The sequence below is a fragment of the Triticum aestivum genome, chromosome 5D, assembly GCF_018294505.1.
Source record: "Triticum aestivum cultivar Chinese Spring chromosome 5D, IWGSC CS RefSeq v2.1, whole genome shotgun sequence".
NCBI classification, from domain to species: Eukaryota; Viridiplantae; Streptophyta; class Magnoliopsida; order Poales; family Poaceae; genus Triticum; species Triticum aestivum.
Genome location: NC_057808.1, coordinates 565,228,854 through 565,300,942, shown reverse-complemented (window position 1 = coordinate 565,300,942; position 72,089 = coordinate 565,228,854). Strand labels below are relative to the sequence as shown.

General features: G+C 45.3%; 2 protein-coding genes across 2 annotated transcripts; both read left to right on the top strand.

Annotated features, from left to right (window-relative positions):
• The first annotated feature begins 30,534 nt into the window (after positions 1–30,534).
• On the top strand, positions 30,535–35,398 carry LOC123123955 (cysteine-rich receptor-like protein kinase 10). Its single transcript, XM_044544618.1, has 9 exons — positions 30,535–31,403; positions 31,519–31,608; positions 31,782–31,921; positions 32,211–32,421; positions 32,622–32,862; positions 32,960–33,110; positions 33,196–33,411; positions 34,666–34,781; positions 34,864–35,398. The coding sequence occupies exons 1-9, from the start codon at positions 30,590–30,592 to the stop codon at positions 35,396–35,398; spliced, it is 2,514 nt and encodes an 837-aa protein (XP_044400553.1). The 5' UTR covers positions 30,535–30,589.
• A 1,628-nt stretch (positions 35,399–37,026) lies between these two features.
• On the top strand, positions 37,027–40,068 carry LOC123123954 (cysteine-rich receptor-like protein kinase 10). The gene is made up of 7 exons (XM_044544617.1): positions 37,027–37,946; positions 38,130–38,249; positions 38,346–38,524; positions 38,741–38,951; positions 39,036–39,276; positions 39,366–39,510; positions 39,600–40,068. The coding sequence occupies exons 1-7, from the start codon at positions 37,130–37,132 to the stop codon at positions 39,903–39,905; spliced, it is 2,019 nt and encodes a 672-aa protein (XP_044400552.1). The 5' UTR covers positions 37,027–37,129; the 3' UTR covers positions 39,906–40,068.
• Positions 40,069–72,089: the final 32,021 nt, after the last annotated feature.

The following is a 72,089-nucleotide window of genomic DNA, read 5'->3' as shown; positions in this document are numbered from 1 at the left end:
TCGCAGTAAGCGATACATAACAGTTGCGCAGAACATGTCCAATCCTGACCCACCTCAAATCGCCCTATGCGTCACGGTGGCTAGTCGCTACAACGCCTTAAGGAGGGATCAGGAGTTTCTCAGCCCGAGCTCAAATGAGCTCTAAGAGCTTGCAAAGATTTGTCATGAAATCACATTTGTGGAAGTCGTGGCAAAAAAAAACCGATACTCTAAAAATGCTACTTTCCAAAGCCTTTTCACCTCTTGGCCTTTTAAGACCCGTTGATATTTAAATTATATAAAAGTGCACCAAAGGAGGGATGAGGAGTTTCTGGCCATTCCTCGAAGCTTCGGTGGTCTCTTTTTGTCCATAAAAAATCACCGTAAATTTTCAGCCCATTCCGAGAACTTTTATTTTTGAATAAAAAACAACACCACGATAGTTCTGCTGAAAACAACGTCAGTCCGGGTTAGTTCCATTTAAATCATATAAAAGTGCACCAAAATCATATAAAATTGTCATAATCTTGACATGAATACTTCGTAAATTATAGATACGTTGGAGACGTATCACCCGCCCTTTCCCACACAGATGTGGCCCCAACAATGGTGGCGCCCCATCCGTCATTGACCCATGTGGCAATCCATGTAGGTGCGCGCCGCTCGGGCGCATCGGACGGCCAAGAGATCCCCAAGAGGCACCTGCACCACGAAAATGCCAAACAGACAACGCCACTCTAAACGGGCAGGCCCCGTGCATGAGCTGCCGCAAGCAGGCGGCACACATGCCCAACTGGTACGACACACAGATCTAGACAGTCCATCGCGCGTGCGGCAGTGCACAGGGCCTCGCTCGCGGGCACACGCGACATTGTCGGATGACACTGGCCCGGGCGCACCCAGATGCCCACCCGTCATGGACCCTCCAACCAGGTCGCCCAACATGCATGCCCGGCCAGCGCGACGGGATCGGCCCGACATAGGGTCAGGACACCGACAGGCGGGTCGTCTAGCCATCCCATCGCACGTATAGCAGTGCGCTTGGCCTCGCTCGCGGGCATGCTTGACGCTATCCAATGACTATGGCTGGGGCCCACCCATCTGTCAACCCGTGATGGACCCTCCAACCGGGTTGCCTAGGCACGAGTCGTCCGGGTGGATCGGACGGTTATGAGCCAGCCCAAGAGGCTCTCCCAGGATTGCCACCCGGCAACAGATGACCGATAGATCTTTTCCACCCGTGAGGGGCCTAGGAAGGTGGGTACTCCAACACCCTTTATAGGAGTAATTACAAGCAAAGAAGTAAGGAGACTTGGGCTGAAGATGGGGATAGAAACACTAGATTCTTTCAGCAGGCTGTTCTCAAAACAAGAAGGAAAAATTCTGTTTTTTCAATAAAGGATAAACATGATGTGATTCATTTCAAACCAAATCAAATTGCCAACAGTTTTTTTAGATTTTTTTTGCCTCTTCTAACAACAACCTGATCAGGCCTACATTGCTTCTCACCCGTTAAGTCAATCGGATGACCCCTCCATTCCAGATAAGAATGAAATCTTGAAGTTCCTCAAGGATATGAAGCGGAATGCTTTGCCTGACCCGGATGGCTTCAATGTTTGAGTTTTGTCTTGCTACTTGTGACTGGATTGCTGATGACGTCACGACCTTGGTGGTGAACTTCTAAAAAAAGGTATTCTCCCACGCACATTAATATTGCTAACACCAACATTCCTCTCATCCCTAAAAATCTAGTTCTTTTTCCCTCGAAAAAGAATCTAGTTCTTCAAGTTAGCACTCATTATAGACCTATTACACTTTTTAGTATTATTTATAGGATCATTTCTTCTAGTTCTTGTTCCCTCGAAAAAGAATCTAGTTCTTCAAGTTAGCACTCATTATAGACCTATTAGACTTTTTAGTATTATTTAAAAGATCATTTCTAAGACTTTAGCTAATAGGCTCAAACCCCATCTACCTGATTGTGTTGATCCAACTCAACAAGCATTTATTGAAGGGTGTATACTTAGTAACACTATTATTGCTCAAGTGCTTTCATGCTTAAGATTGATCAACCCCAAATCCCATCGTACGGTAAGAAGTGACCGCGATACTCTCATGGTCTAAGAAACAAAATCACATGTTAACACTCCATGTTATTACAATTGAATAAATACGATATTAATTCAATTCACAACAAACAAGTTTGGGTCGATTCAATATGATCGTTCTTCCAACGTCATAATCTCAAAGTTGTTTTAGGATTATCGTTTAACACTTTAAACGATATCTAAGATCCGAAAAACATGATCACCAACAACACTTGAGCTAGTCTTGGAGGCAAGACTAGGAACCTTTTATTTAACTGTTTATTATTCCACACATGCATATGAGTTTTCTACTGAAACACATATTCCAGGATCATACAGTTGTAGCATAGAATATAAACTCTGTAATTATCAATATGGAAATATAATAATACAAATATTATTGCCTCTAGGACATATTTCCCACTGATCCTAAGTCATGAATGAATATGGTGGATGAACTACAGATGAACACAAGGAACTACCAGGTCCGGGCTACCTTCTTGGTGTAATACCCTACTCCTGCTTTGTTTTGTATTGCAATGGTATGCAGCTACAATGTGTTTGTTACAAGATGGAAAGATCGGCCTGTGTGTCTTCTGAGGCCCAAAAAGATCGACCTCCAGTGAGGCTCGGGTTTCCCCTATTTATAGTGTCCAGGGAGGCGTTACTGGAGGTTCTGATTGGTTGAATATACATTGGAGTAGGCCCTCATAGCCTGTACAATGATGGCCTGGTCGCTCATAACCACTATAAAAAAAAGACACATCCGTGACATTTTGGGCCGAACGAATTTTTTTTCTGTCATACATATGACACTTCTATGGCGATAATTGTGACAAAACCCGGTATCATCATAGATGTGGTGGGCTCCTACTTCTATGACAAAAAATCATGACAGAAAATGGGCTTTTCGTCCTGGGCGGGCCGGAGACGCAGCTGCAGGACATTCTTTGGGCCGTCCATGACGGTAAAAACCATGGTAGAAGCAAGGGGGAGGAAAATTTCGGGGAGTTCCCGGTTACGATGGGAGGTCGGGGGCCGAGCGATGCGCGTTTCTCTCGTACACGTACGCGCGTGTGTGCGAGGCGTTGGCTCTAACTGAACCCGAGCGAGGCGTTGGGCTCTAACTGAACCCGAGCGATTGCACTGCAGGCTACGCGTTACTGAACCCAAGCGATCGATTGATGGCTGTTAACTGAACCCGATCGAGCGATTCCTTCGCTACTGCTGCTAACTGAAACCGATCGATTGGATGAACAGTGAGCGTTGCGGTGGGGGGGTGGATGAACAGTGAGCGGTGGCGTTGCCTCTGGATGAACAGGACTCCGTGGTGTGGAGGGCTGGATGAACATTAGATGGTGGAGGGGTGCCCGTGGAGGGGTGGTTGAACAGGACCCCGTGGTGTGGAGGGCTGGATGAACAGTAGACGGTGGAGGGGTGCCCGTGGAGGGGTGGTTGAACAGTAGCCGGTGGAGTAGCGCGCGGTGGAGGCTGGATGAACAGGAGCCCGTGGAGGCTGGAGGAGGTCGACGGTAGCCCGTGGAGGCTGGAGGAGGTCGACGGTGGAGATGAACAGTATCCCATGGAGTCCCGTTTTGCGGTACGCCACACCCCTCCCGATGAACAGGACCCCCGTTTCGACCGTAGGAGGTCCGTTTCGTCCGTTTTGCGTACGCCACACCCCTCCCGATCAACAGGACCCCCATTTCGACCGTTGGAGGTCCGTTTCGTCCGTTTTGCGGTACGCCACACCCCTCCCGATGAACAGTACGCCACACCCCTCCCGATGAAACTATGAGCTCATTGGATGAAAAAGATGAGGAGGAGAGCGAAGAACAAAAGGAGGAAGAGCGGATTAGCTACCTGTGCCCACCTTCTAATGAGAGTAACTCTTCAACTCATACATTGTTTAATTTCCCTTCGTGCTTACCGAAGGATGATTGCTATGATGATTATTATGATCCCATTGATTCTCTTGAAATATCCCTTTTTGATGATGCTTGTTATGCTTGTGGCCAAGATGCCAATATGAATTATGCTTATGGAGATGAACTTTCTATAGTTACTTATGTTAAACATGAAATTGTTGCTATTGCACCCACGCATGATAGTCCTATTATCTTTTTGAATTCTCCAAACTACACTATATCAGAGAAGTTTGTGCTTATTAAGGATTATATTGATGGGTTGCGTTTTACTACTACACATGATGATTTTGATGAATATAATATGCATGTGCTTGCTGCTCCTACTTGCAATTATTATGAGAGAGGAACTATATCTCCACCTCTCTATGTTTCCCACATGATAAAATTGCAAGAAACTGTTTATACTATACATTGGCCTTTACTTTGTGTGCACGAATTGTTCTTTTATGACATGCCTATGCATAGGAAGAGAGTTAGACTTCGTCATTTGCTTGATATATGTTGCTTTGTGCCCACTACTAAATTCTAAATCATTGCTAATTAAAATTGGCTTTAATATACCTTGGGATCCGGGTGGATTCACTACTTGAGCACTATATGCCTAGCTTAATGGTTTTAAAGAAAGCGCTGCCAGGGAGACAACCCGGAAGTTTTAGAGAGTCATTTATTTCTGTTGAGTGCTTTTATATAGTTTTAAAACAAAAAAATAAAGAGGGGAGCCTAAAACTTTTTCAAAAAGAAAAGCGAAAGTGAGAAAGACGAGCATTGTTAAAGTGGGAGCTAGCCTTGAACTTTGTTCATGCTCCCGGAAACTTTGTGAATCTTGATTGCAGAAACTTTTCGACAAAAATAATTATCCCCTTGTACAATTCCATTGTATTATAAAAATAATGTGCCAAGTTTTGCCTTTAGGATGTTTACAATGCTTGTTGGTTTGTACGGTGCAAGACAGAAACTTTGTCTGTAGTGCGCGATTTTTAATTTTTTACTGGAACGTCAAACGGTTCTGAAACTTTTTGCAATGTCTTTATATACAAATTTTTTATTTTTCATAATTTGCGCAGAATTTTGGAAGTAACATAAGTATGGTTAATGTTCAGATTGTTACAGACTGTTCTGTTTTAGACAGATTCTGTTTTTGATGCATAGTTTGCTTGTTTTGATGAAACTATCAATTCCTATCAGTGGATTAAGCCATGGAAAAGTTATATTAAATTAGCTATAATGCAAAAACAAAATATGAATTTGTTTGCAACAGTACTTAGAGTAGTGATTTGCTTTATTATACTAACGGATCTTACCGAGTTTTCTGTTGAAGTTTTGTGTGGATGAAGTGTTCGATGATTGAGGAGGTCTCGATGTGAGGAGAAGGAGGAGAGGCAAGAGCTCAAGCTTGGGGATTCCCAAGGCACCCCAAGTAAATATTCAAGGAGACTCAAGCGTCTAAGCTTGGGGATGCCCCGGAAGGCATCCCCTCTTTCTTCAACAAGTATCGGTATGTTTTCGGATTCGTTTCGTTCATGCGATATGTGCAAATCTTGGAGTGTCTTTTGCATTTAGTTTTCACTTTTCTTTTATGAAACATGCTGGTATGAGATAGTCCTTGGTTGATTTATAGAATGCTCATTGCACTTCACTTATATTCTTTGAGTATGACTTTATAGAATGCTTCATGTGCTTCACTTATATCATTTGAAGTTTGGATTGCCTGTTTCTCTTCGCATAGAAAACCGCCATTTGTAGAATGCTCTTTTGCTTCACTTATATTTGTTAGAGCGTGGGCACGTCTTTTGTAGAAAGAATTAAACTCTCTTGCTTCACTTATATCTATTTAGAGAGATGACAGGAACTGGTCATTCACATGGTTAGTCATAAAACCCTACATAAAACTTGTGGATCACTGAATATGATATGTTTGATTCCTTGCAATAGTTTTGCGATATAAAGGTAGTGATATTAGAGTCGTGCTAGTTGAGTAATTGTGAAATTGAGAAATACTTGTGTTGAGGTTTGCAAGTCCCGTAGCAAGCACGTATGGTGAACCATTATGTAACGAAGTTGGAGCATGAGGTATTTATTGATTGTCTTCCTTATGAGTGGCGGTCGGGGCGAGCGATGGTCTTTTAATACCAATCTATCCCTCTAGGGGCATGCGTAGTAGTACTTTGCTTCGATGTGACACCCAAAAATTTTATTTGGCTTTTTCAAACTTTTATTTGATTTGAGGGGTGTTATTTAAAATTTTCTTCTAAAGAACTCCTCCTCTCAAAAACTTTCTTTTATGAAAAAAATGTTTTGTTTGGATTCACCCAAGACTTGATTTTGGTCTTGGAGGTTTTTCCTTCTTATGTGGACTCAAAACCAAATGCTTTTCACTTGGGAGATTTCTTTTGAAAAATCTTTTAAAATAGCCCAATGGCTTTTGGAGTGATCTTCTCTCCCTTTTCAAAATCTCTTCTTGCCATGACATGAGTGGAAATCCCCCCCATAAGCCTTTCCCCATCTTTGGATCATGATATACTTCAAATCCAGCAGTTTGAACCTCCCCATAAATTTTCTTTCATTTATTTCTCATCAAAAATAATTTCTGCCCTCTACTCTAACTCTTGTAGATTTACAAAGGAGCTACCCTTTCTACTTTGAGTTGAGCCTCCAAACAAGTTTCCCTAGCTAGTCCTTAGAGCCCTCAACCAAGATCCATGAAGATCCACAAGTCTCCAGTTCAAATATTTCAAATTGTGCTTGCTGCAAGTTTGGACCATGTTTGCCAAATTTGATGAAATTCAATTGTTTTCTCCTCCTAAAAATCTGAGAAAATTCAGGCAGCCTCTGGATGCATTGAGAGGTCACCTCACCAAATCCCAGCTCCAGAAAAAAAATTCTTCGTGCCAAATCATTTTGTCGAACACCTGATGGACACTGTTGCTGTCAATGTTCAGAGTTCAGTTAAACAGTTTCAGTAACCACTGTCGTTTTCTTCAGAGCTCGTTCTCGATCTCGCCAGTACCACGGTGGCGCCTTGCTCCCTGTTCCCTCCTTCTTATCCCTGCGCCGCACGATCGTCTGGAGGCTAGCGGGCGTCGGCGACGAGCAGGAGGAGGTGCGCCACCCCGTGAGCGACGGCAGCAGCGGCTTTGCGGCTGCCAGAGAGAGGCGCAGCGTGGACGGCGCCGCCCAAGCCACCGGAGGCCGCTGCGTGGCCATCCACTCACCCGTGCACGCTGCCATCCTTCGTCGTGAACTGGTAGGCGCGGAGCGCGCTCTCTGCCGCCGCCGTGCCCGTACGGCCGACCCGTCGAGGATCGGCGCATTACGCCTTGCCCGACCGAGGTTTAGCGGTGGAACGGCACCAGTGATCTTCCCTGATGGTGCCTAGCCCCCTAAACCCCCTACCCAACCTCTGCCTTGCCGTAATCGCTCGCCGGAGATATCCCGTTCACGGCCACCCCCTCGGATCGCCTATAAAAGGAGGCCCCGAGCTCGAACTCAAACCCACACCACCTCTGCACTCCACCAATACCACGCCAAGCCACTGGAAGAGCCCCGAGGGAGCCTTCTTCCCCAACTCCGGCCGCCTCGACCCGCCACGGGACCCAGCTCGATTCACTCCCGTGCGTGCACTCTACCCCTCAGCTCTTGCCAGTAGCTTCCTAGTACATCCACTCTCCTGACCCGCGCTTCAATTTGGAGTTTGCAGCGCCCACCGGAGTTCTCCACCATCGCCCGAACCACCGTCCGCCGGAGAAAGTGTCGCCGTCGACGTAGTGCTCTCCGACGACCAAGTCCACCACCCACCGACGCGGAAGAACACCCTGAAACTCTTGGTACCCTCCGATCTCTCTGCCTCGCCGTGGTTCGACGCCGGCGACCACCGCAACCTTCGGGCGCCGGCGAGCTCCATTGGAGTTTTAAACCTGACGGGTGGACCCACCCCGTCAGCCTCTCTTCTTCCCCCCCCCCTCGAACCGTTTTCTGTTGGCGCCTTCGGGCAAATGCGCTTTCTCTTTGGGCTGGCGCCTTTTATTCCGAACCGTTTTCTGCTTTCTCAAACAAGTCCCTGGTTCTTTTCTGTTTCATCACAGATCAGTCCCTGGACTAAAACCCTTATAACTTTTTAATAAAAGGTGATCTTTGATTGATTCTTTTTCTGTCAGTCTTGTATTTTGAGTTTTTTATAGTATTTATTTGGAAAAAATTTGGAACAATTTTTATGCACGCGACGATTTTCACGTTAGTGTACGGTTTCGTTATACCGTAGGTTCCGGAGGAGGTGACGGAGCCGCGAACTTCGCCGAGCTAGACTCCGACTTCTCCGAACCAGGCAAGCATGTTTGAACCTTTGATATGATAGGTGTTTTGCATGTTTTCTTGAATGGTTTGTGCATGGCATATGAGCATCGGTGAGTATCTCGTTGCATGCAAGGCAACTATCCGTGTGTTCTGAAGTTACCGTGATCTTTGATGAGAGATGACCTGATCATGTGGTGACATGAAAGGTAGTGAGGTGGTATTGTTGTAGCATTCCAGCCTTACGTCATCTGTTAAACTCCAACGTTAACGTGGACTGAGCCACGTTACCGTTCTTCCCCTTTCGTGCTGCCACATGTTTTCTGCAAAGAATACGGTTTAGTAAGTTGGTAACCTCTTTCCGTGTACACACCAAATAGAGGGGCCGGGATGAGGGTTCCATGGCCCTGGATTAAAGCCAGTCATCTGGTCAGGGGGCATGGGTGTTTCCGGTTGGGACCGAGAGGGGGGCACCCCTTAGAGCGCGCGTATATAAATTTGATCCCATGCTACGCGAGGTTGTAGCCTCCCCGTCTCAAAGTTTTTCTTGAACGTTGCCGAGGGTGATTCCTGGCATCGGAATGCTGAATGGGTGTGTACTGGTTAGATGTGTTTCTCCTAAAACACCGTAAACGGAACTAGTCCCTTGTGACTACTGAAATCCGTTGGCTGTGGTTAAATAGTACAAACTCTGCAGAGTCAAATCCTTCCGAGTCATCGTGTCCATGGTCAAGGACCATGGCCAGTATATCCATGTCTATGTCAATCCTCGTGGTAAATCCCCGGTGAACAAGCTTGAGTGGTAAACCCGGTTGCACTGTTATTCCTGTGGATGAACTAACCTTTATTTTATCTCGTACCTGAATATTCCCTTGCAATGATTTCCATTCATGAGCTACTGAAATATTAAGTTGTGAAATATAAGCCCTTTATGTGATGTCGCTCAGACGTCCGACTGTGGCACTCTTGTCATTTGCTTTCAATATAAGCCCTTTATGTGATGTCGCTCAGACGTCCGACTGTGGCACTCTTGTCATTTACTTTCAATATAAGCCCTTTATGTGATGTCGCTCAGACGTCCGACTGTGGCACTCTTGTCATTTACTTTCAATATAAGCCCTTTATGTGATGTCGCTCAGATGTCCGACTGTGGCACGCCCGTTATTTACTTTTGATATAAGCCCTTTATGTGATGTCGCTTCAGACGTCCGACTATGGCACGCACTGTTATTTATTTTTTCCATTATAAGCCCTTTATGTGGTGTCGCCTTGACGCCCGACTACGACATTGTTATTTCATTTGTATCCTTTCGAGGAGTCATTCAGACACTCGATTGGCCTTCAGTATTACTTTGGGATTTCGGGAGGACTACCGCCCGACTCCCCTTTTTTTCCCATGCATTGCCATCTCGTTGTTTGAGTGCGCTCTATTAATCTGTTCATATGCATCATGTTTACATTTGTTATATCTTATGTCCGAACTGTCTTGCGAGTACTTTCATAGTACTCACCTGGCTTGTTGATTTGGCCAGATGTTGACGAAGGCGATCTCATGGATGAAGAGTTTGATAGTGAGTCCGACGCCTAGAGGAGTCCCAGTCAGTCCCGTACGATCCTGGATATTGGTCACTTGTATTATATACGCTTCCGCCACCCACAATAAGTATCCTCGAGCCTCACTCCGACGCTCGAAGAGCTGTTAGTTTCAGGAGTCATCTCACCCACTTCACTGTGATATATCCACCACCGCTTTTATCGTGAGTTAGTAGTCATGCCACCCTATCCGCCTTTATGTATTATTGGCGTGCTTGTAATAAATTGTTGAGCAGTCTCCGCTCAACCTTGTATTATATCTAGTACTCCTGGTTTTTCTTCTGTGATCAAGATATTGTCTACCAGTGAGAAGGAATTCTTCTTTACTGGTCCGTAAAAGGGATCGGTCTCTCAATAAATATTTTTATTAAAAAGCCGGTCGTGACAAGCTTGGTATCAGAGCCAGGCTGACTGTAGGAAGCCACTAGGTGCGATCGCTAATCGGTTATTAGCGTCTTTGGTGCTTTTTCAGAAATTTGCAAATGTAGCTATTTTCTCTTGGTCGTCATAAATTTATGATTTGACTACTCATAATTTTTGCCTACTTTTGTAGATGGCTGGCAGCAACTGCGAGACTTGGGTGTTCACTAATGTGCCCGAGGGGTTTGTCAAACTCCTCGTCTCCATCACCAAGCTCGCGATCGGGCCAGCGACTCGTCCGGAGTTCACGCTTTATCAGCACAAGCTCAGCGACGACGTGTCTATGCACCAGGCCGTGGTGCAATTCAAGGGAGGACGTTCTGCGTCTCGCCACTTCCGTTTTGTGGGAAGGGCCATGCCTACGGAGAGGCATGCCATGCAGATGGCTGCCCGTGAGGCGATAGCTCGCCTTCGGGACATTCTTCCTTCGATAAAGACTCGTCGCTACCGCTACCTCCCATGCCATGTGCCATATACTTGTCACTACGCATTCGCCTGCCATAGGGGAGAGCGAGATGAAGCTATCGAGATGCTTGTCGAGTACCTCAAAGCTCTGGAGGAATCTTTCGACAACCTCGTGGACGATCTTGTGGCTGCCCGCATGGACTTAGTTCGGGGCGGTTCTGCCAGCAGGAAGGAGCTCCTCCACATGGCACCGCCACTGACATTCGTCTCGTCCTCGGCATCTTATTCACCGGCCATTTTGGCCACCGCTCGCCGTCTGCCTACCACTGAGGAGTTCGACCGAGTCATCGCTCCTACTCCAGTCAGAGCTGCACCGCCTGCCACACCCGCACTACCGCCTGTCGCACCCGCGCCATCACCTCAGCGCAGTGCTACGCGCCTGGAGCATATTAGGGAGGAGGTGGAGGTTGAGTCTCCTGCACCGTTGGGTCTTACCCTCGGCAAGGGGAAGGACATCTTCACCATCTCCGACTGAGTGCGCTTAGTAGCCGCGCGTTGTGCCTGCATGTATGTTATGTTTTATGTGCTTAAGTTTGTAGTAGTTGTGTGCGCTGCATTCCGGAGGAGTGTGCTAGTCTAAATAACATGTCAGGAATGTGTACGCACATCCTGAGTGATGTATCGTGTGTTTGCGTATCGCGTGTAAGATATGTGCTAAGCAGCCCTTTTCCGTGCGCAGTCAAATGTTTTCTTGAAAAATCTTGAGGTCTTTTAAATTTTTGCCTTTGCAAGATTTTCCTTGTGCCACACATTTCTTCTCATGATTTTTGCAACATAATACCCCAGAGTGGAAAATGTCTCGTCCGTGGACTCGTTCCATGCCAAATCCAACCGAAGAAGTTTATGGAACACAGACCAGCAACAATTTCACTCAGGGACAGTCTAGTCAACAGGACAGTGAGGCAGCCTTATCTCAAGTATGCCGCCTTTTCGAAAAAAGCCAACAGCAGCACCAAGAGATGATGAATCACGTCATCAATATGGGAAATCACCGTGAGCCATACCAACCACACTCCAAGTTGTCTGAATTACAGAAGACTCGCCCTCCAACGTTTGCTCACACTGATAGGCCGCTTGAAGCCGATGATTGGCTTCGAGACATCGAAAGAAAGCTGATTATTGTGCAGTTTTCAAATCATGAGAAGGTGCTTTATGCACCCCACTACCTCACTGGAGCAGCTGCAGCATGGTGGGAGAACTTCCTACACATGCATCCCAGTGAACACAACATCACCTGGGAAGAGTTTAAGGAAGGCTTTCGTGGGGCACACATCCCCAGGAGCATCATAAAAATCAAGAAAAGAGAATTTGATGACCTCAAGCAAAGAGGCATGACAGTGACGGAATACAACAGTCAGTTTACCCAGCTATCTCGTTATGCCTACGATGAACATATGACTGAGAACAAAAGGATGGAAAAATTTCTGGACGGCCTGGCGCCAGCATTAAGATGCCAACTGGTCGTACACACTTTCCCAGATTTCAAAACTCTGGTTGACAAGGCCATTACCTTGGAGGATGAGCGCCGCAGTCTGGAGGATATTGGTAAGCGAAAGAGGGACAAGACGACTCTTGCTCGCAACAACCGGAGCAAGACTGATGTTCAGAGGGATGAAGCAAGAAAATCCACGACGACTGCTATAAGGCCAACCAGACAGTTTCATTCAAGGGACAAGGACTTTACGTACCGTCCAGGGGTCACTTGCTATGCTTGTGGTGAAGAAGGGCACTATGCCAAACAGTGCCCAAAACCAAGGAACTCGGCCCCCAAGCCGAACAATGGTGGGAACAATCCAGCCCCCAAGCGCAACAATTTCAATCCCAGCAACAACCATAGGAAGGGTCACCTGAACCATGTGACCAGGGAAGAAGCCCAGAATGCCCCAAACATCGTGCTCGGTACGTTCCCTGTCAACACAGTACCTGCCACGGTTTTGTTTGATTCTGGAGCTTCTCACTCGTTCATTTCGAAGAGGTTTGTTTTGCAACATGGTTTTCCGATACTTCCTTTGGAAAAATCTATGATCATCAAGTCCCCCGGAAATAAGCAGATCGCTCAGAGTTACTGCCAAGGAGTGATCATTGAGTTCGAAGGACCAAAGTTTCAGGCTAATCTCATCGTGTTGGAAAATAAAGGACTGGATGTCATCCTAGGGATGGACTGGTTGACCACCAACAAGGGATTTATTGATTGTTTCAATCGGACTGTGATTCTCACTCATCATCACGGCAAGACAATAAAGGTTACAGGTCAAGAGAGACCACGGTCACGGCAGCCAAAGTTGAACAAAGTGGATATTTCAGAACTGAGAAAAGTTCCAGTGGTGTGCGAATTTCCCGACGTATTTCCTGAAGAACTACCAGGCATGCCACCAGACCGAGAAATAGAGTTCAGCATTGAACTAGCACCTGGCACCACTCCCATCTATAAGAAACCTTATAGAATGGCACCATCAGAGTTGGTAGAATTGAAAAAGCAAATAAAGGAATTACTGGACAAAGGATTTATTCGAGCCAGCTCCTCACCATGGGGTTCGCCAGTATTATTTGCCAAGAAAAAGGATGGGACACTGAGACTGTGTATAGACTATCGAGCTCTCAATATGGTCACCATCAAAAACAAATATCCGATGCCACGGATAAATGATTTGTTTGACCAGCTCGCACAAGCCAAGGTGTTCTCAAAAATTGATTTAAGATCGGGATATCATCAATTGAAAGTACGGACAGAAGATATCCCTAAGACAGCATTCACCTCCAGATACGAATTATATGAGTTCACAGTGATGCCTTTTGGACTGACGAACGCCCCTGCATATTTTGTCCACCTCATGAACAAAGTGTTTATGAAATTCATGGACAAATTTGTTGTGGTGTTCATTGACGATATTCTGGTATATTCAAGGACACCAGAAGAGCATGTTGAACATCTCAGAATTTTTTTGGGAGAATTAAGGAAACATCAATTGTACGCCAAATTTAGCAAGTGTGAATTTTGGCTAAGACAAGTTGGTTTTCTAGGCCATATATTAACCCAAGAAGGCGTGGCCGTAGACCCAGAAAAGGTCAAGGCCATACTCGACTGGAAACCACCAGCCAACGTGACCGATGTACGGAGTTTCCTTGGAATGGCTGGATATTACCGGAGGTTTATTGAAGGATTCTCCACTGTGGCAAAACCAATGACCCAGTTGCTCAAGAAAGACAAGAAATTTGTATGGACGGAAGCATGCGAGAAGAGCTTCCAAGAACTCAAGAAGAAACTAACAACAGCACCAGTTTTGACCGTGCCAGACATACACAAGAGTTTTGAAGTGTATTGTGACGCATCCCGGAAGGGCCTCGGATGCGTACTAATGCAAGATGGCAAAGTTGTCGCGTATGCTTCCAGGCAACTACGGAAGCATGAGGAAAATTATCCAACTCATGACTTGGAGCTAGCAGCGGTCATCCATGCACTCAAGGAGTGGAGGCACTTTCTATTGGGAAATCGTTGTGAAATATATACGGACCATAAGAGCCTTAAATATATTTTCACACAACCAGAGCTAAATTTGCGCCAACGACGCTGGTTGGAATTGGTCAAGGACTATGATGTCGGCATTCACTACCATCCAGGGAAAGCAAATGTAGTGGCAGATGCTCTTAGTCGGAACCCCAGCCCGGGCAACGACAGTCCACAGAACTTGAGGCCTGAGTTTCAGCAGGAGTTCGCTAGACTCAACATGGTGTTAGTCTCTGAGGGCAATGTATCAAATCTGGAGATACAACCCACCCTAATGGAACAAATTAAGAAGGCTCAGCATGGGCATCCCAGCATCAAAGGTAAAAAGAGGAAGATGAGCCTTGGCAAGGCTTCAGAGTTCGTCACAGAAAATGAAGGAATATTATGGTACGGGGACAGACTTTGCGTACCAAACATTGAGGAACTCAAGCAACAAATCCTAACCGAAAGCCACACCGCTCCATACTCGATCCACCCCGGAGGAACCAAAATGTACAAAGACATTCAGGAAAGATTTTGGTGGCACGGTATGAAAAGGGATATAGCCGCATTTATTGCTTGTTGCGATTCATGTCAGCGCATTAAAGCTGAGCATCAAAAGCCAGCAGGGCTACTCCAGCCAAACAGGATACCTGAGTGGAAATGGGATGAAATTGGAATGGACTTCATCGTCGGACTACCTCGATCGCAACGCGGAAATGATGCCATATGGGTCATCACAGATAGGCTAACCAAGGTAGCACATTTCATTCCCGTGAAGACGACCTACTCCACTCAAAGGCTAGCCAAGCTTTATCTCTCCCGTATAGTTTGTTTGCATGGAGTCCCAAAAACCATAATATCCGACCGAGGCACTCAATTTGTCTCTAAATTTTGGGATCACCTACAACAAGCTCTAGGCACGCAACTAGCTTTCAGTACAGCGTACCACCCTCAGACTGATGGACAAACGGAACGCGTGAACCAAATCCTAGAGGACATGCTGAGAGCCTATGTGCTCACCTATGGATCCAGTTGGGAAGAAAGTCTGTCGTATGCCGAGTTTGCTTACAACAACAGTTACCAAGCCAGTCTGCAAATGGCACCTTTTGAAGCACTGTACGGACGGAGATGTCGTACCCCACTAAATTGGTCAGAAACAGGTGACAGTCGTATCTTCGGCCCAGACATGCTCAAGGAAGCCGAGGAGAAGGTTAAACAGATCAGGGACAGACTCAAGACAGCTCAAAGCCGACAGAAGAGCTATTACGATCGAAAACATCGTGAGGTCAGCTTTGAACCCGGTGATTACGTATACCTCCGAGTGTCTCCTATGAGGGGCCTGCAACGGTTCAAAATTAAGGGGAAGCTAGCCCCGAGATTTATTGGACCCTTCTGTATAGTTGCACGAAGAGGCACTGTAGCCTACCAGCTAGACCTACCCAAAGAGCTGTCAGACGTCCACGACGTGTTTCACGTCTCACAGTTGAGGAAATGTGTGAACAACCCGGAGAAGCATGTATCTCATGAGAGCATTGATGTGCAACCAGACCTCACCTACAGAGAGCGGCCAGTAAAGATATTGGAAGAGTCTGAAAGGAGGACCCGTCAGAAAATGATAAATTTTTTCAAGGTTCAGTGGAGAAATCACACCGAGGATGAAGCTACATGGGAAAGAGAAGATTTTCTTCAGGCAGAGTACCCACATCTATTTGAGGATCAGCTGAAATCTCGAGGACGAGATTTTTCCTAAGGGGGTAGGTGTTGTGACACCCAAAAAATTTATTTGGCTTTTTCAAACTTTTATTTGATTTGAGGGGTGTTATTTAAAATTTTCTTCTAAAGAACTCCTCCTCTCAAAAACTTTCTTTTATGCAAAAAATGTTTTGTTTGGATTCACCCAAGACTTGATTTTGGTCTTGGAGGTTTTTCCTTCTTATGTGGACTCAAAACCAAATGCTTTTCACTTGGGAGATTTCTTTTGAAAAATCTTTTAAAATAGCCCAATGGCTTTTGGAGTGATCTTCTCTCCCTTTTCAAAATCTCTTCTTGCCATGACATGAGTGGAAATCCCCCCCCATAAGCCTTTCCCCATCTTTAGATCATGATATACTTCAAATCCAGCAGTTTGAACCTCCCCATAAATTTTCTTTCATTTATTTCTCATCAAAAATAATTTCTGCCCTCTACTCTAACTCTTGGAGATTTACAAAGGAGCTACCCTATCTACTTTGAGTTTGGCCTCCAAACAAGTTTCCCTAGCTAGTCCTTAGAGCCCTCAACCAAGATCCATGAAGATCCACTGGTCTCCAGTTCAAATATTTCAAATTGTGCTTGCTGCAAGTTTGGACCATGTTTGCCAAATTTGATGAAATTCAATTGTTTTCTCCTCCTAAAAATCTGAGAAAATTCAGGCAGCCAATGGATGCATTGAGAGGTCACCTCACCAAGTCCCAGCTCCAGAAAAAAATTTCTTCGTGCCAAATCATTTCGTCGAACACCTGATGGACACTGTTGCTGTCAATGTTCAGAGTTCAGTTAAACAGTTTCAGTAACCACTGTCGTTTTCTTCAGAGCTCGTTCTCGATCTCGCCAGTACCACGGTGGCGCCTTGCTCCCTGTTCCCTCCTTCTTATCCCTGCGCCGCACGATCGTCTGGAGGCTAGCGGGCGTCGGCGACGAGCAGGAGGAGGTGCGCCACCCCGTGAGCGACGGCAGCAGCGGCTTTGCGGCTGCCAGAGAGAGGCGCAGCGTGGACGGCGCCGTCCAGCGCCGCCCAAGCCACCGGAGGCCGCCGCGTGGCCATCCACTCACCCGTGCACGCTGCCATCCTTCGTCGTGAACTGGTAGGCGCGGAGCGCGCTCTCTGCCGCCGCCGTGCCCGTACGGCCGCCCCGTCGAGGATCGGTGCATTACGCCTTGCCCGACCGAGGTTTAGCGGTGGAACGGCACCAGTGATCTTCCCTGATGGTGCCTAGCCCCCTAAACCCCCTACCCAACCTCTGCCTCGCCGTAATCGCTCGCCGGAGATATCCCGTTCACGGCCACCCCCTCGGATCGCCTATAAAAGGAGGCCCCGAGGGAGCCTTCTTCCCCAACTCCGGCCGCCTCGACCCGCCACGGGACCCAGCTCGATTCACTCCCGTGCGCGCACCTCTACCCCTCAGCTCTTGCCAGTAGCTTCCTAGTACATCCACTCTCTTGACCCGCGCTTCAATTTGGAGTTTGCAGCGCCCACCGGAGTTCTCCACCATCGCCCGAACCACCGTCCGCCGGAGAAAGTGTCGCCGTCGACGTAGTGCTCTCCGACGACCAAGTCCACCACTCACCGACGCGGAAGAACACCCTGAAACTCTTGGTACCCTCCGATCTCTCTGCCTCGCCGTGGTTCGACGCCGGCGACCACCGCAGCCTTCGGGCGCCGGCGAGCTCCATTGGAGTTTTAAACCTGACGGGTGGACCCCCCCCCCCGTCAGCCTGTCTTCTTTCCCCCCTCGAACCGTTTTCTGTTGGCGCCTTCGGGAAAATGCGCTTTCTCTTTGGGCTGGCGCCTTTTATTCCGAACCGTTTTCTGCTTTCTCAAACAAGTCCCTGGTTCTTTTCTGTTTCATCACAGATCAGTCCCTGGACTAAAACCCTTATAACTTTTTAATAAAAGGTGATCTTTGATTGATTATTTTTCTGTCAGTCTTGTATTTTGGTCTAGTTTTTTATAGTATTTATTTGGAAAAAATTTGGAACAATTTTTATGCACGCGACGATTTTCACGTTAGTGTACGGTTTCGTTATACCGTAGGTTCCGAAGGAGGTGACGGAGCCGCGAACTTCGCCGAGCTAGACTCCGACTTCTCCGAACCAGGCAAGCATGTTTGAACCTTTGATATGATAAGTGTTTTGCATGTTTGCTTGAATGGTTTGTGCATGGCATATGAGCATCGGTGAGTATCTCGTTGCATGCAAGGCAACTATCCGTGTGTTCTAAAGTTACCGTGATCTTTGATGAGAGATGACCTGATCATGTGGTGACATGAAAGGTAGTGAGGTGGTATTGTTGTAGCATGCCAGCCTTACGTCATCCGTTAAACTCCAACGTTAACGTGGACTGAGCCACGTTACCGTTCTTCCCCTTTCGTGCTGCCACATGTTTTCTGCAAAGAATACGGTTTAGTAAGTTGGTAACCTCTTTCCGTGTACACACCAAATAGAGGGGCCGGGATGAGGGTTCCATGGCCCTGGATTAAAGCCAGTCATCCGGTCAGGGGGCATGGGTGTTTCCGGTTGGGACCGAGAGGGGGGCACCCCTTAGAGCGCGCGTATATAAATTTGATCCCATGCTACGCGAGGTTGTAGCCTCCCCGTCTCAAAGTTTTTCTTGAACGTTGCCGAGGGTGATTCCTGGCATCGGAATGCTGAATGGGTGTGTACTGGTTAGATGTGTTTCTCCTAAAACACCGTAAACGGAACTAGTCCCTTGTGACTACTGAAATCCGTTGGCTGTGGTTAAATAGTACAAACTCTGCAGAGTCAAATCCTTCCGAGTCATCGTGTCCATGGTCAAGGACCATGGCCAGTATATCCATGTCTATGTCAATCCTCGTGGTAAATCCCCGGTGAACAAGCTTGAGTGGTAAACCCGGTTGCATTGTTATTCCTGTGGATGGACTAACCTTTATTTTATCTCGTACCTAAATATTCCCTTGCAATGATTTCTATTCATGAGCTACTGAAATATTAAGTTGTGAAATATAAGCCCTTTATGTGATGTCGCTCAGACGTCCGACGGTGGCACTCTTGTCATTTACTTTCAATATAAGCCCTTTATGTGATGTCGCTCAGACGTCCGACTGTGGCACTCTTGTCATTTACTTTCAATATAAGCCCTTTATGTGATGTCGCTCAGACGTCCGACTATGGCACTCTTGTCATTTACTTTCAATATAAGCCCTTTATGTGATGTCGCTCAGACGTCCGACTGTGGCACTCTTGTCATTTACTTTCAATATAAGCCCTTTATGTGATGTCGCTCAGACGTCCGACTGTGGCACGCCCGTTATTTACTTTTGATATAAGCCCTTTATGTGATGTCGCTTCAGACGTCCGACTGTGGCACGCACTGTTATTTATTTTTTCCATTATAAGCCCTTTATGTGGTGTCGCCTTGACGCCCGACTGCGGCATTGTTATTTCATTTGTATCCTTTCGAGGAGTCATTCAGACACTCGATTGGCCTTCAGTATTACTTTGGGATTTCGGGAGGACTACCGCCCGACTCCCCTTTTTTTCCCATGCATTGCCATCTCGTTGTTTGAGTGCGCTCTATTAATCTGTTCATATGCATCATGTTTACATTTGTTATATCTTATGTCCGAACTGTCTTGCGAGTACTTTCATAGTACTCACCTGGCTTGTTGATTTGGCCAGATGTTGACGAAGGCGATCTCATGGATGAAGAGTTTGATAGTGAGTCCGACGCCTAGAGGAGTCCCAGTCAGTCCCGTGCGATCCTGGATATTGGTCACTTGTATTATATACGCTTCCGCCACCCACAATAAGTATCCTCGAGCCTCACTCCGACGCTCGAAGAGCTGTTAGTTTCAGGAGTCATCTCACCCACTTCACTGTGATATATCCACCACCGCTTTTATCGTGAGTTAGTAGTCATGCCACCCTATCCGCCTTTATGTATTATTGGCGTGCTTGTAATAAATTGTTGAGCAGTCTCCGCTCAACCTTATATTATATCTAGTACTCCTGGTTTTTCTTCTGTGATCAAGATATTGTCTACAAGTGAGAAGGAATTCTTCTTTACTGGTCCGTAAAAGGGATCGGTCTCTCAATAAATATTTTTATTGAAAAGCCGGTCGTGACATTCGAGGGCTAATAAAATTTTGCCATAACTATATGAGTTCTTTATGACTAATGTTGAGTCCATGGATTATACGCACTCTCACCCTTCCATCATTGCTAGCCTCTTCGGTATCGTGCATTGCCCTTTCTCACCTCGAGAGTTGGTGCAAACTTCGCCGTTACATCCAAACCCCGTGATACGATACGCTCTATCACACATAAGCCTCCTTATATCTTCCTCAAAACCGCCACCATACCTACCTATCATGGCATTTCCATAGCCATTCCGAGATATATTGCCATGCAACTTCCATCATCATCATATACATGACTTGAGCATTCATTATCATATTGCTTTGCATGATAGTAAGATAGCTAGCATGATGTTTTCATGGCTTGTCCGTTTTTTTATGTCATTTCTACGCTAGATCATTGCACATCCCGGTACACCGCCGGAGGCATTCATATAGAGTCATATCTTTGTTCTAGTATTGAGTTGTAATATCAAGTTGTAAGTAAATAAAAGTGTGATGATCATCATTATTAGAGCATTGCCCCAGTGAGGAAAGGATGATGGAGACTATGATTCCCCCACAAGTCGGGATGAGACTCCGGACTTTAAAAATAAATAAAAGAGGCCAAAGAAGCCCAAATAAAAAAAAATAGGCCAAAGAAGCCCACCAAAAAAGAAAAGAAAAAAACAAAAAAAATGAGAGAAAAAAAGAGAAGGGGCAATGTTACTATCCTTTTTACCACACTTGTGCTTCAGAGTAGCACCATGTTCTTCATATAGAGAGTCTCTTGAGTTATCACTTTCATATACTAGTGGGAATTCTCATTATAGAACTTGGCTTGTATATTCCGATGATGGGCTTCCTCAAATGCCCTAGGTCTTCATGAGCAAGCAAGTTGGATGCACACCCACTTACTTATAGCTCTAGTGCATCTCTTGCATGGCAATCCCTACTCCTCATATTGACATCAATTGATGGGCATCTCCATAGCCCATTGATTAGCCGCGTCGATGTGAGAGTTTCTCCTTTTTTGTCTTCTCCACACAACCTCCATCATCATATGCTATTCCACCTATAGTGCTATGTCCATGGCTTGCGCTCATGTATTGCGTGAGGGTTGAAAAGGCTGAAGCGCGTTAAAAAGTATGAACCAATTGCTCGGCTTGTCATCGGGGTTGTGCATGATTTGAATGCTTTGTGTGGTGAAGATGGAGTATAGCCAGACTATATGATTTTGTAGGTATGAGCTTTCTTTGGCTATGTTGTTTTTATAAGACATAATTGCTTAGTTAGTATGCTTGAAGTATTATTGTCTTAATGTCAAATGATAGACTATTTCCTTGAATCACTCGTGTCTTAATATTCATGCCATGATTAGATTATGTGATCAAGATTATGCTAGGTAGCATTCCACATCAAAAATTATCTTTTTTATCATTTACCTACTCGATGACGAGCAGGAATTAAGCTTGGGGATGCTGATACGTCTCCGTCGTATCTATAATTTTTTATTGTTCCATGCCAATAATATACAACTTCCATATACTTTTGGCAACTTTTTATACTATTTTTGGGACTAACATATTGATCCAGTGCCCAGTGCCAGTTCCTGTTTGCTGCATGTATTATGTTTCGCAGAAACCCCATATCAAACGAATCCAAACGAAATAAAAACGGACGGAGAATATTTTTGGAATATTTGGAGAATATGGGAAGAAGAATCAACGCGAGACGGTGCCCGAGGTGGCCACGAGGCAGGGGCGCGCACCTGGCCCTCGTGGGCCACCCGTAAGGCGGTTGCTGCTCTTCTTTGGCCGCAAGAAAGCTAATTTTCGGAGAAAACTCTGGGCGAAGGTTTCAATCCAATTGGAGTTACAGATCTCCATATATATACGAAACGGTGAAAGGGCAGAAGACCAGAACGCAGAAACATAGAGAGACAGAGAGACAGATCCAATCTCGGAGGGGCTCTCGCTCCTCCCACACCATGGAGACCATGGACCAGAGGGGAAACCCTTCTCCCATCTAGGGAGATGGTCATGGAAGAAGAATAAGGAGGGGGGCTCTCTCCCCCTCGCTTCCGGTGGCACCGGAACGCCGCCGGGGGTCATCATCATCACCGCGATCTTCACCAACACCTCCGCCATCTTCACCAACATCTCCATCACCTTCCTCCCTCTATCTACAGCTGTCCACTCTCCCGCAACCCGCTGTACCCTCTACTTGAACATGGTGCTTTATGCTTCATATTATTATCCAATGATGTGTTGCCATCCTACGATGTCTGAGTAGATTTTCGTTGTCCTATCGGTGGTTGATGAATTGCTATGATTGATTTAATTTGCTTGTGGTTATGTTGCTGTCCTTTGGTGCCCATCATATGAGCGCGCGCGTGGATCACACCATAGGGTTAGTTGTATGTTGATAGGACTATGTATTGGAGGGCAAGAGTGACAGAAGCTTCAACCTAGCATAGAAATTGATGCATATGGGATTGAAGGGGACCAATATATCTTAATGCTATGGTTGGGTTTTACCTTAATGAATGTTAGTAGTTGCGGATGCTTGCTAATAGTTCCAATCGTAAGTGCATAGAATTCAAGTCAGGGATGACATGCTAGCAGTGGCCTCTCCCACATAAAACTTGCTATCGGTCTAGTAACGTAGTCAATTGGTTAGGGACAATTTCGCAACTCCTTCCACCACTTTTCCACACTCACTATATTTACTTTATTGTGTCTTTATCTGAACATCCCCTAGTTTTTATTTACGTGCTCTTTATTTTCTTGCAAACCTATCCAACAACACCTACAAAGTATCTCTAGTTTTATACTTGTTCTAGGTAAAGCGAACGTCAAGCGTGCGTAGAGTTGTATCGGTGGTCGATAGAACTTGAGGCAATATTTGTTCTACCTTTAGCTCCTCGTTGGGTTCGACACTCTTACTTATCGAAAGAGGCTACAATTGATCCCCTATACTTGTGGGTTATCAGGGGTATTTTGATTTTGAGGACACCGATGATTATTTGTTAAATAATTTGGAATAAGGAGAGGAATTGCATAATATTTGGAAGGCAGTTGTCAGTCTTGTTGGGGAACGTAGTAATTTCAAAAAAAATCCTACACACACGCAAGATCATGGTGATGCATAGCAACGAGAGGGGAGAGTCTCGTCCACGTACCCTCGTAGACCATAAGTGGAAGCGTTATGACAACGCGGTTGATGTAGTCGTACGTCTTCAAGATCGACCGATCCTAGTACCGAACGTACGACACCTCCGCGATCTGCACACGTTCAGCTCGGTGACGTCCCGCGAACTCACGATCCAGTAGAGCTTCGAGGGAGAGTTCTGTCAGCACGACGGCGTGATGACGGTGATGATGAAGCTACCGACGCAGGGCTTCGCCTAAGCACCGCTACGATTGACCGAGGTGGATTATGGTGGAGGGGGGCACCGCACACGGCTAAAAGATCAATGATCAACTTCTGTGTCTCTGGGGTGCCCCCTTCCCCCATATATAAAGGAGTGGAGGAGGGGGAGGGCCGGCCCTCTATGGCGCGCCCTGGAGGAGTCCTACTCCCACCGGGAGTAGGATCCCCCCACTTCCCTAGTTTGACTAGGAGAGAAGGAAGGGAGAGAGAGGGAGGAAGGAAAGGGGGGCGCCGCCCCCCCTCCTAGCCCAATTCCGACCAGAGGGAGAGGGGGCACGTGGACTGCCCTGGTCTCCTTTCTCTCTCTCCACACTATGGCCCAATAAGGCCCATACACTTACCGGGGGGTTCCAGTAACCTCCCGATACTCCGGTAAAATCCCGATTTCACCCGGAACTATTCCGATGTCCAAATATAGGCTTCCAATATATCGATATTTATGTCTCGACCATTTCGAGACTCCTCGTCATGTCCATGATCATATCCGGGACTCCGAACTACCTTCGGTACATCGAAACACATATACTCATAATACCGATCGTCACCGAACGTTAAGCGTGCGGACCCTACGGGTTCGAGAACTATGTAGACATGACCGAGATTCATCTCCGGTCAATAACCAATAGCGGAACCTAGATGCTCATATTGGTTCCTACATATTCTACGAAGATCTTTATCGGTTAAACCGCATAACAACATACGTTGTTCCCTTTGTCATCGGTATGTTACTTGCCCGAGATTCTATCATCGGTATCTCAATACCTAGTTCAATATCGTTACCGGCAAGTATCTTTACTCGTTCCGTAATGCATCATCCCGCAACTAACTCATTAGTTACATTGCTTGCAAGGCTTATAGTGATGTGCATTACCGAGAGGGCCCAGAGATACCTCTCCGACAATCGGAGTGACAAATCCTAATCTAAATCTATGCCAACTCAACAAGTACCATCGGAGACACCTGTAGAGCACCTTTATAATCACTCAATTACGTTGTGACGTTTGGTAGCACACAAAGTGTTCCTCCAGTATTCGGGAGTTGCATAATCTCATAGTCATAGGAACATGTATAAGTCATGAAGAAAGCAATAGCAATATACTAAACGATCAAATGCTAAGCTAACGGAATGGTTCAAGTCAATCACATCATTCTCTAATGATGTGATCCCGTTAATCAAATTACAACTCATGTCTATGGTTAGGAAACTTAACCATCTTTGATTCAACGAGCTAGTCAAGTAGATGCATACTAGTGACACTCTCTTTGTCCATGTATTCACACATGTACTAAGTTTCCGGTTAATACAATTCTAGCATGAATAATAAACATTTATCATGATATAAGGAAATATAAATAACAACTTTATTATTGTCTCTAGGGCATATTTCCTTCAAGTCTGGCCCATGCTTAGTTTCCTAGACATCAATCAAACACCTAGATAATTTAATTTGACTTTGAAGGAATCAGTAGTATACTCACCATGCACTCAACTAAAAGCATAGGCAACCACTTCCAAAGGTTTTATTCAACAGAAAACTAATGAGATTTGTAGGAAACCAGTGCATGTGTGCCTTTTCATGCATACACAACACTCCTTTAGAGGATGTTGAGTACCCACCCGCCTCTTGGGAGCCTCCACAGGCGAGGAGGGCCTGTGGGTTGTCTGTTGGGCACTAGTGTGCCACAGCGGCTCCCTAGGCCTAACCGCATCATCTGATCTAGCTGGATGATGCACACCTGGGGTCCATGGTAAGTGGGATGCAGACACAGAAGGGGTCACCATCATAAGGTGGACTTCGGCGCTCGTGCGCCCTCCTGCGCACTCGCCTACGCATGATGGCTGAGGTAGGGCCGGCCTCTCAACGTCGTTCGCCCCTGAAGGGATGGTTTTCTCGAGCCAGCCGGGTCGCACTCGAGTGCGCCACCTCGCGTGTTGCCCCGCACACGCAGGCCAGGCCGGGTCCATCTATCAGCATTGTTCGCCCCATGTCAGGCTGCCTCGCTTGCGCTAAGTGGGCACACACGGCCTCCGCCTCGGCGTGTGATGGTCGGTTGCGCCTGCACTGGTTGGGGTTTCCTGTTGTGTTGGCACCCGGATCGCGCGAGCACACATGTGCGCCCGGGTGTGCCCATGCTTTGTACTCTGCTGGCGCGATATGAGATGGGACATGCAACATCGGTTGAGATGGGCTGCTTAAAACCGCCCTTGTGCTCATCTTTCGGTACCGCCTCCCATACCTTTCATCCATATAGTACAACGAATCACACTGGTGGCCCCTTGCTTCAGTCCCCTCGAATAGAAGGGTGAGCTTCTCCGTTGGCGTTCCTGTGGGTTGGTGTCAGCTTAGCGTCCATTTTTTTCCAGCCGGTCATCGCCACACGCTCAAGGTAGGCGAGGGCGGCAGGAAGCATGTGTGCACGATGGTTGTTTCTCATTCCACCGGGAAAGGTCTGGGAGGAGGTTGTAGTCATCATTCATATATAGTACCCCCTCGGTTCCTAAATATAGGTTCTCTGTAGATATTCCACTATGAACTACATACAGAGTAAAATGAGTGAATAGCGACCTGTGGGAACGAGAGCATGATGTATTTCCGTCTGACCTTTCTCAGCACGGCATGCTCGGATGCTCCAACTCATACCAATGCACGGTGTGGGGTGTGGAAGGGTTGCTAGTGCTTGGTTGTTCCGGTGAAGAGGGTCAAATGGGCCTCCACAATAAAGCCAAGGTAATCCAGCCGGTTGTTTTACGCTGCCGAGTCGGTTGGCGTGGTCGACAGCTCCTATTGGACGCATTCTGTGTCAAACAGCCGCGCAACGCACGCACGGAACCCCCGACTGGGCCGGCCCAAATAGTGGGCACGCCTGCTTGTACACTAGCGCTGCAATGTTAATGTCAAAAAACATGAGATGGGACAGGCAACATCGGTTGAAATGGGCTGCTTAAAACCGCCCTTGTGCTCATCTTTCGGTACCGCCTCCCATACCTTTCATCCACATAGTACAACGAATCACACTGGTGTCCCCTTGCTTCAGTCCCCTCGAATAGAAGGGTGAGCTTCTCCGTTAGCGTTCCTGTGGGTTGGTGTCAGCTTAGCGTCCATTTTTTTCCAGCCGGTCATCGCCACACGCTCAAGGTAGGCGAGGGCGGCGGGAAGCATGTGTGCACGATGGTTGTTTCCCGTTCCACCGCGAAAGGTCCGGGAGGAGGTTGTAGTCATCATTCATATATAGTACCCCCTCGGTTCCTAAATATAGGTTCTCTGTAAATATTCCAGTATGAACTACATACAGAGTAAAATGAGTGAATAGCGACCTGTGGGAACGAGAGCATGATGTATTTCCGTCTGACCTTTCTCAGCACGGCATGCTCGGATGCTCCAGCTCATACCAATGGCCGGTGTGGGGTGTGGAAGGGTTACTAGTGCTTGGTTGTTCCGGTGAAGAGGGTCAAATGGGCCTCCACGATAAAGCCAAGGTAATCCAGCCTGTTGTTTTACGCTGCCAAGTCGGTTGGTGTGGTCAACAGCTCCTATTGGACGCATTCTGCCTCAAACAGCCGCGCAACGCACGCACGGAACCCCCCACCGGGCCGGCCCAAATAGTGGGCACGCCTGCTTGTACACTAGCGCTGCCAAGTCGGTTGGTGTGGTCGACAGCTCCTATTGGACGCGTTCTGCGTCAAACAGCCGCGCAACGCACGCACGGAACCCCCGACCGGGCCGGCCCAAATAGTGGGCACGCCTGCTTGTACACTAGTGCTGCAACGAATCACACTGGTGTCCCCTTGCTTCAGTCCCCTCGAATAGAAGGGTGAGCTTCTCCGTTAGCGTTCCTGTGGGTTGGTGTCAGCTTAGCGTCCATTTTTTTCCAGCCGGTCATCGCCACACGCTCAAGGTAGGCGAGGGCGGCGGGAAGCATGTGTGCACGATGGTTGTTTCCCGTTCCACCGCGAAAGGTCCGGGAGGAGGTTGTAGTCATCATTCATATATAGTACCCCCCTCGGTTCCTAAATATAGGTTCTCTGTAAATATTCCAGTATGAACTACATACAGAGTAAAATGAGTGAATAGCGACCTGTGGGAACGAGAGCATGATGTATTTCCGTCTGACCTTTCTCAGCACGGCATGCTCGGATGCTCCAGCTCATACCAATGGCCGGTGTGGGGTGTGGAAGGGTTACTAGTGCTTGGTTGTTCCGGTGAAGAGGGTCAAATGGGCCTCCACGATAAAGCCAAGGTAATCCAGCCTGTTGTTTTACGCTGCCAAGTCGGTTGGTGTGGTCAACAGCTCCTATTGGACGCATTCTGCCTCAAACAGCCGCGCAACGCACGCACGGAACCCCCCACCGGGCCGGCCCAAATAGTGGGCACGCCTGCTTGTACACTAGCGCTGCCAAGTCGGTTGGTGTGGTCGACAGCTCCTATTGGACGCGTTCTGCGTCAAACAGCCGCGCAACGCACGCACGGAACCCCCGACCGGGCCGGCCCAAATAGTGGGCACGCCTGCTTGTACACTAGTGCTGCAACGAATCACACTGGTGTCCCCTTGCTTCAGTCCCCTCGAATAGAAGGGTGAGCTTCTCCGTTAGCGTTCCTGTGGGTTGGTGTCAGCTTAGCGTCCATTTTTTTCCAGCCGGTCATCGCCACACGCTCAAGGTAGGCGAGGGCGGCGGGAAGCATGTGTGCACGATGGTTGTTTCCCGTTCCACCGCGAAAGGTCCGGGAGGAGGTTGTAGTCATCATTCATATATAGTACCCCCCTCGGTTCCTAAATATAGGTTCTCTGTAAATATTCCAGTATGAACTACATACAGAGTAAAATGAGTGAATAGCGACCTGTGGGAACGAGAGCATGATGTATTTCCGTCTGACCTTTCTCAGCACGGCATGCTCGGATGCTCCAGCTCATACCAATGGCCGGTGTGGGGTGTGGAAGGGTTACTAGTGCTTGGTTGTTCCGGTGAAGAGGGTCAAATGGGCCTCCACGATAAAGCCAAGGTAATCCAGCCTGTTGTTTTACGCTGCCAAGTCGGTTGGTGTGGTCAACAGCTCCTATTGGACGCATTCTGCCTCAAACAGCCGCGCAACGCACGCACGGAACCCCCCACCGGGCCGGCCCAAATAGTGGGCACGCCTGCTTGTACACTAGCGCTGCCAAGTCGGTTGGTGTGGTCGACAGCTCCTATTGGACGCGTTCTGCGTCAAACAGCCGCGCAACGCACGCACGGAACCCCCGACCGGGCCGGCCCAAATAGTGGGCACGCCTGCTTGTACACTAGTGCTGCAATGTTAATGTCAGAAAAAAGGAAGCCTGCAAGGATTCGATCTCTAGACCTCCATGTTGCCTACGAGAGGAGCTAACCAGTAAACCTAACAAGCATTGGTGCTAAATATGAAGCGTGCCGGTATAAGAACTAATACCAATGAAGATTCTGGACTGTTTTTTGAATTTTTCCAAACTTTCCTTCGAAATTCTGAATTAAAAAAAACGAGCAATGTATCAAAATACGATGAATTTTTTAACAACTCGTACATATTTTCAAATTTTGGAAAAACAAAACAAAAGACGTGAACATTTTTCGACAGATTTGTTTTTGAAATTCGTGAACATTTTCCGACAACACGAACATTTATAGAATTATGAGAACAAAAAATTGATAATGGGAACAAATTTTCAAAAGCACAAACAGTTTTTGTGAATAAAAAAGGAACAAAATTGAAAACAAGAACATTATTTGAAATTATGAACAATATTTGAAAAATGTGATCACTTTCAAATTTGTGAGCACAAATTTAAAATATCGAAAATTTGTGGAATATAAAAAGAAAATGAGAACATTTTTAAAATTTGTGAACAACTTTTTTTGAATCTGTGAACAATTTTTGAAACATGAGAATATTTTTGAAACATGAACAATCATTGAAAAGTTGGAACACTTTTTGAAATACCCGAATATTTTTGAATTTGTGAACAATTTTTCGAAATTGGAAAAAAAATTGAAATTCAGAATCATTTTTGGGATTTCTGAACAAATTTTTGAAACGAGAACATTTTTGAAATTCAATAACAATATTTTCGATTTTATGGACAAACTGTTTTAAAATGAAAACATTTTCTTACTTTCAGAAAAATATTGGATTTGTGAACGATTTTTGTAAATGCCAACGTTTTTTGAAAAAGAGAAAAACGAAAACAAAGAAGAAACGGAAAAAAGGAAGAAAAAAAGAAACAGAAAAGAAAACAAAAAAGTAAAGAAAAAACCGTATGAGGAACTTTCTAGACGTTTACCAAAACCAGAAAACCCGCTGGGAACCTTCTAGGAGTTTCACAAAATTGGAACTGCAAGCGATGCGAACAGTAGTTGATGGGCCTGCCCAAGTTTTCGTGCGCCTGTGCGATTGCCCGACTCTTTGACACGGAGAGCGTCAAATAGGGTTTTCTGGTGTGGTCTACCTTTCAATACCTGTTGTTGGGCCGTCGCGACCCCTGGCCGGATGGCCCTCATACGGTAGGCTTGCATGTGTTTGTGCCTGTATGGTGGATGTGGGGGTGCTTTGGCTACGCAACACATCGGCGAAATGCCTGAAATAAATCCAAAAAATAAGAGCACCGGTGTCAAATTTAGAACTTGAAATATGGTGGTCCGGGCATACCACAACGGTTTGTTTCACTGACAGAGGGAAGTGAAAAATGTGAACGGGAGGGCGATTAATTGGCACGTCATGTTTCCAAGTTAGAACATGGAGGCATGGAGCCGGCCGGCCTGCTGCATACTGTTGAAAATATGCGTATTTCAAACCAGATCACAAAGCTCCAACCTGCTCCAAACCAGATGAATTATTCAAGAAATTATTGGTGCCATAGATCGTTCAAAGTTCAAACACAATAATGTACTACTCGAGTTCCGAAAGCAACTGATATGACGCATCTGCACTTGGAAAAGGTTCCAGCACTCTTATTTTTTCCATGTGACCAAAAGAAAAACGAGAGAGAACCTGCAGTCTTGTACTACTAGCTAAGTTAGTGGAGTCGTGTTCGCTTACCTTGGCCATGGCGGCCATGGGCGTACGCGTACTCATCAGCATCCTGCTCCTCCTCCTACTCGCACCACCGTCGCTGGTGGCCGCCGACGACTACTGCGACAACGTCAAGGCCGTCGGAGCCATCCTCTCCAAGAACGCCTCCGCTTCCCCGGTACACTTCGCCAGCGCCACCTTCGGGCAAGTCCACGACGTCGTCTCCGCGCTCGCGCTCTGCGGCGGCGACATCCTCGACGGCTCCGCCTGTGCAGGCTGCATCACCAGCTGGTTCGACAAGCAGGCGGTCAACACGACGCAGTGCGCCAGGGTCGGCTCCAACTACCGGGACTGCATCATCGCCTACGGCGGCGCCGCCGCCAACATCCTCGGGGCGCCCTCCAACGCCACGGGAGGGTCCGGCGACAACACGCCGCCCTTCGAGGACTGGAGCGTCAGGAACGTCTCGGTCTCGGGCGGCGCCGGCGGCGTCCCCCTCGTCGTCGGCCTCACCCGCGAGCTGCTGGTGGCGACTTCGGAGAAGGCGGCAGTCACGGCTCCGAGCCGGTATGCCACCGGCGTCATGGACTTTCAGAGCGTGACGACCTACCCGAGGGTGTACTCACAGGCTCGGTGCACGCCGGACCTGCCCGCCGACGAGTGCTCGGCGTGCCTGCGCCGTCTCCTCGGCATGGTCAACTCCACCATGTCCCTGCGCATGGGTGGGCAGATGGGTGTCACGCGCTGTTATTTCAGGTACGACGCGTTTCAGTTCTACTCTGGTCAGCCACTGCTAAGTCTGCCGGCGCCGGCGTCGGCGGCAGCTCCGACTCCGAACAAAAGCAGGAGTAAGTCGTCGGAGCAGCAAATAAATAGTAAAATACAGTGACTAATAAGCAGAGGACCTTCGTCGCTACAGTAACAGTAATTAACATTATTGTTTACATTGTTGATATCAATCAGGGAGCATGTTATGGGTAATTCCCGTGGTTGTGGTTCCTCTAATTACAGCTGCATTTCTCCTCTTCATCTGTTACTATCGTCGGAGAAAAGGTACGTACGTACGCTAATTATTCTCTTAGTTTTTTTTGCATCGAATTATTCTCTTAGTTGAATTATTATTGATGTTCCGTCATGCTGTATTCTTCACAATTAATTAGTGGTAATGATGTTAGTACTGAGTATATGTGTAATTTAATGCTAATTAATAATGTTACACAAGCCAGGATCAAGATATGCAAGGAAGAAGAGGCAAGGGGAAAACTCGGAGTTCTCTTTGTTTGGCCTTGCAGAGCTACTGGAGGCGACAGGTAATTTCTCAGAGGAAAACATACTTGGACAAGGTGGTTTTGGCACTGTCTACAAGGTAAATTAACTAGTAGGATTTTCATCTTTCATATATTTTTTCTATCTTTTTTTATTTGTTCTTTTGGTTGTGTGCATCCTGAATGTCTTTGCGATATCTTTTAGGTGCAGAGATAGGGTGTAATTGGTATCTTCGCGATATTAATATATTCACTTTTTCAGAAGAAAAAAATGTATGAAATGTTGAAGAAAAGCCTATCTATCTTCGTTGAGCCTATATGTGGTAACTTTTAAATGGGACAGGAGGATTGATAGGAAGAGCCTAACTTTTGAATAGATCATTTTCCCAGGGCCAACTTCCGGAAGGATTGGAGATAGCGGTCAAGAGACTTGCTTCGCATTCAGGACAGGGTTTCATAGAGTTTCAAAATGAACTCCAGCTCATAGCCAAACTCCAACACATGAATTTGGTTAGGCTCTTGGGATGTTGCTCCCAAGAGGACGAGAAAATATTGGTCTATGAATACTTGCCCAACAAAAGCCTGGATTACTTCATCTGTGGTATGCATTTGCATTTCTTAATTTACTTTAATTTTCGTTTTGATGCATCAGAATGGACGGCTAAGTATTACCAAATATTTTGTTTTTGTCAGCCACGGCCGTGGGTATCTGCATTCCCTTGTCAATTCAACTCTACCATTTATTTTCAGTTTCTGTAGGTGTTTTATCATGTTATATTAATATCTCTCTTTGTTTTGTAGATAATAATAAAAGAGCTTTACTGGATTGGTCAAAACTCGTAGCAATAATTGAGGGAATAGCACATGGACTTCTTTACCTGCATAAGCATTCCCGGTTGCTTGTTATACATCGAGACCTTAAACCGAGCAATATTCTTTTGGACAGCGAAATGAATCCAAAAATTTCAGATTTCGGGCTAGCAAAAATATTCAGCTCAAATGACACAGAAGCAAACATTACAAGAAGAGTGATTGGCACATAGTAAGTTCCTCACATAAAAAATTATGATTGCAATTATACATATTACAATTCAACTAGGAAAAAAACTAGTCTTGACATGTATTATATACCATTTTAGTGGCTACATGGCCCCTGAGTATGCTTCGAAGGGCGTCTTCTCTATTAAATCCGATGTCTTCAGCTTTGGTGTAATCATTTTGGAGATCCTTAGCGGAAAACAGAATTCTGGTCAGCAACAATGTGGAGAATTCATCAATCTGCTTGGACATGTGAGCTTATACACGAACTTAAGCTTGTAGAATTGTACTTTTCATTTGCTACACAACCTAATTGTTGTAATGGAATTGCAAACAGGCATGGCAATTATGGGAAGATGGAAAATGGTTTGATCTCGTTGATTCATCATTTGTTCCCCATAGTCACTTGGCAAAGATGATGCGATGCATTAACATAGCATTGTTGTGTGTACAAGAGAATGCAACCGATCGACCAACCATGGGAGATGTTGTTTCAATGCTAAGCAGTGAGACTATGATCTTGGATGAGCCTAAGCAGCCAGCATATATCAATGTAAGAGTTGGAAATGAAGATGTGTCAACTGCTCCCGACTCAGATAGTATTAAGGATATGGCAATATCTGTCACAACTCCAAGATAGTTTTTTTCCTCGTGTTATGTTTTTAGTGTCATGCTGTAGTATTCATATAACATAAATTTTGTATAATGCTTAAGTTTAAGTGTTGTTTCAAATGTGAGATTGTGCACACTAAAGAGTATAAAGTAGCTTTCCAAACTAGGAGGAGTACATAATTAGATGCTTTCCATACCTTTGATTCTCCTTTCCTTTTGTAACTTTTGTAAAGGATTACCTAACAATGTATGTGCATGTAGTATTTGACTACCTCTTCATATTGTGTTAGGGAGGAGGCCGGGTGTAATTCGTATAATCTTGATATTAATGTATTTCTCTATCAAAAAGTGTGCAATGTAGTTTCTACCTTTTTTGTCCAACATAGGAACACATTTTGCATGGAAACTTACAGAATAAAACACAACAATGAATGGTCCCAAATGTGGTTCGATTATATTAAGTCGTTTTAGAAATAATGGTTGGATTACTGCCAAGAAATTACAACTACGATATCTCGACGGTATCTACGACAAAATTACAAAGTACAATGTCTACAGTGGATGGTGCCTAGGAGAGGAGGTGGCATCAAAACTAGCTCAACCGGCCCCAACCCATCATGTATGGGGTGCCGACGTGGTAGCATTGGTGAAAAAAAGGTGGTCATTGATCTTATGTTGTAGGATTACGTTAGTACACCAGAGAGAGGGTAGTCATAGTCATGTTGAGCGAGTCATCAGGATACAAGGATACAGACAAATCCAGGTATCCCTTGGGAGTCCATATTTTCAGAGAGATGAACTTTGTTCTCTCAAACCTACGGGATCGATCTTATTTTTGCTAGGAGAACTGCTAACACAGCTACTCATGCAGCTGCTAGAGAGGCAGTGATTCAGTGTCTTAGTGTTTCTACCTTTGGTGTAATCCATATTCATCTAATTGAGGTTGTTCAATCATATATGAACTCGCTCATTTCTGAATAAAATGCCTAGAGGGCAATTCTCAAAAAAAAAGTATCCCTTGGGATAATAGTCCTATTGCTTTTTGTCATGGCGTGAACAGGTTCTCCTCCCTTGACCTAGACCGGCCGGGACAAACCAGCTCGACTTCTGGCCTTTTTTGCATGTCCGAACCGGTTTGCTTCCCCTGACGATGTGGCATGCCACTTGTACCTAACGATGTGCGCCCACATTTCAGATTGCTCCCAAAGTTTTAGAACAGGTAAAAGCTGACAATGCTTTAAGTAAATGGAGTAGAAGTCTGGATGTAAAAACTGTAAATATGGCAATTCACATCGATAGTGGAATTGGGAGGTAAAAATAGCACAAACAGTAGCATCCCGAGCGGACACAGGCCTATTTGGTGACGAGTTTGGGAAGCTCTAGTTCCGCTCAGGATGAGAATTCTGGCTTGGAAGGCTGTGTCAGGGGCGCTTACAACTAATGCCTGCAAGAAGTATAGGCATATTTCCACTCGAGATACATGTCCTCTTTGCGGTACAGAAAAGGAGACCAGCTTCCATGTGCTGGTTACTTGTGATTATGATCGAGCAGTGTGGATGCAAATGTGTTTAGTTTGGAACCTCCCTAATCAACAACTGCTTCGTGACATAGGCAAAGAGTGGCTCTTGAATATTCTGGTGAATTGCAATGATGAGATGCGGGATTGTACCATTATGCTAATCTGGAGGATCTGGACGCTATGGTCGGACATGGCGCATGGCAAGTCTGTCCCGGCTCCGGCGGTGACGGCCGACTACCTTCAGAGTTATATGCACTCGCTGCACTTGGCTAGAAGATATTCCGTAGAGGAGATTATCAAAGGGAAGATGCCAGTAGGTGTTGGCGACCCGGTCAGGCAGCGCGAGGCGGTTGTGCTAATGCCGTGGCCGCGACCACCCGCTACCCAGGCCACTTTATCTGTAGATTGAGCGTTCTCCCATGCAAATGGGTTAGCGGCGGCCGGGATGATACTAAGAAGGCAGGATGGTAGTGGCAGATTTGCAGCCTACCGGTGCATCTTCAACTTTAATGATACGTTGGAGACGGAACTACATGCAATAATGTAAGGAATGGCCTTAGCAATAAAACAATGCAGCCTACCTATCATTGTTCGGTCCGACTCTTCGAAGGCGCTATTGGCTATGACGGGTGACGGGCTGATGGCCTTACCCGTTCGGCATATGGACATTTGATTGCTGAAATTCGTGATCTTGTGGGTGAAAGAGAGTTTATTCCATCGAAAGTTAAGTGAGAACAGAATAGGGTAGCAGATCGTTTGGCTATGTATAGTCGTACATAGAGTACTACTGCTGTATGGCTTGGTCGGGGACCTCCGGTGTATTCAGAAACTTTTGCCTCTCAATTGTAACCCTATGCATCTGGAATAAAATTATTTTCCCATCGCAAAAAAAAAAGGATTCACTCTACAAAGTAAATAAGGACAAATGAATCATCAAATTCCCCAAAATTATGCTACCCACTCACCAAGATACCGCGGCTCAGCTGGCCTTGGAGAGTTGGAGGGTGGACTGGAGACCAGGCGTACAACAGCTTGGATAGTGATCACACCACTTGCACAGTAGACGACGATGACCCAACCAAGACCCACTCAAGTCAGTCTTCTAGCCATGTAATCTAATCAAATAGTCCACCTGATCTTGGTGTTCTTTTTACATAAACATATTATACTCTTTCCTTGTTGGCCGCCCATGCATGCCATGAGGCAAATCAGTGGTAGCGCCGCAGTTTCCAGCATGTCAACTTGTCAATTGGCATCTCATCGTTTTTAGTTTATGCTCTCTTTTTTTGCGACTAGTTTATGCTTGTTTATGTAAGCTAACTTTGAAAAACATTGCTGTCAGCGTGCGTGGATGCAGTGCATGGTGGATCAACTTGCAACGTTAGGTGAGGACTAGATAAGCTTTTCCTTTTGCAATACATTATTGCCGTATGCGTGCGTGCATGGAGCAATAATGCATGGGTCGTCCCGACCAAACCTAGACTAGAGTTGACTGACTTTCAACGGTAAACCTATCAACTTCAGTATTGCCACTTGAGAAATTAGGCTTCATATATACGTCCTCCATCCTGGATATCTAGGCGTCAATTCTAGATACATCTGTTTGAGCATCAACTAATTTTGAATGAAGGGAGTAGTAGTTTATATAGAGTATATGCCTAACTATCTAAAATGCTTATGCGACATGAATCAACTTCTCTTCTTGAGCAAAGCAGGGGGCATTTTTGGAAGCAACGGCCAGCAGACTGTATACACTTTCTTCACGTTCTTCCAAGTAATAATGCACCGCATTTCCACGGCGACCTGAAAGCAACATTTCTTCTCATACACCCGTGCAAAACATGCACGGTTATTAGTTATTGGCAATCATATGTATAGATAATCGCAATTTCTCTGCATTTTTCCAAGTGAAAGCAACGACAAACAAAAAACAATTATGGCAGGCAGAAGGATGATTTGTTCCAACGTTCGTTGTTGACTCCGAGAAAGACCAGCCGGCCGGCAGATAAATAATCACGTATCCTTGCTCTGCATTTTCCAAGTGAAATAAGCAACCTCAAACGAAGAGAATTAGTCACTTAGGAGGCCTTGGTGTTGGTCCTCTCAGTCCCAGTCCCAGGAAGGCACACGCACGGTTAGCATGGTGGGCGTGCTGCTGCTCCTCCTCCTCATGCCGGCGTCGGCAACGGCGATCGGGATCACCTGCGGCAGCGGCCGCAACTACACGGCCAACACCACCTTCCAGTCCAGCCTCGCCGTGCTCGCCGCCACCCTCCCTGGCAACGCCTCCTCCTCCCCGCAGCTCTTCGCCACCGCCACGGCCGGCGTGGTGCGCGCGCTCGCGCTCTGCCGCCGGGACACCGTCAACACCACCGCGTGCACAGACTGCCTCGCCTCCTCCTTCAAGTACGCGCAGAAGATGTGCCCGAACCGCAAGACCGGCGCCACCGTCTACTACGACTACGACGAGGTGAACCCCCTGCAGCCAGGGTGCATCCTCGGCTTCTCCGGTGACGCCGGCTTCCTCGGCCAGGCATCAAGTGTCACCGGGAACGGCACCTTCTTCCAGTACTGGAACCCGGTGAACCTCCCCGGCAACGCCCGTGTCATCGCGACTGCCGTCCACGAGCTCCTCAATGAGACGGCACGCGACGCGGCCGCCGCGCCGAGGAGGTTCGCCACGGCGTTCATGGACTCCATTGGGGGCGCCGCCCCGACGCTCTACTCCCTGGCGCAATGCACGCCGGACCTGTCCGCCCGCGACTGCCTGGCGTGTCTCCGGCGGCTCGTCGGCACGGTCAACGCCACCAACTCCGTGCGCATGGGAGGACGGATCTTCGTGCTCCGCTGCAACATCAGGTTCGAGGCATTTATGTTCTACGACGACAAAAACACGCGGCGGATTCCATTTTCATCCCCATCATCCATGGCTCCGGCACCGGCGCCGGCCCCCACAGGCAAGATATATATGCCGATGATCCATAAGGTTCCATTTTTTGTCCGCGCATGCATGCAAACAATTCAAATATATATATGGCATATGCCGATGATCCATAAGACGTACTCTTGATTAATTAGTTGGCATGTTATAATGAATTACTTATGCTAATTATTTCGTGCATGGATGTTTGATTATGAAGGACATGGAATCAGACCTTGGGTAATAGCCTTATCCGTAGCTGCTCCTGTAGCACTGGTGGTTGCTCTCTGCTGCTTCATCGTTTACTGTTGTCGGCTTAGAAAAAGGCACACAAAAAAAGGTGAGTAAATTAGTTACTAAATGCTCAACAGAAATATAAAACAGTCCTAATTTCAGAGATCGATCGATATTGATAGTGCCAGTTCACAATTTTCAGGTAAAGTGGCCTTACAGGAAAAAAGTACTCGCCAGTTTCATGAAGATGAACTAGTTTGGGAAATGGAAGCTGAGTTGTCTGAATTTTCTGTATATGAGTTTCGTCAGATATTAGAGGCTACAAGTAACTTTTCTGAGGAAAACAAACTTGGCGAAGGTGGATTTGGCCCGGTTTATAAGGTAAATATGTAACACCATGCATTCTGTACTCCACGTTTTCTAGGCAAGGCAATACAAAATGCACACCAATACAAAACGACTAAGAGGAAGAATATTGATCCGAGGTGGTGCAACTGTGCTTTTACTCAGCACTAGGGATACATGAATTAATTGGTGCATCACAAAACAACCCAGAGTAATTGTTGCATATTGATACAAAATATTTATTTTTCCCAGGGCCATTTTCCTGAGGGAATAGAGATAGCAGTTAAGAGACTTGATTCCGATTCAGATCAAGGTTTCATAGAGTTCAAAAATGAAGTTGAGCTCATAGCCAAACTTCAACACAGAAATTTGGTTAGGCTCATGGGATGTTGCTCTCAAGGAGAGGAGAAAGTACTGGTCTACGAATATTTGCCAAACAAAAGCTTGGACTTCTTCATCTTTGGTAAATATATATTTGCATTTTCAGACTAAAATTATGCTTTAGATGTTTTTTCCGCTTCTGTGCTAACATTTAATTCACATGCAGATGAAGATAGAAAAGTTCTACTGGATTGGGAGAAACGTCTCGCAATAATTGTAGGAATAGCAGAAGGACTTCTTTACCTACATAAGCACTCTAGATTGCGTGTTATACATCGGGATCTTAAACCAAGCAACATTCTTTTGGATAGCACAATGAATGCTAAAATTTCAGATTTTGGACTAGCAAAAATATTTAGCTCAAACAACAATGAAGGAAATAAAACGAGAAAGGTGGTTGGTACATAGTAAGTTTCCTCTGAATTGCTCCATGTATGAATTTTTTATTATAACTCAATCCTATAGTAATTGGACATACATTGTTGCTTTATTTTAGTGGCTACATGGCACCCGAGTATGCTTCCCATGGCCTCTTCTCTGTCAAATCGGATGTATTCAGCTTTGGTGTTTTAGTTCTCGAGATCATTAGCGGGAAAAAGAATTCCCATGAGTGTGGAGCTTTCATCAACCTCATTGGATATGTGAGTGCATATTTACACATCCACATAACAAGATAATATTATTTGTTTATTATGTTTCTTAGCTAATTATTTGATGACATTTAAAATAGGCTTGGCAATTATTTGAAGAGGAAAGATGGATCGAACTCGTTGACGCGGCATTGATTCCCAGCGGTGGTTCGTCAGAAATGATGAGGTCCATTAACATTGCGTTGTTGTGTGTACAAGAAGATGCAATTGATCGACCGACCATGTTGGATGTTGTTGCAATGCTAAGCAGCAAGACTATGACCTTAAATAAGCCTAAGCACCCAGCATATTACAGCATAAGTAGTGTAGGCAACAAAGAAGCATCCGCTGGTACTAAGTCTTGTAGTTTTAATGATGTGACTATATCTACGATAACTCCTAGATAGCTTATCTTCGTATAAATGTTATTTTTCACTTTGATGTCGTATAGTGCTTAAGTTTTATGTATTATATGTAGTTGGCTGTGTGCATCACGATGATGCAGAGGCCAAGGGTTTCAACCTCCTTTTCAAAAAAAAATGTATTATATCTAGTAAGTTCTTATCTGTATCTTAATTGTACTCCCTCCTTCCATCTATATAGGGCCTAATGTGTTTTCCAAGACCACCTTTGACTATTCATAAGATTAATAGTACATGTGATGTATAATGTGAAAATTATATCATTGGAAGCTACTTCCACATACGAATTTGACGGTATGCTTTGTGTAACTTGCATGTCATATATTATTGCTCTAACATTTGGTCAAAGTTAGCCTCGAAAAATGCGTTAGGCCCTATATAGGTGGAAGGAGGGAGTAATGTATTTTGGTGGGTATGGATGTATTACTCAAAACCATGTTTGTTTTACCGATTCTGAAATGACTGTATGCACACTTTGGTGGCAATGGATGTTTTAGTAGTTTTTCATCTTTCCAAACAGTCCAGCTAAGGGATCCAATACTATGGAGGCAAGATATTAAGATTTAAGAAATTATCCAAACAAAACAATGTCTTTGTTTGTCCTCTCCATATCCTTAATCTCATTGTTTGTCGATCACTCACTCCAAAGACACAAACATGGTGAAGCCTTCTCGATGCGGCGGCGTTGAGAAAACATGCAGGAGCGTTGCCAAGCTTTATTGGAGAGAATAAGCAAAGCAAAATAGAAACAAGAGTTTCAGCATATTCGTAACAGCAGCTCGATCTCTAGGTTAGAGACGGAGGACTTGTTCTTACGTACTCGAAAGGGCACAATTTTTTTGTTATAATGTCTTGCAAAATGATATTTGTGCACGTAGATATTTCTGGAGGTTTTGCGTTGGAAGTGAGTCAACTCTAGGTTTGGGATGACCCATTTCTTGCTCCATGCACGCGGCAATAATATCTTGGTATTACATGCATGCACCTAACGTTGCAAGTTGATCCAACATGCACTGCATCCACACACGGTGACAGCCATCTTTTTCGTAAGCTAGCTTAGCTTACATAAACAAGTAGTATAAATGAAATAAGATAAGATATCAATGACAAGAACACGGGCGACGAATGGTTGTTGCACCTACTGGATAGGTGTACCGAGACGGAGAGGCTGGTCATTCTCATGACGTTCTGCCGTGTGTGGCACTGTCGGAATGAAGTCACACCCCAAAAACCAGCGCCTCCAATTGAAAGCTATATCAACTCTCTGCGGAAAATGGTGGTCGATGTTGGCAACAAGGGCCCCCAGCTGAAGCATGTTACCCAGCCTGTAGATAATACAGCCACTGATCGTTGGTAGAAACCACCAGTAGGATGGGTGAAGCTGAACATAGATGGGTCGTATAGTCAGGGTGAGAACACTGGTGGTGCTGGAATGGTACTGCGTGATGACACCGCCAGGATTATCTTTGCTTCTTGTCGCTTTCTATTGTCGTGTACATCACCTTTGGAGGCGGAAGTCGCGGCATGCAGGGAGGGGATTTCTTTGGCGTTGGAACGGACGGACAAGCCCCTGATAGTCGAGTCGGATTGCTTGCTGGCCATCCAATTTATTCAGGAAACAAGCACTGATCACTCGCCGGTGGTCAAGGAGACAAAGAACCTCTTGCATGAAGGTCGTGAGTTTTGCGTAGTACATTAGTCAATGTGTACGTGCATTGCACGTTAATTTGGAAGTATATTAAGTGCATGCGGATATTAAGTAAGATATTATTTATGTGTTATTATGTGATTAGCACTATATTTGGCATGAAATTAAATGCCCGTTAAACATGCTGAGCGCTCGACATTGAAGCAGTCTAGGTCGTTGAATTGACATGATTTGATGGTCGAGATTAATTGGATCTGTCTTTTTAGGTCTTTTTATATTGATATAAATATAGAAGAGGTAAAGCGTAGTCTGAATGCTGCTGCTCACTTGATGGCTCAGCTAGGTCGCATGTCACGGCGTACTACTACCTGGCTAGGCCATTCGCTGTTGGAGGGCGCAAGTTTGATCCTCTAAGAGAACTACTCCCTCCGTCCCATAATGTAAGACGTATTTTGACATTAAGTGCCAACGAAGCTCTATCCACTGAATTTTTGCTGGGCCGGCCCAGTCCCATCGCCTTCGGGCGCTAGGACGAGGAACCAGAGAGCTCCTAACCGGCGCCTTCAGCGCCGGGTGGAGTTACTGGCGCTCACACAACACCTGGTATGGGCCAGCCCATCACGAGGCCATCAGCGAATCGCACGCCAGCTCGCGCTTGCGTACTCTTCGTATGCTTCGTTCTTTTTCCTAAAAATAACGTACGCTTCATTCTTCACTCAAATAAACAAAACGTATGAAAAAAGTTCATCGGGCTTTTAAAATAGTTTATCAAATTTGAAAAAAGTTCATTGGTTTTGAAAAAGAGTTCCTCGATTTCCAAAAAAAATCAATAGATTTGAAAAAGTTCGTCGTTTTTGAAAAATTTCATCAAATTTGTAAAAAAGTTCACCGAGTTTGAAAAACGTTCATAGATATGAAAAAAAGTTTAACGGATTTGAAAAAAGCTCATCCAATTTGATAAAAGTTCATCGATTTTGAAAAAGAAGTTTATGGAATATGAAAAAAATCTTTTGTTTTGAAAAGAGGTCACTGATTTTCAAAAAAGTTCATCAATTTCAGAAAAAAGTTCATCGAATTTCAAAAAAAAGTCCATCGATTTTGAAAAAAGTTCATCGAACTTGTAAAAGGTAAAACAAATGAAGAACGGAAAAACTCTCGAAATAGGTTTTCGCCCCGCTATATAGATATAGCAACCACTCGATACAACTGATAGTCCGATGCTGGGGCAGATAGCACAAGCAAGCCCAAAAGAAATAACTGAGGAAGAAAAAGAAACTAACGACAACAGAGTCGGATCGACGAAAACGATGGTGACCCGCAACCGTTGCGCTCGCCGGAGAATTTCCACCACGCTCCTAGCACTTCGGACCGCCGCATACTAAGCAACACCTTTAGGAAGGAACGCGACGATGCCGACACTGTTGCCCAGACTGGTCCTAGGGTTTCCCCCGGTACACGGAGGGCCGTGTGGAAGAGGCAAGCCCAACGCCCTTCAGGAAGGAACGGTGGCGCCTGCGGGCGTCACCGCGTCGGTGCCGACCAAGCCGACATGGATTTCTCCCGGGCGCTCCGTCGCACTCCACCAATCTTGCCGCCCACCAACATGCGCCACCACGATCTTTAGATCACCACCGCCGTCTCACCATGGAAAGTGAAGCGAGACCGACGAATCCGAGAGGGGACAATCGGGAACGAGGAGCGGCAGAATCAACAACCACATGGGAGGGGACAACCTCCACCGCCCTTGGCGGTCACCGGCCGGACGCAGCAATAGGAGCACACCAGGCCCACGGCCCGGCCGAGCCAGAAAGGACTCGTGAAGCTCCCATCACCACGCTGCAGTTAGCGCGCCGCCGTCTCCGCAACCCCTCGCACGAGCTGCGCCTCCGTCCGTCGAAGCCGTCGCAGACTAACAAGTGGCGAAGCGAAACCTATGAGGCCGAGAGGGGACAACCGGGAACGAAGAGCGGCAGAATCGGTAGCCACGCCGGAGGGGACAACCTCCACCGCCCATGGCGGTCACCGCCCGCACGCAGCAAGTAGAGCACACCTGGCCCACGGCCCGGCCGAGCCAGACAGGGCTCGTGAAGCTCCCGTCGCCGCGCTGAAGTGCGTGTGCCTCCGTCTCCGCAACCCCCCGCACGAGCCGGTCCTCCGTCTGTCGGTGCCGCCGGCCAGGCCCGCCCAGACCCAGATGGGGCCAGAAGGGCGCCGCCGCCTGTCGCCGCGCCAGCCCACAGCCAAGTGGTTGCGCCGCCGCCTCCTCACCATCCAGCGCAGCGCCGCCGCCGGAACCACCGCTGCCCGAGGAACACCACCGCACGCCCGTGACGGGCAAGGAAGACCACCCGCAGCACCACCGGAGGACCGAAGCCGGGCCCCCGCCGCCACCACGGGGCACCGCCGCCGCGGGCCAAGCACCCATCCACAACAGCGCGCCACCAACCGGAGAGAGAGCCGCCTCGCAGCCGGGCCCTGTGCACGCCATTCCAGAAAAACCAGGTTTTCTGCGAACCGAAACTGTCCCGCGATCGGATAAAACCAGATTGGGAAACTGGGGCTTTCCCCGAGCCTAAAAGAATAAAATGATACAAAGAGGTAAACATGCATAAGAGCTGTGTTATCCTAGTGGTTGCCTAGTGGTGTGCTGAGTTCGATTCCTGGCGCGCGCACAACTTTTTTGCAGCTCGACACAAAAAGAATAAAAGACAAATGGGCCGGCCCAGCACCGAAGGGGAGGTGTGCGCCGCTTTGCAATATATGCTGCAAGTGACTCTGAGGGCGCCGTATAGAAAATGCCCGGTTAGGAGCTCCCCTAGTTGCGGGCCTTCAACGGCCCTGCCAAGGAATGTGCAGCTGCTAGCGGCAGCCCGAACAACACATAATTATGTGGTGGTAGCATGACGGTTGCGACTTGCGAGCGCTAGTCTGGACAACAACGTAGAATTATGCGACGGTGGTTGGTGATGGTCTTGTGCGCGACTGATAAACCACACCAGGCGGAGGCGCGACTGCGTTCGGTTTATTTTTTAGGGCGTCTCTAAACGCTTAGCATTGTACAAGACCTTAAATGCTAATAGGGCAGAGGTACGCTGTTAGTTCCCTGTCGGCATCTTTTCACGCTTTCAGCTTTTCACTGTGTTACTCTCGCGGGTGCTGCTGCTCTGTCATCAGCCTAGTCAGCGCCTTTGGCGCCGGATAGTGAAAGCGTCTTGGCCGGCCCAACAAAAGTCTACTGCAGTTACTCGCCTCACTGTGCACATGAGGATCGCTATTTTCTTTTTCCCGTTTGCTAAGTGACATGGCCACCGGTTTTATATAGTTTAATTTGAAAATAAATGCACTCAAAAAATAAAAATTATGTACTCGAAAAATCCCTGTAATTTTGAGACCAGTTTGCAATTTTGTAAAGTTCACGAATTTGAAAAAAAGTTCATGAAAATGGAAAAAGTTTGCAGATTTGAAAAAAGGTCACAAATATGAAAAAAGTTTGAAATTCAGAAAAAGTTCCAGAGTTTAATAAGGTCTGTGGGTTGAAAATTCTCTTGAATTAAAAAACAGTTCGCAGGTTTCGTGGATTCGAAAAATGTTCATGGATTTCTAAAAAAACGGCTGGAGAAAGTATAAAAGAAAGAAAGAAAGAAAAGGTATTATCACAACACGTGGTCTGTCTAGTTGGTTAGTGCGAGTTACAGTTAAGGTGGAGGTCACGAGTTTGAATCACTCCCGCATACCATTTAAACCAGAAAAGAAAGGGGTGTGCACTGGTTTGCTAAATGGCCTATAACCGGCGCCTGAATAGCTAAACAGGAATGCATGTAACCGGTGCTTAAGGCGGTACCTTTGCCTGGTCGCACATTCCTGTGATTAGGACCCAGGATCAACCATGTTCTGGAGCCCACAGTCAGCAGAGATGGTTAGGTTCATGGTGCATATACGAGCGTGACGAGCACGGTTCAGGTTTTTTTTTTTTTTTTTTTTTTTTTTTTTTTTTTTTTTTTTGCGGAGGGACGAGCACGGTTCAGTTGATTTCTTTTGGTGCGTAGCAGCACAGGGTTCATGGGTAAATTGCTTAAGGTGCGTGTTGCATGGCAGCACACCTTTTCCTTTTTCAAAGCGTACTCCTCAGATCACCGACAGAGCATCCTCTTTTTTTTTGCGGGGTAAAAGGATTGTATTACTCAAGAGCACACGAATTCATCCCTACACAGACTAGGGACATTAGCAGGTCCAGAGCGGAGCCAGACCACAGTATGGTTCTCCGTTCGACCGAAGTTTGCTAACACATGACTAACATTATTTTGCTCTCTAGAGATGTGAGTAACACAACACTCCCTTGTACCCATAAGACTCTTTACTTCTGAGACCACCATCGCATGCTGGGAACGATCCGGTCCTTTTGCCTTGATCATCTGCACAGCCTGCATACTGTCACACTCCAGGATAATCGGCAACTCCGTCCACTGCAAAGCTAGGCCGAGTCCCTCCGTGCACCCGGCCGACAGAGCATCCTCTACTCTCCATCCTTTCAGTTCCTACAAGAAAGGAATCCTTTTGCCTACTCCTGCTCTTCTTCCAAGCAATGTATAAAATCGACGGCATCTCTAAATGCAGAGGTGATTAAGTCCTTCAGCTAGCTCCTACAAAAAAAGGGGTGTATGCCCTTGCTCTTATTGTAAGGAACGTCCAAATAAAAGTACAAGACCTCGAGGTCATCTTCTTCTGTCAGCTCCAACGAGAAGATATGATAGAGACATAAGGCTGGAAGCAATCGGAGAAGACAACTATTCCATTCGAACTAAGGTATGCTTCAATGTTATATATTTATTTATCTCAGTTTTTTTATTATGAGCAAAAGAGAGCCCTCTCCCTCTCTGATTTCCATTTTAAAAATCGCACGGTTCTATAATTGGACTCTTTCCTCTTTGAAAATAATAATTGGAGTCCTAGCCCTGGTGCGCCTCTCTGCTAGGTAGATAAGTTAATCATGTGTGCCATTTCTTTTAGTAATGCTTCCAAGGACAAGATGTACTAGGCTCTATCAGACATAGCATATGTCCTTTTTTTTTTTGCGGTTGAGCATATGTCCTTTTGGAAGCACACATCTGTTGCTATTGCTACTTATGGAAAACTAATATTTTGGAGAAAAATAAAATATTCCACACGTAGCTAAAACATAAAGAGCGTACTTCATCTTTTGAAAATTAGACGAAGGATAGGATAGTCTTGGAAACTCCTCTCGAAACCTGTATTGGACCTAAGTGTTATACCCTTCCATCGATCTTATACGTAAGCTGGTTTGATTTGTAAGTTAGTTTTTCATCTCTTCTTTGTGAACAATGATGGACCGCAGTACTGCACTACATAGGACCAACGCATCAGAACAACATCTGATGGAGCGGCCAACCTCCAATCTCTCTCATGCATGCAAAGTATGACATCATCAGATTATCTCAAAATGCTTAAAACTAAAGAAGTTTTCTCTCTCAAACTATTTATCCTGTTGACCATTCGTTTACAACATAGGTTTTATCACAGTGAGATGAAAAAAGTCCATTTTACTATCCTGAATAAAGTTGGTGGTTCACATCACCCCCTCGTCTATTTTTCTGTTCCTTTCACCCCCTAAACAAACCCATACCGGATAAAAGACCCCCCCGGGTGGTTTTTCTCCACTTGTTGCTGATGTGGCATTGGTCAACAGTGGTTTTGACCTATGGGTGGGCCTCCCTTGTCAGGTGCGAGTGAGATTGACAGGTGGGGCCTAGAGGAGGCGGGGCCTGCCTGGCAGGTCTGTCTTCTTCCTCCGTCGCTCGCCGCGGGACAGAAAGGAGCCTTGTCTCGATGGCACAGGTCACCCCCGGAGGAGCTACGACCACCGGAGTGACCCCCGCGATTCGGCGCGTCCTCCCATCCGTTTCAACAGGGGAACAACAGGGGCTACGACGGCATCGGGCAGGGCGGTCGGCGGCGTCGGTTAATGATGGGCATGGTGGCGGCAACAGAGGCCAAGGGGGGAATGGGGAGATGGCTGGACGGCAGGGACGGTGGGGCATCGGAGCAGGCCGGTGCTTCAATAGCGGGCCAGAGGAGTTGGCCGGCGCTCCAGCGGCGGAGTGCAGGGCGAGGCACGTGCAGGCGGCACAGTCGGCATCCCACAGGAAAGGAGGAAGAAGTGGGGGAACCGGGATGCAGGGGCGATGCCTCTTCACCGGCAGTGGCCGGGGCCGCGAGATCTGGTGGATGGGCGCAGTCCTGTTCCTCCCGGCGGCGCTGACATAGGAAACGGGAGGAGGAAGAAGATGGGCTTGGTGGTGTGTGGGCCATGGGCCCCACTGGTCAAATACCGCCGTTGACCATGACCATGTCAGCAACCAGCCGGGCCAAACCAGCCAGGGATGATTTTTGACCGGTTTGGGATTGTTGAGGGGGGTAAGGGAACCGAAATAAACATCAGGGGGTATTGTGAACCACCAGGTTTTTTCAGGGTAGTAAAATGGACTTTTTTCCAGTGAGATCTTCAAAATAAGATCTCATGTTGGTATGTTCCGATAAGTTTTGTTTTGTTAGTACCTTTTCTTTGTTGGAAAAACTTTCGATCTATTCATCTTCAATTATCGTAGTACTACAAACACTAGAAACAATAAAAATTATATACAGATCCGTAAACCACCTACAACGACTACATACAAGCACTGAAGCGAGCCGAAGGCACGCCACTGTCATCGCCCCTACCTCGCCGGAGCCGGGCAAAACTTGTTGTCATAGACAGTCGGGGTGTGTCGTCGTGCTAAGGCCCCATAGGACCAATGCACCAGAATAGCAATCGCCGCCGATGAAGAGTAGTGTAGATCAGAAGGATCCAACCTGAAGACACATGAACATACATGAACGGTGACCAGGTCGGAGCAAATCCACTGAAAACATATAGGCCGGAGATAAACCTCCACACGTCGACCGATGATGCTAGACGCACCGTCGGAATGGGGACTAGCCAGAGAGACATGTATTCCATCTTCAGGGAGCCATCGCCGTCTCTGTCTCGCCTTCCTGAACAGGACACAAACACTAATAAAACTCGAAGAAATATCTAAAAACGGAGCCCTCTCACTGCCAAGGACCGGGATCCACTCCGCCCCCATGGCTCTAAGGCCACCGGAGACGAGGTGGACCGACAACAACGTCGGCGGGAGGCGGAGGAACTATAGCCTTTTTTATGGGAGGCGGCGGCTATCGTATTTTTGACTTTTTCGTTTTGTTTGTGCCAGATTATTACCACTTACCTGTCAGGTTATTAGCCACTTAGTAGCCACATAAATTAAATTGGTTGCCGGGTTATTGAACATCAATATACATTAGTTTAAACTTGGTTCAAGATACTTGTATGAGTTGATGCGGAAGAAAAAACTAGATGTGTTCATAGTCACATGCTAATGCTACCTGCAAATTTTGAGGTGAAAAGCTTAAGCATTTTGGTGTGCGTAAAAAACAAGTTGAACAACAAATGTTCCCTCGAAATGTTACACCCAATTTTTTTTTTCACCGACAAAACACCGCTACTCTGTTTCGCATGAAAAAATTTAAGCATACTTGCGATACTAACATGAACATCTACAAAAAGAATCCATTTTTTGTATTATTTGTTTTGAGTTTATTGTTCATTTAGGAGCAACTGCACCCGGGAAGCAAAACGGCCCTCCTGAGTTGACGCCAATTTTTTAGTTGTTGCTAACATTTGAATACTGTTGGAGAACGTAGCAGAAATTTAAAATTTTCTACGTATCACCAAGATCAATCTATGGAGTCATCTAGCAACGAGAGAGAGGGGAGTGCATCTACATACCCTTGTAGATCGCGCGCAGAAGCGTTCAAGAGAACGGGGTTGATGGAGTCGTACTCGTCGTGATCCAAATCACCGATGATCCTAGCGCCGAACGGACGGCACGTCCGCGTTCAACACACGTACGGAGCGGGGACGTCTCCTCCTTCTTGATCCAGCAAGGGGGGAGGAGAAGTTGATGGAGATCCAGCAGCACGACGGCGTGGTGGTGGAAGTAGCGGGATCCCGGCAGGGCTTCGCCAAGCGCAAGCGGGGAGGAAGAGGTGTCACGGGAGGGAGGGAGGCGCCAGGGCTTGGGGTGCTGCTCCCATGCGCCTCCCCACTATATATAGGGGTGGAGGGGGCTGGTTTCTTGCCCTCCAAGTCCATTGGGGCGTTGGCAAAGGTGGGGGAAAGAAATCCCATCATTTCCCTTCCCCACCGATTGTTATCCCCCTTTTTTAGGGATCTTGATCTTATCCCTTCGGGATATGATCTTATTCCTTCTAAGGTGGGATCTTGGTGCGCCTTGACCAGGGGTGTGGGGCCTTGCCCCCACTACCCACGTTCATGTGGGTCCCCCATGCAGGTGGGCCCCACTTCGGAACCTTCTAGAACCTTCCCGGTACAATACCGAAAAATCCCGAACATTTTCCGGTGGCCAAAATAGGACTTCCCATATATAAATCTTTACCTCCGGACCATTCCGGAACTCCTCGTGACGTCCGGGATCTCATCCGGGACTCCGAACGACTTTCGGATTTCCGCATACTAATATCTCTACAACCCTAGCGTCACCGAACCTTAAGTGTGTAGACCCTACGGGTTCGGGAGACATGCAGACATGACCGAGACGACTCTCCGGTCAATAACCAACAGCGGGATCTGGATACCCATGTTGGCTCCCACATGTTCCACGATGATCTCATCGGATGAACCACGATGTCGAGGATTCAATCAATCCCGTATACAATTCCCTTTGTCAATCGGTACGTTACTTGCCCGAGATTCGATCGTCGGTATCCCAATACCTTGTTCAATCTCGTTACCGGCAAGTCACTTTACTCGTACCGTAATGCATGATCCCGTGACCAAACACTTGGTCACATTGAGCTCATTATGATGATGCATTACCGAGTGGGCCCAGAGATACCTCTCCGTCATACGGAGTGACAAATCCCAGTCTCGATTCGTGCCAACCCAACAGACACTTTCGGAGATACCTGTAGTGCACCTTTATAGCCACCCAGTTACGTTGTGACGTTTGGTACACCCAAAGCATTCCTACGGTATCCGGGAGTTGCACAATCTCATGGTCTAAGGAAATGATACTTGACATTAGAAAAGCTCTAGCAAACGAACTACACGATCTTGTGCTATGCTTAGGATTGGGTCTTGTCCATCACATCATTCTCCTAATGATGTGATCCCGTTATCAATGACATCCAATGTCCATGGTCAGGAAACCATAACCATCTATTGATCAACGAGCTAGTCAACTAGAGGCTTACTAGGGACATGTTGTGGTCTATGTATTCACACATGTATTACGGTTTCCAGTTAATACAATTATAGCATGAACAACAGACAATTATCATGAACAAGGAAATACAATAATAACCATTTTATTATTGCCTCTAGGGCATATTTCCAACAGTCTCCCACTTGCACTAGAGTCAATAATCTAGTTCACATCACCATGTGATTAACACTCAAAGTTCACTAGAGTCAATAATCTAGTCCACATCACCATGTGATTAACACTCAATGAGTTCTAGGGTTTGATCATGTTATGCTTACGAGAGAGGTTTTAGTCAACGGGTCTGCAACATTCAGATCCGTGTGTGCTTTACAAATCTCTATGTCATCTTGTAGATGTAGCTACCACGCGCTACTTGGAGCTATTCCAAATAACTGCTCTACTATACGAATCCGGTTTACTACTCAGAGTCATCCGGATTAGTGTCAAAGTTTGCATCGACGTAACCCTTTACGACGAACTGTTTTACCACCTCCATAATCGAGAAAATTCCTTAGTCCACTAGATACTAAGGATAAGTTCGACCGCTGTCATGTGATCCATTCCCGGATCACTATTGTACCCCTTGACTAACTCATGGCAAGGCACACTTCAGGTGCGGTACACAGCATAGCATACTGTAGAGCCTACGTCTAAAGCATAGGGGACGACCTTCGTCCTTTCTCTCTCTTCTGCCGTGGTCAGGTCTTGAGTCTTACTCAATACTCACACCTTGTAACACAGCCAAGAACTCCTTCTTTGCTGATCTATTTTGAACTCCTTCAAAATCTTGTCACGGTATGTATTCATTTGAAAGTACTATTAAGCGTTTTTGATCTATCCTTATAGATCTTGATGCTCAATGTTCAAGTAGCTTAATCCAGGTTTTCCATTAAAAACACTTTTCAAATAACCCTGGATGCTTTCCAGAAATTCTACATCATTTCTGATCAACAATATGTTAACAACATATACTCATCAAAAATTCTATAGTGCTCCCACTCACTTCTTTGGAAATACAAGTTTCTCATGAACCTTGTATAAACCCAAAATCTTTGATCATCTCATCAAAGCGTTCATTCCAACTCCGAGATGCTTACTCCAATCCTTAGAAGGATTGCTGGAGCTTTGCATACTTGTTAGCATCTTTCAGGATTGACAAAACCTTCTGGTTGTATCACATACAACCTTTCCTCAAGAAAATCGTCGAGGAAACAATGTTTTGACATCCTATCTGCAAGATTTCATAAATAATGCAGTAACTGCTAATATAATTCTAACAGACTCTTAGCATCGCTACGAGTGAGAAAGTCTCATCGCAGTCAACTCCTTGAACTTGCCGGAAAACATCTTAACGACAAGTCGAGCTTTCTTAATGGTGACACTTACCATCATTGTCTGTCTTCCCTTTAAAATCCATCTGTACCCAACAGCCTTACGACCATCAAGTAGTTCTTTCAAAGTCTATACTTTGTTTTCATACATGGATCCTCTCGGATTTTATGGCCTCAAGCCATTCGTCGGAATCCGGGCCCACCATCGCTTCTCCATAGCTCGTAGGTTCATTGTTGTCTAGCAACATGACTTCCAAGACAGGATTACGTACCACTCTGAAGTAGTACGCATCCTTGTCGTCCTATGAGGTTTGGTAGTGACTTGATCTGAAGTTTCATGATCACTATCATAAGCTTCCACTTCAATTGGTGTAGGTGCCACAGGAACAACTTCCTGTGCCCTGCTACACATTAGTTGAAGTGACGGTTCAATGACCTCATCAAGTCTCCACCATCCTCCCACTCAATTCTTTCGAGAGAAACTTTTCCTCGAGAAAGGACCCGTTTCTAGAAACAATCACTTTTGCTTCCAGATCTGAAATAGGAGGTATACCCAACTGTTTTGGGTATTCTATGAAGATGCATTTATCCGCTTTGGGTTCGAGCTTATCAGCCTGAAACTTTTTCACATAAGCGTCGCAGCCCCAAACTTTTAAGAGACGACAGCTTAGGTTTCTCTAAACCATAGTTCATACGGTGTCGTCTCAACGGAATTGCGTGGTGCCCTATTTAAAGTGAATGCGGTTGTCTCTAATGCCTAACCCATAAACGATAGTTGTAATTCGATAAGAGACATCATGGTATGCACCATATCCAATAGGGTGCAGTTATGATGTTCGGACACACCATCACAATATGGTGTTCCAGGCGGTATTAGTCGTGAAACAATTTCCACAATTTCTTAATTGTGTGCCAAACTCGTAACTCAGATATTCATCTCTATGATCATATCACAGACATTTTATCCTCTTGTCACGACGATCTTCAACTTCACTCTGAAATTACTTGAACCTTTCAATAATTCAGACTTGTGTTTCATCAAGTAAATATTCTCAGCATCTACTCAAATCATCTGTGAAGTAAGAACATAACGATATCCACTGCGTGCCTCAGCACTCATTGGACTGCACACATCAAATGTATTACTTCCAACAAGTTGCTCTCTTGTTCCATCTTACTGAAAACGAGGCCTTTCAGTCATCTTGCCCATGTGGTATGATTTGCATGTCTCAAGTGATTCAAAATCAAGTGAGTCCAAATGATCCATCTGTATGGACTTTCTTCATGCATATATACTAATAGACATGGTTCGCATGTCTCAATCTTTTCAAAAACGAGTGAGTCCAAAGATCCATCAACATGGAGCTTCTTCATGCGTTTTATACCAATATGACTCAAGTGGCAGTGCCACAAGTATGTGGTACTATCATTACTATCTTATATCTTTTGGCATGAACATGTGTATCACTACGATCGAGATTCAATAAACCATTCATTTTAGGTGCAAGACCATTGAAGGTATTATTCAAATAGACAGAGTAACCATTATTCTCCTTTAATGAATAACCGTATTGCGATAAACATAATCCAATCATGTCTATGCTTAACGCAAACACCAAATAACAATTATTCAGGTTTAACCCCAATCTCGATGGTAGAGGGAGCATGCGATGCTTGATCACATCAACCTTGGAAACACATATCGTCATCTCACCTTTAGCTAGTCTCCGTTTATTCCGCAGCTTTTATTTCGAGTTACTAACACTTAGCAACCGAACCGGTATCTAATACCCTGGTGCTACTAGGAGTACTAGTAAAGTACACATTAATATAATGTATATCCAATATACTTCTGTCGACCTTGCCAGCCTTCTCATCTACGAAGTATCTAGGGTAGTTCTGCTTCAGTGACCGTTCCCCTCATTTCAGAAGCACTTAGTCTCGGGTTTGGGTTCAACCTTGGGTTTCTTCACTAGAGCAGCAACTGATTTGCCGTTTCATGAAGTATCCCTTCTTGCCCTTGCCCTTCTAGAAACTAGTGGTTTTACTAACCATCAACAATTGATGCTCCTACTTGATTTCTACTTTCGCGGTGTCAAACATCGCGAGTTGCTCAAGGATCATCATGTCTATCCCTGATATGTTATAGTTCATCACGAAGCTCTAATAGCTTGGTGGCAGTGACTATGGAGAACCATCACTATCTCATCTGGAAGATTAACTCCCACTCGATTCAAGTGATTGTAGTACTCAGACAATCTGAGCACATGCTCAACGATTGAGCTTTTCTCCCTTAGTTTGCAGGCTTAAGAAACTTGTCAGAGGTCTCATACCTCTTGACGTGGGCACTAGTCTGAAATCCCAATTTCAGTCTTTGGAACATCTCATATGTTCTGCGACGTTTCAAAACCGTCTTTGGTGCCACAATTTTAAACCGTTCAACATTACGCACTGAACTATCACGTAGTCATCAAAACGTGTATGTCAGATGTTCGCAACATCCACAAACGACGCTCGAGGTTCAGCACACCGAGCGGTGCATTAAGGACATAAGCCTTCTGTGCAGCAATGAGGACAATCCTCAGTTTACGGACCCAGTCCGCATAATTGCTACTATCAACTTTCAACTAAATTTTCTCTAGGAACATATCTTAGTAGAACTAAAGCGTAAGCTACGACATTATTTGCAAAGACCTTTTGACTATGTTCATGATAATTAAGTTCATCTGATTATTTAATGAACTCCCACTTAGATAGACATCCCTCTAGTCATCTAAGTGATACATGATCCGAATCGACTAGGCCGTGTCCGATCATCACGTGAGACGGACTAGTCATCATCGGTGAACATCTCCATGTTGATCGTATCTACTATACGACTCATGTTCGACCTTTCGGTCTCTTGTGTTCCGAGGCCATGTCTGTACATGCTAGGCTCGTCAAGTCAACCTAAGTGTTTTGCTTGTGTTCCGAGGCCATGTCTGTACATGCTAGGCTCGTCAACACCCGTTGTATGCGAACGTTAGAATCTATCACACCCGATCATCACGTGGTGCTTCGAAACAACGAACCTTCGCAACGGTGCACAGTTAGGGGGAACACATCTCTTGAAATTTTAGTGAGGGATCATCTTATTTATGCTACCGTCGTTCTAAGCAAATAAGATGTAAACATGACAAACATCACATGCAAATCATAAAGTGACATGATATGGCCAATATCATCTTGCGCCTTTGATCTCCATCTTCGAGGCGCGGCATGATCACCTTCGTCACCGGCATGACACCATGATCTCCATCATCATGATCTCCATCATCGTGTCTTCATGAAGTTGTCTCGCCAACTATTACTTCTACTACTATGGCTAACGGTTAGCAATAAAGTAAAGTAATTACATGGCGTTTTCATTGACACGCAGGTCATACAATAAATTAAGACAACTCCTATGGCTCCTGCCGGTTGTCATACTCATCGACATGCAAGTCGTGATTCCTATTACAAGAACATGATCAATCTCATACATCACATATATAATTCATCACATCCTTTTGGCCATATCACATCACATAGCATACCCTGCAAAAACAAGTTAGACGTCCTCTAATTGTTGTTGCATGTTTTACGTGGCTGCTATGGGTTTCTAGCAAGAACGTTTCTTACCTACGCAAAAGCCACAACGGTGATATGCCAATTGCTATTTACCCTTCATAAGGACCCTTTTCATCGAATCTGATCCAACTAAAGTGGGAGAGACAGACACCCGCTAGCCACCTTATGCATCAAGTGCATGTCAGTCGGTGGAACCTGTCTCACGTAAGAGTACGTGTAAGGTCGGTCCGGGCCGCTTCATCCCACAATGCCGCCGAATCAAGATAAGACTAGTAACGGCAAGCAAATTGAACAAATCATCGCCCACAACTACTTTGTGTTCTACTCGTGCATAGAATCTACGCATAGACCTGGCTCATGATGCCACTGTTGGGGAACGTAGCAGAAATTTAAAATTTTCTACGTATCACCAAGATCAATCTATGGAGTCATCTAGCAACGAGAGAGAGGGGAGTGCATCTACATACCCTTGTAGATCGCGCGCGGAAGCGTTCAAGAGAACGGGGTTGATGGAGTCGTACTCGTCGTGATCCAAATCACCGATGATCCTAGCGCCGAACGGACGGCACCTCCGCGTTCAACACACGTACGGAGCGGGGACGTCTCCTCCTTCTTGATCCAACAAGGGGGAGGAGAAGTTGATGGAGATCCAGCAGCACGACGGCGTGGTGGTGGAAGTAGCGGGATCCCGGTAGGGCTTCGCCAAGCGCAAGCGGGGAGGAAGAGGTGTCACGGGAGGGAGGGAGGCGCCAGGGCTTGGGGTGCTGCTCCCATGCGCCTCCCCACTATATATAGGGGTGGAGGGGGCTGGTTTCTTGCCCTCCAAGTCCATTGGGGCGTTGGCAAAGGTGGGGGAAAGAAATCCCATCATTTCCCTTCCCCACCGATTGTTATCCCCCTTTTTTAGGGATCTTGATCTTATCCCTTCGGGATATGATCTTATTCCTTCTAAGGTGGGATCTTGGTGCGCCTTGACCAGGGGTGTGGGGCCTTGCCCCCACTACCCACGTTCATGTGGGTCCCCCCATGCAGGTGGGCCCCACTTCGGAACCTTCTAGAACCTTCCCGGTACAATACCGAAAAATCCCGAACATTTTCCGGTGGCCAAAATAGGACTTCCCATATATAAATCTTTACCTCCGGACCATTCCGGAACTCCTCGTGACGTCCGGGATCTCATCCGGGACTCCGAACGACTTTCGGATTTCCGCATACTAATATCTCTACAACCCTAGCGTCACCGAACCTTAAGTGTGTAGACCCTACGGGTTCGGGAGACATGCAGACATGACCGAGACGACTCTCCGGTCAATAACCAACAGCGGGATCTGGATACCCATGTTGGCTCCCACATGTTCCACGATGATCTCATCGGATGAACCACGATGTCGAGGATTCAATCAATCCCGTATACAATTCCCTTTGTCAATCGGTACGTTACTTGCCCGAGATTCGATCGTCGGTATCCCAATACCTTGTTCAATCTCGTTACCGGCAAGTCACTTTACTCGTACCGTAATGCATGATCCCGTGACCAAACACTTGGTCACATTGAGCTCATTATGATGATGCATTACCGAGTGGGCCCAGAGATACCTCTCCGTCATACGGAGTGACAAATCCCAGTCTCGATTCGTGCCAACCCAACAGACACTTTCGGAGATACCTGTAGTGCACCTTATAGCCATCCAGTTACGTTGTGATGTTTGGTACACCCAAAGCATTCCTACGGTATCCGGGAGTTGCACAATCTCATGGTCTAAGGAAATGATACTTGACATTAGAAAAGATCTAGCAAACGAACTACACGATCTTGTGCTATGCTTAGGATTGGGTCTTGTCCATCACATCATTCTCCTAATGATGTGATCCCGTTATCAATGACATCCAATGTCCATGGTCAGGAAACCATAACCATCTATTGATCAACGAGCTAGTCAACTAGAGGCTTACTAGGGACATGTTGTGGTCTATGTATTCACACATGTATTACGGTTTCCAGTTATTACAATTATAGCATGAACAACAGACAATTATCATGAACAAGGAAATACAATAATAACCATTTTATTATTGCCTCTAGGGCATATTTCCAACAAATACTTGCTCACTAAATTCACATCATATTGCAGTGTCTAAAACATACAAAAGAATTACCTGATAACTATGCACAACCTTTCGTGGTAAATGTTCATTGTTAAGATGCCAACCTCTGTGACATAATGTGGCAATGAGAGGCGACAAAAATATATCATTGAAACATGGCAACATGGGATCTTGTTTAAAGCCGTCGTTGACAAGGACTCACGGGTGAAGACAGATCACAAATCGGGTAAACGGTATGTTAGATAAATTATTTTAATTTATTCACATTAGCAAATTAATGCGATAACATCACATGATGTGGGAGATTCCTACATGCATGCGCGTGCTCTCTCTATTAGAGAGAAATATCACTGAGAAGCCTCTACATAGGAGTGTATGCATGCACCCATGTGTAAAATAGAATTTTACAACAATAATTGTTTGTGAACCACCACCATCATCTCCAAGAAATTCTTCATCACGGGTGCCAAACATCCTTTCATCACCTCCTCGCAACACCATTACTTGGGGGTAAACTTAGTATAGAGGAACGGACTTTGCAACAAAATAAATACAGTATGAATAGATCCAATGTCGCACCCAGGATCACTATGCCTTGAATATCAGCAACGGCAAATTGGAGTGTGCTTTGTCTGTTCTAGGAAGTTGTTGGCCACCAAAGGGCAGAGGTTTGTAGGAAAGCATCAATTTCTCTCAAATGAATGACCTTAAGTTTATCGAACCAGTAGGAGCTTGAGCATCAAACAATCATCAGTACCCACACATAATTACATTACTTGTCTTGGCCCCCAACAAAACGAGTGAGATCGTCAGTCTCACTAGCCTTGCTAGTTACAAGCAATAAGGCAACTTGTGATTTGAAGTGATTATTGTATCAAAAGAAATGAAAGTTCAGATTTATAGCAAGAATTAAAGTTGTTGATCGAGGTTGAAAGCAATAGGTATGAATGGGCCGGGATCTGTTATTTCACTAATGGAATCTCTCCATAAAAGATAACCTCGCATGATGAACAAATTACAATTGTGTATCAATTAAATTGCATTTTTTATGATTATAGATGGCATAATTGCATATATGCACCACGCCTGTATCATCTATAGACCATTAATCCAACTACAGCTATATGTAATACTCCATCCTAAGACTACTATCAAGTATGCATCTCATAGTATTGAGTAAAACAGACTATTGCATTAAGTATGATGACATGATGTTCATAATGTATTCTCTTAACCCTGAATTCATCACCTGAACAATTATGCAACTATCTTTTTATCCTTGACAACAACACAATACAAGCGTTTTCCACTTCTGTCACTGAGGTAGCTTACTTTCAAGATCGAACCCCAACAAACATACACAACTCCCTCTTAAAGATTGTTCATCTAAACATGGCCAGTGCTAGAATAATAAGTCAGAGCGCATCTACGTGTATAATTGTGAAGAAAATAACTCATATGAATCCATGAATTATATATACTAGATGAAACCCCGCGCGTTGCTGCGGGAATCGATTGAATATATGTTGATGATATTTAGCTGTCCTGATCCTTAGAACTCCATATATGAATAACCATCACCACTAATGTCCAGTTAGAAACTTGTAATAGACACAAATAACCACATAATAATTTTGAAATACGTCAACCACAAAATGGCCATCTTTAAGTTGCAGCTGCATTTGACAGAAAATGTGGAATGTACTCAATAAGAACAATCATATATCTTGGAGATAGTATAATATAACAAAACCAAGTGAAACAAATTTTTTATAGTAAAACTAACTAAAACTTGTTTCGGCTGTGAAGCACGACACATCCTAAAGAATCAAAATAGGCATAACACTAAATTTGCACAAAGCATGTCCAACAAATCAGTGGAAAAAGTCCTCACCTTAGTCATGGGGTATCACGGACAAATAATGGATGGTTTCCCTTTATCACATTTCATGTGATCACTACCCGTGGTAATCAATGTTAATAGTGTTAATTGCATCTGAAGTGCTTGTGAAGTATTCCCTCTGCATGGATACAAATTAAGTAATCTTGAATTTATTTGCGAAACCAATAGAAGTTAAAGAAATTAGAAGATGTGAACATTAGACCATAGCACTGATAGGGAACAAATCCTTATAATCCAACTCTGACCTCAGCTTTTTCAACCAGGTCTTGGATAAGCAAGAGCCCAACATATATACTTATCTTTGTTGCCAACATGGTGCATTTGGCCAATGCATGAAGCGAACAAAGAAGACAAAATCTCTATATGAAAGGTCACAAAATAGACGAGTGCAACAATAATTTTGTATACCTTCTCCAGATGGTCAGATCCAGCAGATAAGGAAAATATGTGTAGAAAGGCAAAATCAAGATCTGTTACGGCAATTAATTAACAATGATATTAACATAAAAAAAGGAAGCAACAATATCAAAAAGTGCTTGCAACTACCGAGCTCCACTGCTCTTGGTATTTGAAAATCTTGAAAAACACACTTTTGGTACTAAAAAAATCTTTAAAAAAATGCGTGGATACATATACATATTCCTAAGGCCTGGTAAAAATCTGGAAAAGAAATATTTTGTATTTTGGGAAATACAAAAAAGAGAAGTTTCTGACAAAAATGGCACCCTTTTTATCTTATATACTGTCAGAAATGTATTTATTATCCCATAGTCCAAAACAAACGAGATTTCTGCTGAAACTTGATGCGTGTAATCGGAACGTGTATATGTATCCCCCGGAAAAATTTCACATTTTTCTAAAACTTCAAAAACCTGAATTTCAAAGTGTTCAAATATAGAGAGCAGTGGAGCTCGGTTGATGCAACGCCTCTCCCGCAACAATATGCACTTCATGGAAAAACTTACTTGGCCACATTAGCAAATCATCTGATGAATCATTTAATAGGCCTCGAGTGTCTCAAAGAAAAAAAGTAGGTAAAGTCTTTAAAATGTGCATATACTGAGATCTGATGCTTCTGTAACTATCAGAAACTTTGCAAAGGCATAACAATCGTTAGCTTGAAGGTGCAACTCTTATATAATAACCTGTTTTTTTAAGTAAGGGTACCTGTACACCTGTTCAATGGAGTAAATTGCAAACTTGCATACTGTTAGTAAAGCATAGTTCCTAATTCAGAGAGGAAAGGAAAGGCAGCTCATACAGTATAACACGGAATAACAGACGAAGGCAGTAAAGTGAAAAGGCTTAATTGTGAAGGAAACAATATTAAGTCTTCGTAGGTTCATGCAATTGCATATCAGTAGTTGGTGAAAAAAGCACGAGAAAAACAAAGACATGTTATCAATAAAAACAACTGTATTACCAGAAAAGAAATCTGCTACCTTATGTCCAACGGTGTTGTGCAAACAGTCAATGTAGGAGAATGCAGAGTTGACATCCTGGAAGAGTGAGTGTCAGAGGCGGCAGCGCGGACGCGCAAACAGTGCTGAGAGACTGGGTAATTAACCGAAAGCATGCATGAAACATTAGTGAAATCATTTCGCAAAAAAAAACATTAGTGAAATCAAGGAGCCAGGCGAAGCTAATGTGGGGCACCGAGGAGAAGCTGCGAGTTGTGTGACGCATTGCCGGCGGCAGCGCTGTGGCCGGCGAGGATGAATCGGGCACCACGGAGGCGCTGCCGGAGGGCGGCGGCGCCGTCCAGGCGGGGTGTGGTGGTGCGAGCGCACAACATCAAGCTCCGTCTTGGCATGGTCCTGGCGATGAGTTCGTGATCTCGATTTTGGAACCGATGTCTCAGATTAAGAATAGGAGGATGAGATGTAAATTAAACAGTCGTGTTAGACGGATTTGGCCTCTTTTACTACCTCTTCTCGGTTATAGAAGTCAGAAGAGCAAAAGACCCCGCCTATTATTGCGTGGAGGAGAGGCAAGAAGCGCTTGACTGACGACCTAGGAGATGAAGAGAACATCGATGGGCTAACTCTTGTACGGCGGGTCTGACCTCAGTAGAACCGACCGGAACCAGGTTCACCAATTGCGTACGAGAGACCTAGATGTAATTTTTACTTCTGGTGTCCATTGTACTACATTGACAGTTGATGAATAGATTGAAAGTTTTCTTGTAATTGTTTTTTCATACCGGAGTAAAAAAATAAGACATCGGTAAGGGTGATGGGGTAGTGGGATCGCTGATGTGGATAGCCTGCATGTCAAGAGAATTAGTTAATGGGGATGAACTATTTAGGTATTATATATATAGAGTAACGCTAAACTAAGCCTGAGTATAGAATAACTAATTCTACACCCCAATAATGGTACATATAAAATATAGTAACACGATATATAAAATATAAATTTTGTAAAAACATAGTACAGTACAAATACTTGGGTAGTAAAAGAAATTATTTTCAGAATTACTTTATTTTACATATCGGTTTACTAGATTTTGTATATGGCGTTACTTGGGGGGGGGGGGGGGAATAAGCTATTCTACACTCACGCTTAGAATATAAAGTAATAATTCATCTCACAACAACAAGCACACCATAAAAAGTACATCAAATGGATCACAATCATGTAGGACGGCTCATGTGATCATTATATTGAAGAACAAGGGAGAGATTTCCATCTAGGTACTGTAATGGACCCATATTCCAAAGAGGACTAGTCACACATGGGCATGGTGGCAGTAAAGTTGATGTAGATGCTGGTCGTGATGAATTCCCCCTCCTAAAAAGTACTAAAAAGGGCCTCCAGATTGAATCACGACGGAATAGAGAGGTGTGGTGGTGGAAAAATTCATGAAAAATATGACGGTAGGTTTTGAGACTATATAAAGCTAGGGGGCGCCTAGAGGCGGTGCTTGTGGGGCCCATGCATCCCTGCCTCGTGGCACCTTAGCGGCGAGCTGGGGGCGCATGTGGGCTCTACACGCATAGTCTTTTTGCCCTTCTGGTGTTTTCTGGAATATTTTCGTGCAGAAACTTCATGACATACGCCCCCCCCCCCCCCAAAAAATTTATCCCTGAAAGACTGATTTCCTGTCCAAACAAAGATCTGGCTCTAGGCATTGAGTTAATAGGTTAGTTCAGAAAAATAATAAAAATTATTGCCAAATCACATGCAATAATTATATAATTATAACATGAAACAAGCAAACATTATAGATATGTCTAGGACTTATCAGAGTGCCGCCAGGACTACTGAGCCAACAGTAGCTGAATCACCCGACATGGAAGTCGAGGGTTCATGACGAAGCAACTTCCCCGAGTTTGAGGGCCAGCTATCTCAATCGCTGCAAGAAGTGCAACAATTGAGACCCAAGAACAAATCATCGGACGACGAGAACAAGCAACATGTGGAAGCCCTGGCTGGCATCCATCACTCGCACAAGGGCCGATATCATCATTGGCCAGCTAGTTTACCCATATCAAATGGGATTATTGGCAGGGAGACGTATTTTGGGGAATGTTGTGTACAACCGCTGATATTCTATGTTGAAGTCACTAAGAGCATATCATGTGGATCCCTGTCATATAACTTCAAATCGTATCCCCTATCCCAAAAAGTCCATTTTTTAGGCGATTACACTTTTATTCATTTAGAAGACCCCCTAAAACTTAAGGCAAAGCTATACGTCAGCCTACCGATCTTTGTCAAAGATTGTCCGGGTCGACAACTAAATGATCTAGTGTTAGGATCCATTGAATCACAATAGTTAAAAGTGTAACATGGACGATGTTGCAGTCGCCCATCGTAACATGGTTCATGTTTTAGTCATACATTGCAACACGGACGACACTTCGGTCGCCCATTGCTAGATGGACGACGTTGCAATCGGCTTGCAACCATCGGTCGGTCACCAGCATTGCAGTCATAGCCACATAACAATATCAATGTTATAGTCGTCGCTACTGCAACATCATCCCCATTGTAGTTGGAAATAATGCCACCCTTTTTTGACAACCTCCCTTGCAAGAGCCAGTATGTCTCATACTAGCCGTCACTTCCCTCGCAAGTTTCTGACCTACAACTCGAGCCTACTGTCTTTGCTCCTCCCTCAAGCCGGCCTACAGCACCTGGTCGGATTAGGTTGGAAAAATCTATAAACGTAAGCGAGGCGGTTGGCCTTCTCCTAGTGCCTAGGCGACACTTAAGCGCCCTAGGCACGGCCTAGGCACTAATATAGCTTTTACTATCGGGGTGTATTTGTGGTACTATACGTGTATCGATATTAAGTTAGGGCACATAAATACGTTAAATACTAGCTACTCCAATTCAGCATATCAGTGCAATATGGCATGATTTCTTCCTCAGGTAGACAATTTTGTGCTTGCCCTACCTAGACTTGCACTTTTGCCCTAGGCGAGGCGTGTGGTCATCGCCTAGAGCCTAGTCACACCTAAGCACCTCCTAGTGGCTTCTCCAAGAGACTAACAGTCACAACTGTGCCCGCCGCTTGCAGCACTCTTCCCTTACAACTTCGACAAATCGCCATGCATCTCCGACGACATTGAAGCAGCACGTGCCTAAATCTTGCAGCTTCGTTTCGGTTACAACAAATGATGGCTTGCAGTGTTGGAAGGTAGGTGGCGACATTGCTATTCGTGAAGAAGGGGGCGAGATGCTGAGATATAGAAAATGGGATGGACTCAGCTGCTCGGGAAAGATGATGCGTGATTTCTTTGAGATAAGGATAAGGACGAAATAAATAAAAGGAAGCATGGGATAGGGCTGGGTGGGAGAATGGCTGGGACACGTGTCTGCCACATGATGCGACCGATTGTTAGTGTCGTGTCAGCTGGCTCGCTTGAAGAGCTTCCCAAAACTTAACCCCCCCCACCCCCCTAAAACCAATTCTTTTGCCAATTCATACAAATGTTTGCTGAAAGTAAATACTGAAACAAATTCATCGTAATTCAAATCAAACATAAACAATTAAAATGTACCATATCATAATTTAACTACGAGCAAAAATAAATTTCATCAAATCCATCAAACAACTAAATATATCCATATTTTTTTGTCAAAAGGAACGAAATGAACAAGTTCATTCCAAACACCACGAAACCCATGGTGGACCAAAAAGTCATCCTAGTTCACTTGGGCCTCACACAGTCAAACCGTCACTGTAGGCACCACCATTGTTGTCGCCGCCACCAATGTTTTCTTTCTTTCTCGTCCATCTTCATAGGATCCATGAACATGATAACATATTCCTTGGCCACCCTCTTGTTTCTTTGCTCCTTGTTCACCAATGCAAGCTTTTAATCGTCAATGTCAATCTTTTTTTCCTTGCCCTCCAATGCAAGCCGTTGCACCTCGAGTTCAATTTTTTTTCTTGCACTTGCACCTTTCTCTCCTCATCCGCAGCCTTTGTCTTCCACTTCTCCTCCTCCATCATCTTTATCTCGACAAGCCATCTTCTCCTCCTCCCGAGTTTCTTCCAACTCCCTCTTTATCTTCTCCATCACAATCAACTCCTCATTATATGCTCCAACACCACAATTCTTCTTGGCTACCTTTGCATTTTTTGCTCCATCCGAAGGAATTCGAGGAATGGATGGATTCCCTACCAACTCATCATCATCAACATTGGCATTGAGCCTTTGCTACCAACCATCGCATTTGGTTTTGTTCCTTCGCCCCTTATCATTTCCATCAAGGTCCTTGTAGCAATGATGCAAAGTAAGGGCTTCGCCGCCATTTCTCTTGCTCCTTTCCTTGTAAAACTTGAATGATAGGCACCTCATGCTTGGGGATTCCACTTGGAAGCGCATGCTCGACTTGCTCAACATATATGGACCACCAGTTGCATTGGTCTTACATCACACTCCAACGATGAGTAAGAGACACGATTGTGCAGTTGGAGGGAATGGGCACATGGCTATTGTAGAGTATGCATGGTTGTCACGGGTTAGGATTCTCATTCTAGCATTCTTGGGTCTAGTTTTGTTTGGCTTGGACTTGGATGTAGTGGGTTCTTGGGCCACAGCTTTACCTTTATCAACCTTAGAAGGAGCATTAAAGGGACAATGTTGTCAAGGCCGAGTGTGTGGCTTGCATTCAATTGTTCCATCAAATTCGTTTGCATCATCATTCAAGCTTACTACAAAAGAAAGAAAAGAACCTAGCAATCAATGTCACATCATGCATCATTCTCTTGAGCAATTGAAAAATAAATAAAGAAAACCATTTCTTTTTACCTTGCGGGCATTTGCTCGCGCACGTCAGCCTCACTCCTTGTCACGTTTGAATCTGGCTCCTCGTCAGCCACCGGGGGTGATGGGGTGTCGGCATGGCTGTAGGAGTCTGGGGAGTAGTCCTCAATCCCGCGGGACACCGAGGAGGAGGTGTTAGTGCGACTGCAATCTCCTTCTTCTTCATTGCGGCTGACATTTTGTCTGCTTCCTTGGCCGATGGCCAACTGTCCCATTTGTGGGTCGGCTGGGTGAAGGGGCCACCGAGTAGTGGCAGCGGAACGAGCGGCAACCACCGCCAGCAACTGAGAGCTCCAAATCCATCGTATCCTTTCTGTTTGAGGGTTCTCTCCTAAGTGGCCCAATTGACTACGTGTGTTTCTCTCAACTGGACACACTTTGTTTCTTCTTAATGGAATCCTCGGAGATTAACCAAACATAAGGGCGGCCTTTACCCGGGAGATTCCCTTTCCCCCTATCTTTTCATATTTGTAGCCTATGTGCTTCAGTGTCCCATTTATCAAGAATGGTCATCAAAACTTCTTTATTTCCTATTGTCGATCACTTCCCTTGCCCAGTTCTGCAATATGCAGATGGGCTTTGATTATCTGTAGGACAAGTGACTCGGTTATTCGTATTCTCAAATGTGTGCCTAAGAATTTCATCCTCACCAGGCTCTCCATCCATATTGCTAAGTCTATATTTGTCCCTACTAACGTTTCTTCGAGCAATGCCAACTCTCTTACAACCATTCTTACGATGTACCATCTCTTTCTTCCACATATATAACATACCTTAGCTTGCCTCTCTCGCTTACAAAGCTCCCACTGTCAGCCTTAACTCCTCTCATTTGAAAAATAAACAAATAACTTTGGTACACCCTCCCCTCCCCTTTAGAGGTATGTTAGTTTCTGGAGTGCTGACCCGCGTGATGATCTGTGGGAGGCTTGGCGAACTGGGTGACAACTCAACATTGCCATCGTTCTGGGAGTGTATCAGTGACCATGGACTGGGGATGTACTGGGCGGTCACTCAAAAGACTACCGTGATGGCATTCATACATGGTTCCATCTAAATAGCTAAAAATAAAAGAGCATGTAAACGAGATTGGAGGAAGTTTCTTATTTACCAAATTGGACCAGGGTTCAAAGGTTCACTAGTAGCATCTATCATGATAGCTGGGACACATAAATATAAGCATGTGTATGTGTGACGGGAAATCAAACATTCATGTAAATATCATCACAGACTGAAATCATATTATATAGGCGATACATTGATAAATTCAAAAGACCAGTCACCATTGTATCTAATGGTTTCTGGAATCCTTGTGAGTTCACCTCAACAATTAAGATCATGAAACAGAGCATTCCATTGAGAATGATTTCATACTCTTCACATAATCACTTTCAGAGTCATGCAATCGTTTTACCCTCAACCATTTCTAAGTTTTTCCTTTCTTAGTGTCAATGAAAATACTTCAGAAATAGGGACCTACCCCATGTAATGCACACCCTTCCCTCTATCAATGTTGATTTAATCTATACAGACCAATGACTTATTAATCAAATATCAATATACATCTACAAATTATTGAATCAAACATCATGATCTGGTCATAAAGTAATTATTCAGCACATAGCAATAAGATTCACCACGAGAATTACGAGTAATATAGATCACAATCATGTAGGCCAGTCCACGTAACCATTGCATTCAAGCATCGAGAGTAATGGCTACATAGCTATGGGTAGAAACATGTAGTACAGGAGGTATCTCATCGGGGATCTGTGGAGGATGAATCGTTGGTGAAGATGGTGGCGAATTGCTGCTCCAACAGAATATCGATGCATGGATGTAGATGAGTTTGGCCTCATATCACAAAGTAGCGACAGGAAAAACGGTAAGACTATTTGTTGACGGGTTTTCAGGAAATACATAGTCAGGGGCATGAGGCCCAAGGACAAGGGGTGCTTGTTTTCCCCACGAGCCCTAGGGGCATGTTCTAGCCCAACAATCGTGTGCCTAGTGGGCCCCATGGGCCCCACTTTTGGCATAAGTCATCCAAAGGTAAATTTCGGCATCTGAATTTTCTCTGGTTTTTTTAGTCCGGGAAGGTTCCGGCACCCACCGACACTGAAATATGATAATACATTTTGTCTCATAATTAGTATTTTAGTCCAATAAAATATTTTAAATATTGTAAGATAATTTAGCGGCATCACGGCCATCAGCTATGAAAAGTTATGGCGAAGCCAAGCCCCATATAGCCTTTTCCTTAAATCATGAAAAAAAGGAAAATATTATATAATTAGGCATCATATATAACATTTCACATATACTTGAAACCCACATGTTCAAACGTAAAAAGCCGAGGGTCCATCAGGTATCCTAAATCAATAACCAATCCTTGCATCAACGCATCATAGGTATCAAAAAAATAAGAAAGAAGAATATGGACGATGGATGACTTTCCGGAACTCAGCTCACTTGCCTCCCTCCTCTGATTGTAGAGGCTTTGGGGCGCTAAATGACTCGAAATTTAGTGCTATAGCAGGAGTTAGCGAGCTATTAGCATCATTATCAGCTTGGCATTAAAAGTGCATAGCTTTAGCTGGAGGGCTCTCCAAAAGGTACAATGGCACTATAGCAGGCTATTTACAATTTTGATATTTCATAAAAATGATAACAAATAAACATGATATTTGAAAGAATTATAGATATTTTTTGATGTATCAAGTACAAGGATGAATATGCATCGTAAAAGTTGCTTCCCTTCTGACAAAATGCAAGTGGTTCCTGAATGTTGAAGACGAGGATCACCTATTTGCTTGGTATGGCATATCTACGAACGTCTAGCATTTAATTGGCCACGTCGATTGGCCTGCAACTGTCATCACCCACGTGTCTCAACACATCCTCCCATGTAATCTCCTTCAGGCCTAGTTCGGTTAAACCTCTCTTGGAGAGGACTGAAGAGGTTTGGAGGCGATTGAGGGGGAATTTGACTTGTAGGGGATTTAATCCTCCCCAGTCCATTTCAATCCCCTTCAAACCACTTGTAACCGAACAAGCTCTCAGGGGGAGTGAGACATTGTTCAGATGGTGGTCTGCATCAATGGCAATTTGATAGCGGAAGAGGTCCTTCGCCTTCCGGAGCGGACTATCTGCTCCCGAGCTCAAGTGCTCCGTGCTGAACAGTAAAATAAAAAAAAGTAAAACAAATTAAAAACAATATGGATTTTTGTTTGGAAAACTTTGACAAATAAAAATCAAAAAAAGTAAAACTTTGACAATTATCATGAAAACGATTTAAAGATGAAGTTTCTCAGGCAATTAAAACATTTGTTAAAGTTTGCCAGAAAATGTTTGTAGAACTTTTTGAATTTTTTTACATTTAGTGCAAGCTCATTTGAGCTCGGGAGCAGAAGAGGACTTTCACCCTTGGTCCTGCCATCTCAGACGTCAACATCTCGAGTTGCCTCTTTAGAGCTGTTGTTGATTAGGAGTGCCTAACCAATTGGGGTCCCATCTTAATTAGTTAAGCGGACTGCACCGAAGGAACACTCTAAGTTTTAAATCACTCTTTTCATATCGAGAACAACATGTTTTGTACAAATTGACTAGTGCTACGATGAACATTCCACGTGGCTGCTTGTAGCAGCAGATGCAGAGGCTAGGACTTTTCCCTTTAGAAAGATGATAAATATTCTATAGACATGTGAACATGACTTTGTTTCCCTTGCTATTGGAAAATTTCACTAAATTATGGGTTGTTGATATCAACAGGGCTTCGGAGGCATAGAGAATTAATCCAGTGAACAACCATGGAGAACTTGGTCAAAGTGCTTAGCGAATGGGAAATCCAGTTGCTAGTTCTTCTTAGTTTTACCCTACAGGTGTTCCTCTTCTTTAATGGCGGAGGTCGGCGAAATAGCACTGATGCGTTGCTTAGGTTTTCTTTGTGGGTAACATATCTGGGTGCAGATTTGGTAGCAATTTATGCCTTGGGATTCCTCTCACGGCACAAGGATGACACCAATGGAAAGGATACATTAACGAAAGCACATCCACTTGCTTTCCTCTGGGCACCTTTCCTCCTCATGCACCTTGGTGGGCAGGACACTGTAACCGCATTTGCCATCGAGGACAACAACTTGTGGTTAAGGCATCTGTTGAATCTGGTCGTTCAGGTTGGTGTGGCCTTGTATGTGTTCTGGGAGTCCATGAAGGGTCGCCGCCACCATAATGTGCTTCTTCCAGGTATATTTGTGTTTATTTCTGGAATTATCAAGTACAGCGAGAGGACATTGGCTCTCATGTATGGGGACCTAAAGAATGATAGTCAAAATACCATTGGAAATGTAAACAATGAGGACTTGAATAGGCTTGTGGTTCATGGCAGATATCTTGGCATTTTTGCTTCTGTTCTGAAGTCCGCACCAGGCATCCGAGCGCTCTTTGCTGGACGCACCTTGCACCAGATGGAAGTTCACCACAGAGAGGTAGTGACATCAGATATACATATGGGCCATTTACCCAAGTTGCTGGAGGTTGAGCTTGACTTGATGTATGATGATATCTACACCAAGGCTATGGTGCTTCGGACTAAGAGGGGCATTTTATTCCGGTGCGTATCTCAAGCATCTATGGGGGTTGCTTTTGTGCTCTTCATTGTCAGCAATAAGCACCTATACAATAGAGAAGACCTTGCAATCACATATGTGCTATTCATAGGAGGTTTCTGTCTAGAAGTTTGTGCAGTATTTATCTTGTTGATGTCACCATGGACATGGGCATGGTTGAAGGCTCGAAATTGCCATTGGCTGGCTCGCATCTCCTCGTCTCTTCTGTGCAGCGACATTGGACGGCCCAAGATCAGGCCTTTGTGGTCAAACTCCATGGGGCAATACAACTTTTTGTGCTACTTAGGTTGTGATCAACACTCAAGCTGGCTATCCAGGCTGGTGAAGAAAGTGACGAAGATATCAAGCCTAGTGGTCAGCAGAAACAAAGAGGTAAAGCCACTGTTGTGGATGAGCAAGTTATTGGACACAAAGCACGTTGAGGTGGATAAGGAGATCATGGACTCTCTTATACGGATCGTCTGCCAATACAGTCCAGATGAATCACCAATGGATGCCAAGGATTGGCCCAAGCTTGGTCCATTGCTGAATAAGTTACTACCGGACTACGGTGCAAGTTTTGGTTATGCTATTGTGTGCTTTCATATATTCACAGAGGCACACCTAAGAAGTCGCTTACTCCCGGATCTTTCGGATCGAGAAAAAGTTTTGGTGAGTGCTTGCCGGAAGTTGTCCAACTACATGCTGTATCTTCTGGTCACATATCCTGAGATGTTACCGGTCAGTGGTACTCCAGAACCCACATTGCTATTCTTTCTTCGGAAAACTATTCCACATGTTTCTGACAGGGGTGCCAGTGCTGACATTTTGCCTATGGTCGACGAGCTATTACTAGAGTTGGGGCTAATGGAAGTCGATTTAAGTGGCACGGAAACATTAAATGAGATGAGAGACTTATGGACAAGGTTGCTCATCTACTGCGCTGGTAAATCCCGTGCAGAGATGCACGCGGCACAGCTGAGCAGAGGACGGGAGTTTCTCACATTTGCTTGGTTGCTCATGGCCCACAAAGAACTAGGGGATGTCGGTCGAGCCTTCAATTTCAATTTTACAAGCCCACCCCCACCCCGGAGCCCGTCCCCCCCGTTGCTCCCACCCCGTCTGCGGAATCCGCCTCTCCCACCTCGTCAGCCGAGAACGACGACACGTATTGTTGAGAGGGTAACGACCATCAAGCCGGATGACGGAACAGCTCCCTCCACCCTGCAGCCAGCTCCCTCCACCCAGCCATCCTATGAGCCATGGTAACCGGTCTCTCGGTGAAAACCTGGAAACTCAAATGTGAGTCGTTAGATGCACAATCCATTTGATGATCTTTGTAC

Excerpts from the sequence above, each read along its gene's own strand:
- LOC123123955 (XM_044544618.1), top strand. The coding sequence starts at position 30,590 with ATGGCGGCCATGGGCGTACGCGTACTCATCAGCATCCTGCTCCTCCTC. Across the intron at positions 31,404-31,518 it reads GACTCCGAACAAAAGCAGGA|GGAGCATGTTATGGGTAATT; the intron begins GTAAGTCGTCGG and ends GATATCAATCAG. Across the intron at positions 34,782-34,863 it reads ATCGATAGTGGAATTGGGAG|GATGAGAATTCTGGCTTGGA; the intron begins GTAAAAATAGCA and ends AGTTCCGCTCAG.
- LOC123123954 (XM_044544617.1), top strand. The coding sequence starts at position 37,130 with ATGGTGGGCGTGCTGCTGCTCCTCCTCCTCATGCCGGCGTCGGCAACG. Across the intron at positions 37,947-38,129 it reads ACCGGCGCCGGCCCCCACAG|GACATGGAATCAGACCTTGG; the intron begins GCAAGATATATA and ends TTGATTATGAAG. Across the intron at positions 38,250-38,345 it reads AAAAAGGCACACAAAAAAAG|GTAAAGTGGCCTTACAGGAA; the intron begins GTGAGTAAATTA and ends CACAATTTTCAG.